Source organism: Schistocerca cancellata, chromosome 1 (assembly GCF_023864275.1).
Source record: "Schistocerca cancellata isolate TAMUIC-IGC-003103 chromosome 1, iqSchCanc2.1, whole genome shotgun sequence".
Classification (NCBI taxonomy): Eukaryota; Metazoa; Arthropoda; class Insecta; order Orthoptera; family Acrididae; genus Schistocerca; species Schistocerca cancellata.
In genome coordinates this window covers 828,571,051-828,643,139 of record NC_064626.1, presented here as the reverse complement: position 1 = coordinate 828,643,139, position 72,089 = coordinate 828,571,051, and the positions used below count along the sequence as shown (strand labels likewise).

Below are 72,089 nucleotides of genomic sequence, written 5' to 3'. Positions count from 1 at the left end.
GATGGAGTTCTATACCTGCTGTATTTGATCGGTCAATACAGGGACGGTTAATGCTGTTTGTGAATGACGATGGAATCGTCGTCCGAGGATGATGATGATGTTTCGTTTGTGGAGTGCTCAACCGCGCTGCCATCAGCGCCCATACAAAGTTACAAACCTTACACAGTCAAATTTTTTTAACCAATCCAATCTAGCCACTGTCATGAATGATGATGATGGTGATGAAATTATGAGGACAACACAAACACCCAATCCCGGGCAGAGAAAATCCCCAACCCAGTCGGGAATCGAACCCGGGACCCCGTGATCCAGAGGCAGCAACGCTCGCCACAAGACCACGAGCTGCGGACTCGTCGTCCAAATGATGTTCCGTATGTTGCCGATTGAAGACAGATCCAGGGACCGACTAGGCCAAGGCAACATTTCGACACTCTGCAAAGCACAACAGCAGTACGCAGGCGAGCATTACTCTGTTGGAAAACACCCCCTGGACTGCTATTCATTAATGGCAGCACGACAGGTCGAATTACCAGACTGATGTACAAATTGGCACTGAGGGTGCGTGGGATAAGCACAAGAGTGCTCCTGCTGTCATACGAAATGGCACCCCAGACCATAACTCAAGGTGTAGGTCCAGTGTGTCCAGCATGCAGACAGGTTAGTTGCAGACCCTCAGCTGGACTACTTCTAACCACCACACAGCATCACTGGCACCGAGGCAGAGCCAACTTTCATCATAAAACACAAAAGACCTCCACCTTGCTCTGCAATTAGCTCTCGATTGTCATCACTGAAGTCGGAAATTGCGGTTGTTTGGGGTCAGTGGAATGCACGCTATATGGTGTCTGGGTCGGAGCCGTCATTGAAGTAAGCAATTTGTAACAGTTCGTTTTGTCGTTGAGGTGCCAACTACTGATCATATTGCAGCTGCAGATGCAGTACGATGCACCAGAGCCATACACGTAACACGATGGTCTTCCCTCTCGGGTGTGCCAAGTGCCCGACCAGAGCTCGGTCTTCTTGCGACCGTACATCCCTGTGATCACCACTGCCAGCAATCATGTACAGTGGCTAAATTCCTCCCAAATATTTCTGCAATACAGATGAAGGAACATCCAGTTTCTCTTAGCTCTATTACGCGACCTCTATGAAAATCAGCGAGTTTTCGGTAATGGAGTCTTTGTCGCCTTAAAGACATTCTTGACTAACAACAAATCATCACGTCCAGTCTCAAAGGTAACTAACACTCACGACTGTTACAGCGTGTATTTAAAGCAAACCTGATTTGCATTCTCATAGTGCCGCTACTAGCACCACTATTGTGCGACTTGCGCGAAATTTGAACAGACATCTTTCAGATGTAAAAACTTGCCTACAAAAATTTCGTTATGTCGCACAACTCCTTCTTCATGTTGCGATTTTTCCCATCAGTGCATATACAAATTAACTGAGTGGTACCATCAAAATAATCAGAAAAAATTAAATGCCCCCTTAATCTTCCCTCCCCTTCTAGTTCTGCCTCCCATTCGCCCTCCTACATATAACACCCTCCCGACGCTCTCTTCCATTTCCACCTTCCCATTACCTCTCACCGTGTTCCACCACCTGTCTCACACACCACTCCTCCTCCCACTTCTCTGTATTCTCATCATCCTTCGCCTCTCTCTGCCCATCTCTTCCTCCCCTTCTCTCAGTCCATCTCCTCCTCCTCCTCCTCCTCTTCTTCCTGCCCAAACCTCCGTCTTTCCTTTCTCTGGCAATTTCCACCTTTCTCCTTTTTCTTTCCATCGCTTACTTTCTCTATCTATCTCCCCCTCACTCTATCTCAGTCTGTCTCCATTTCCCTTCTCTCTCTGTCTATCTCCTCCTCTGGCTCCTCCCTGTCTCTGTCATTTCCTCCTCACACCTCCCGCTGTGCATGTCCTCCTCAACCTCTCTTGTCCATCTCCTGCTCCACCTTTCACTGTCTGTCCATCATCTACTTCCCACTCTACCCCTGTCCATCTCCTCTTCTTTCTCCTCCGCCCCCTTTGTCTGGCCCTCTCCTCCTCTGCCCCCCTCTCTCTCGGTTCACCTCCTGTGTCACCTCTACAGCAATGGAGGTACTTCTTTCCAGAAAATTAGTGGCGTGTGTACCAAACTTGGTAGAAATCGATCCAGTGGCTTAAGAAATGTGGAGCATATGTACATACATCCATATACTGCAGAAGAAACAGTTTGTGTTATACTACCGCCTACTATTCCTGCTCACATATCACCAGTCAACTGTTTTTGATATCGTTACCGTAAAACAAGTTGCGGATTTTGTTCAGGTATGTGCTGTGTGTCTTAGAAGGTTATTTCTCTAGTAAATCCAGATGCATATGTAATTTATACGGTGGAGCTAAAAATCGACTCTGTGGCCAAGTTGGGCAAATACACTCCTGAAAATTGAAATAAGAACACCGTGAATTCATTGTTCCAGGAAGGGGACACTTTATTGACACATTCCTGGGGTCAGATACATCACATGATCACACTGACAGAACCACAGGCACATAGACACAGGCAACAGAGCATGCACAATGTCGGCACTAGTACAGTGTATATCCACCTTTCGCAGCAATGCAGGCTGCTATTCTCCCATGGAGACGATCGTAGAGATGCTGGATGTAGTCCTGTGGAACGGCTTGCCATGCCATTTCCACCTGGCGCCTCAGTTGGACCAGCGTTCGTGCTGGACGTGCAGACCGCGTGAGACGACGCTTCATCCAGTCCCAAACATGCTCAATGGGGGACAGATCCGGAGATCTTGCTGGCCAGGGTAGTTGACTTACACCTTCTAGAGCACGTTGGGTGGCACGGGATACATGCGGACGTGCATTGTCCTGTTGGAACAGCAAGTTCCCTTGCCGGTCTACGAATGGTAGAACGATGGGTTCGATGACGGTTTGGATGTACCGTGCACTATTCAGTGTCCCCTCGACAATCACCAGTGGTGTACGGCCAGTGTAGGAGATCGCTCCCCACACCATGATGCCGGCTGTTGGCCCTGTGTGCCTCGGTCGTATGCAGTCCTGATTGTGGCGCTCACCTGCACGGCGCCAAACACGCATACGACCATCATTGGCACCAAGGCAGAAGCGACTCTCATCGCTGAAGACGACACGTCTCCATTCGTCCCTCCATTCACGCCTGTCGCGACACCACTGGAGGCGGGCTGCACGATGTTGGGGCGTGAGCGGAAGACGGCCTAACGGTGTGCGGGACCGTAGCCCAGCTTCATGGAGACGGTTGCGAATGGTCCTCGCCGATACCCCATGAGCAACAGTGTCCCTTATTTGCTGGGAAGTGGCGGTGCGGTCCCCTACGGCACTGCGTAGGATCCTACGGTCTTGGCGTGCATCCGTGCGTCGCTGCGGTCCGGTCCCAGGTCGACGGGCACGTGCACCTTCCGCCGACCACTGGCGACAACATCGATGTACTGTGGAGACCTCACGCCCCACGTGTTGAGCAATTTGGCGGTACGTCCACCCGGCCTCCCGCATGCCCACTATACGCCCTCGCTCAAAGTCCGTCAACTGCACATACGGTTCACGTCCACGCTGTCGCGGCATGCTACCAGTGTTAAAGACTGCGATGGAGCTCCGTATGCCACGGCAAACTGGCTGACACTGACGGCGGCGGTGCACAAATGCTGCGCAGCTAGCGCCATTCGACGGCCAACACCGCGGTTCCTGGTGTGTCCGCTGTGCCGTGCGTGTGATCATTGCTTGTACAGCCCTCTCGCAGTGTCCGGAGCAAGTATGGTGGGTCTGACACACCGGTGTCAATGTGTTCTTTTTTCCATTTCCAGGAGTGTATTAAGTACAGATACGTGCTTTTGGAGGGAATTCGTCTCATGTAGCTGTCGATCATCTTGTGAGAAAGATTTTCTTTTCTTTTTGGCCTACAGTAAACATTGCCTCAGCGGCGCAAGTAGAAGAGAGAGAGAGAGAGAGAGAGAGAGAGAGAGAGAGAGAGAGAGACAGTGAGACAGAGATCGCTGCAACCCTAACTTATTCGCATTCACAGGCTAATTTTTTATATTCATACTCATTCGTCTGTTATAACTGGACGATAATTTGGAAACTAAAGAAAGTGGAAGATGGACTCGATCTTCAGTAGTATTTTTCTGCTATGTCCAGCATATCATATCTTCTGATGAAATGTATTCCATCTTGTACACGCTTCATAATAACTGTGGCAAATATTCTTCTACCTAGATCTTATATAACCCCCAAACACTCTACAGTTATTTTTGTTGTTTGAAATACTTCACATCTTCATTTTCAATTCTGCTATTGTCGTTATTCCCTTCACCCTCATTCAACATTGATACTGATATGTAACAGCAGCTTGAAGAGTAGCTACGCCGGTGATACTATGGGATGTGATAGCTATTATTTAGGTAATGAACTTCAGAGTCAGGGAAGAACAGGCAGTATCGCAGTACATGAAATGAAAGACATATACAAAGACCAGCTTCAGATCATGAGGCCAAAAATTATGTAAGGTAACTCTTAAAAGTGATACATTATTTACGTTGGCAGAAAGAAGGTGGCACTTGTTGGTAGAGATATACGAGTAAGGTGCCCTGTGATGTGGAAATTATAACAACTGATAAGTAACTGATTTCTGTAAACGCGAAATGGACAGAGTGACGTTTAAGGAATCTTTGCAAGCATTAAGATAGCAATAAAAAAAAAAAAATAAAAAAAAACATGAATCACCGAGCACAGTGTAACAACTAAGTTTGTTATTTTAAACATAGCTGCACAACAGCAACGGTTTCACGTAATAAAATTATAAACAGCCGACCAGTTGCCGTTGATAAAGGAATTCTTTACCTAGGTTTGTGAGTGTTATTTAATAACTTATATTGAAGGACGGTCCATGCCAATAGTATCATCACATAAATATTTTCTTTTTAATGACAAGAGGAGAACTAATATGCTTATGGTATGAAAGTCTCATAATGTAAACATATACGAGAGAAAGATGACGTTTTGTCAACAGGTATGTCGCTTATTCAGGAAATTTTCTGTGTGTTATGTTGGTACATTAGTCGAGTGCCCACTATATCTGTGAAATGGTTGTGTCTACATTGCATTTTAAAGTAGTCACGTTGTACGTGTGATTCGTTTCAGTGAATATGAAGCAGCACCATGTCATCTTACCAGTCTTTGCTTTGATTTCTGCTGATGGGTGATTTCACGAAATAGCTAGACTTTAACCTAATAACGTTTCGTTCCTGCAGTCACTTATTGGTCATGTTTGGAATAGGCAGGATGGAGAAAGCATCACAAAACTGAGAGATGAAGTAGGTGATGTTGATGAGATAGTTATATTGGTGGGAACGGATGCTTCTGATCAGTTTTTGGTTTCCAGTAATTGTTGATGCTGTAGTTGTTTGACGCAGCTCTCCATGCCACTCTGTCCTGTGCAAACCTCCTCATCTCCGAATAGCTAATGCAATCTTCTGAACCTGCTTACTGTATTCACCTCTTGTTCTCCCTCTACGATTTTTACACCACATTCTTCCCTCCAATACTAAATTGGTGACCCCTTGATGTCTCATAATGTGTCCTGTAAACCAGTCCCTTCTTTTGGTCAACTTGTTTAACAAATTTCTTGTGTCCTCAGTTCTATTCACTAGCTCCTCATTAGTTACGTGATCTACGCATCTAATCTTCAACAGTCTTCTGTAGCACCACATGTCAAAAACACCTATTCTCTTTTTGTCTAAACTGTTTAGCGTCCATGTTTCACTACCATGCATTACACTCCATACAAATACCTTCAGAAAAGACTTCCTAACACTTAAATCTATATTCGACATTAACAAATTTCTCTCCTTCAGAAATGCTCTTTTTGCCATTGTCAGTCTACATTTTATATGCTCTCTGCTTCGGTCATCATCCGTTATTTTGCTGCACAAATGACAAATCTCATTTACTGTTTTAAGCGTCTCGTCTCCAACTGTAATTCCCATAGTATCATCTGATTTAATTCGACTGCATTCCATTATCAAATGTGTGTGAAATCTTATGGGACTTAACTGCTAAGGTCATCAGTCCCTAAGCTTACACACTACGTAATCTAAATTATCCTAAGGACAAACACACACACCTATGCCCGAGGGAGGACTCGAACCTCCGCCGGGACCAGCCGCACAGTCCATGACTGCAGCGCCTTAGACCGCACGGCCAATCCCGCGCGGCATATTCCATTATCCTTCTTTTTCTTTTGTTGATGTTCATCTTATATCCTCTTTTCAAGCTTGCTGTCTCTGACAGAATTGCAATGACATCGTCAAACCTCAAATTTTTTTATGTATTTTTCTTGATCTTTATTTCCTACTCCAAATTTTTCTTTGGTTTCCTTTACTGCTTGTTCAGTATACAGATTGAATAACATCGGGCATAGGCTACAACCTGCCTCATTCCCTCTTCCACCACTGCTTCCTTTTCATGCCCCTCGTTTCTTACAACTGTCGTCCGTTTTCTGTACAAGCTGTAAATAGCCTATCGCTCCTTGATTTTGTCCCTTCTACCTTCAGAATTTCAAAGAGAGTATTCCAGTCAACACTGTCAAAAGCTTTCTCTAAGAGTACAGATGCTCAAAAATGTAGATTTGCTTTTCCCTATCCTATCTTCCAAGATATGTCATAGCATCAGTACTGCATCGCGTGTTCCTACATTTCTCCGGAATTCAAACCGTTCTTCCCTGAGTCGGTCAACCTGTTTTTCCCTTCTTCTGTAAGGAATTCGTGTTAGTATTTTGCAACTATGACTTATTAAAATATTTCCATTATTATCACATCTGTCAGAAATCACTTTCTTTGGTACTGGAATTATTAAATTCTTCTTGAGGTCTGAGGGTATTTTATCTGTTTCTTATACCTTACACACAAGATGGAAGAGTTTTTTCGTGCCTGGTTCTCCGAAGGCTGTCTGCAATTCTGGCGGAATATCATCTACTCCCAGGGTCTTGTTTCGATTTAGATCTTTCAGAGCTCTGCCAAATTCTCCTCGCAGTATCAAGTCTCCCATCTCATCTTCATCTACATCCTCTTCCCTTTCTACAATGTTGCCTTCAAGTTTATCTCCCTCGTATAGACTCTCTGTATACTATTTCCGCCTTTTAGATTTCCGTTCTTTGCTTAGGACTCGTTTTCCATCTGAGTTCTTGATATTCATACAGCTGCTTCTCTTTTCACTAAAGGGCTCTTTAATTTTCCTGTAGGCGAGGGACGGCGAAGATTTCGGCTCAAGTGCCAAAGCTCTCAGCCTCTCTCCACATTTTCCGCACCGACACTTCAGGACGTCTGAGCCCGACGAGGGGGAAGAGAGGAAATCTTCGAACGCGCCCCACGTGAATGGCAGTACAGTCACACTCCATTCGACTTGCTTTTATATTTCACATTTCTCAACGCCATAGATCAAAAACAAAACAAATTTTCAGCGTTATTTAATTATTTTTGGCGTCCTGAAGACATAGACTAATATAATTTTATCTGGTAGGAATTGTCGGCATACGGACAGAAGGAGACAGTTTCACAGAATTTCGCACTCAAGTCGCCAAGTGATCGTGACTTATTTAGTTTCATAATCGAAAAACGGTCTCTCACACAAATATTTCTATCGAAATATTGTAGCACTTTTGCAGCCTCGTTTGGAGACTTGGAAACTCTGCTTGAGGAAAGCAATGTGGACGTCCTGGACAGGTTTAATGAAAAAAAAAGGTTTTTCAGTAGAACTGAAAATGCAGTTCAATCAAATACATCCACACATGCACAGGGGCACTTACAACTGAAACGGCAAACGGTCTTGAAAACTACTCGAAAACAGATGTAAGACTGACAGTGCTCTCAAAATCTTCATAAAACTATCCTTGGAATTCTTTGAAGGCCACAATGAGTTCTTCACATCTTTCGTTTTCTGTAACGCTAGTGAGTTTAAGGAAGTCAGCCGTGCCCTCTCAAAGGAACCATCCTGCCATTTGCCTCAAGCGATTTAAGGAAATCACAGAAACCCACAGGATGACCAGACGCGGGTTTGAACCTTGTTCCTCCAGAATATGAGTCGAGTGTGCTAACCACTGCGCCATCTCGCTCGGTCTGCAATCCATTAAGGATATTCTAATTTTCTTTCTTGTACTCCTTTTTCTTTCATAAATTCAAGAACAGCGAGTTTTAAATCGGAAAATGTTTCAAGGGATTCCCCTTAACTTAACCAACCTACTTTGCAATAATATATGTAGTCTCCATACTCTTCGTTCAGTTCCATTGCAAACCATTGCAACTGACAATGGAATAATGCATGTGAATTTTACTATTCGCACCACCAACTACTTCACTTGCTCCATGCCTGCAAATTTAGCACAAAATGTATCTTGATGTACAGAACAATGGATACTATCTGTCGATCATTGCAATTTTTTGCCTTTTCATTATCAACTTGATCTTTAAATGCTTTCTGCATGGCATTTTAATGTCGTTCCATAGCAAATATATAGTATACTTCTCTTGAGCGAATTGTGAATTTTCATTCCTCTCGTATTTCATTCCTTTTATTTTAAAGGATTATGACGATAGACCGCGAGGCTGTCTCTTTCTGTGCAAACAGTCACTGGACCTGTGATTGACCTTCATGCCATGAGCAAAGAGCGAAGGGTAAAAAAGCGTTTACACCACGATTCTGCCGGGCTGGGAGAGCTGCACCGACCAAAAACGTTGCAGCGCAATACCAAATGAAATGTCTCGTTGTCCCGTATACTTCCGAGAATGACCGAGTAAGGCCGAGGGACAGGCCGGAGCTTCGCCCGTCTACAGCCCGCACACGCTGCACCCGTGATGTCTGGCACTCCATGGCCGGCTCTGCTGTGGGCGGTATCTATCTGCCCCCAAGTGAAATATACTTCTAAATCATTACATTTGCCCTGCCTAGCCATTGTGCACTGCCTATCAATCTCATTTTTTAAACGATTGTATTCCCTGCTTCATTTGCTGCGTTTCTATATTTCCTCCTTTCATCAATTCAGTTCAATACCTCTTGTGTTATCCAAGGATTTCTACTAGCATTGTCGTTTTACCTATTTGATCTTCCGTTGCCTTCACTATTTCATCTCTTCAAGGTACCCATTCGCCTTCTACTATATTCCTTTTCCTTGTTCTTGTCAATAGTTACCTGATGCTCCCTCTGAAACTGCTAGCAACCTTCGGTTCTTTCAACTTGTCTCTACCTTTTTCCAATTTCTTCAGTTTTATACTACAGTTCATAATCAATAAATTGTGGTCAGATTCCACATCTACCCTTGGGAATGTCTTACAAGTTAAAATCTGGTTCCTAAATCTCTGTCTTGCCATTATATAATCAATCTGAAACCTTCCGGTGCCTCCATGTCTCTTAAACGTATACAGCCTTCTTTTATGATTCTTAAACGAAATATTAGCGATGATTAAATTATGATCTGTGCAAAATTATGCCAGGCTATTTCCTTTTTCATTCCTTTCTCTGAGGTCATATTCATCTACTATTTTTCCTTCTCTTCCTTTTCCTACTATCGAATTCCAGTCCCCCATCACAAATTTTCATCTCCTTTAACTACCTGAATAATTTTTTTTTACCTCATCATACATTTCTTCTGTCTCTTCATCATCTGCGGAGCTCGTTGGCATATAAGCTATTGTGGTGGTTGTTTGCTGTGTGTGTGTCTTGGTTACGATAATGTGTCCACTATGCTGTTCGTAGAAGCTTACCCACATTCGTGCTTTCTTATTCATTATTAAACCTACTCCTGGATTACCTCTTTTTGATTTGATATTTATAATCCCGTAGTCACCTTCCCAGAGGTCCTGTTCATACTTCCACCGAACTTATGTAATTACCACTATATCTAAATTCAGCCTATCCATTTCTCCTTTTAAATTTTCTAACATACCTCTCCGATTAAGGTGTCTAACATTCACTCCACGATCCGTAGAAGGCCATTTTTGTCTCTCCTGATGATATCCTCCTGAGTAGTTCCTACCCGATGATCCGAATGAGGGTTTTTCTACCCCAGGAATATTTTACACAAGACGACATCATCATCATTTAACCACACAGTAGAGCTGCATGCCCTCGGGAAAAATTACGGCTATAGTTTTCCCTTGCTTTCAGCCGTTAGCAGTACCAGTAGTTGCTGTTACAAGGCCAGATCAGTCAGTCATCCTGACTGTAGCTCTGCAACTATTGAAAATGCTGCTACCCTTTTCAGGAACCATAAGTTTGTCTGGCCTCTCAACAGATATCCCTCCCTTGCGGTTGCACGTATGTTGCAGCTATCCGTATCGCTAAGCTACCCAAGCCACCCCACCAACGGCAACGTCCATGATCGATGGGAGTAGTTATTCGAATGTAAAGTTTAAATTGTTGTAAAACAGTACGGTACATTTTACTTTTCCTTATAAATTATTTTTAAGTAGAACTTCGGTGATGGCCTGCTCTGTCCGGCTGTTCACATTTCGATTTTCTATGGTTTCCGTAAGTCGGTTAAGGCAAACGTAGGGATGGTTCGTTCGAAAGGGACACGGCTGATATCCTGTTCTTTATTTCTACAATCCACTTCTCCTCTCCCTATCTGATGACATTGTCGTTGTCGTCAAGGCAACATTTCGCGCTTATTTTCCTTACTTACAATCCTCTAGTAAAAGCATAAATTCTGCATGCTCTTCGTCTCTAGAAAAGCCTAGACTAACTGCTTAAATGGTAATGGATTTCTTCATTTGCACAATTTTACAACGTAAGTTGTGTAAGGTATGGTGTTTTTAAGTTATCTGATTGAACCAAATCATTGCAGTGAGTACTTATACAGTGTAATATCAACCGCATACACTTGAATAGGGATTGCTTGGATCGACGTCTGTCTGAAGATGGCGACAAGGATCGAAAGAGCAATAGCGTCGCTTGCTATTTCAGTGATCCAGTTGACGTTTCAGCTGGAATTAAAAAACACTGAATGACTGCAGGAGAAGCATTTCACTTTTGGGTACATATAAATAAGATATGCAAGACAATCTCTTTGCGCTTAATGAGATTAGAGAGAACACTAAATTTTTAGAGTTTGAGTTATTTCAGGATGGTGTGTTGCAGAAACAGAGTTAAATCTCCATTAAAGACGGACCGACGTTTTTCCTGGTAGCACTGTCTTGTATTGGGAAGCAAAAGTTTATCAATTCAAAATTGTGTCTAGGAAGAAACGAAGATGGCGAAATATGGTTGGAAGGATGTTTCTTTAAGGATGACTGTATGGGCCTGCTGTCTGCTGAGAGTGCGTTTACTTGTGGCCTTAATGATGATGCAGGAAATAATATTGACAAACGCAGATACGCCTGTTCTATGTGGATTCCCGCGGAATGAAACGACGAAGGTGTTTTTATGTTGCACCATATAGTAAAGTCTCTTCCACTTCCATTCACGCATAGAACCTGGGAAGAATGACTGGTACACCTATGTGCGAGCTGTTATTTGTCTGACTTTATCGGCGCGATCTTCATGAAACAGATGTCCCGAAAGACGTTTTTAGAGATTGTATAAGCAACTTCTAGTGAGGTATGAGGTATCTTTCTTCGATTGTCTACCAGATAAAGTTTTTCAGCATTTCTCTTACACTCTGTCCCTATTTAGACAAAGCAGTTTTTTTCACCGCACTCCGATATCTACGTCAGCCTCTTCATACGGCCAATGTGTCTCGAGGTCTGGCGGAATGGAACAGCAATGAAACTTTCTGGCAAGTTGAAATTTGTACTAGCCGACACTCGAATATTGGATCTCTGCTTTTCTCGAGCATTTGTGTGTGACCACATGTGAGGGACCTTGTGGGACCACATATGAGGATTTAAGCAAAAATCAGAGAGGAAAATATCTTCGTAAGAGTCGCAAACATGCGAAAACTCCGTAAGCAGAAAAAGAGTATAAGCCGTATTACTTACATAGAAGTGCCCTTCAGTGGACCACTTGACTTCACATCAACACGCATTTACAAAAGTCGAAAAACAGTCCTAATTCATATCAAGGCCAACAATATTACTTAATGAGTGGAAAAGCAGTGGGATAAACTACTTGTAGACTACGACGAATGAAAAGAAAATGAATGTCGATTCACAGGTGTTCAAACCAAGTTGTGAAACCGAACAAAGAATCTACAATTTCTCACATGAAACACAGATAAAAAGTATCTCGCGTTAATAGATCTGTAAACAACGTAACTGAAAAATACGCAAAGCCCGCACAAGCAAGCAACCGTCCCACTACAGTCCGGGACGATGTCACTTCCACGTACCCATTTCAGTATCATAAGAACAAGCCCAACAAGTAGGAAAGCGTGTTCACGGGCAAAAATCGGAAGTATTCCTTCATGCCATGTGGGCCCTAGCTAAACCATTTCCGCGCCAATAAATACTATTGGCTGACTGATCTCGGAGTTTACGTAACGTGCTGAAGACATGCCTTTACAGTTCTCAACTAAAGGTGAAGCTACTCTACCGTGCGGAAGACAGAATATATGCTCTTTGAGACATACAAATGCATATCGGTTTCTGTATGAATATATAATATGAAAGATGTCTTTCAACGTAAATGTGATGTTACCAGTTCCCCTCCTAGCTGTCCGTATAAGCAAGACGGAAAAGGTGCGGAAATACGCAAGTTTTCTTTCTGGCCATGTGCATCCATTTGCTCGCAAGCTCCAACCTGCAGGCGATCATTACTTTCTTTAAGACAATACGAGTATAGCAACCCTTCGACCCTAAATTGTTTCAGGGTGGTGCAAGCAACAATCCACGAACGTGACGGCGCAAATTCGGCATCACAGAGCAGCTGACCCCGGACTTACTAAGGGTACTTGGGACGTCACGGAACAAGAACATACACCTCGGAGGCACCGCCGGGGAAATCTATGTGAGTTGTGGGCAGAGACTGAGCGATCATGTGACAGGATGTCTCCCCCAACATATTCATTGTCTCCATGGGACGCAGCGTCACCGCATCCAACGTTTTCATGCGGCATGCTATTTGCTACAAGGTAAGTGTCTTTAAGTGAGCTGCTCATGAGGCTGTAGCGTACAGGATTCGCTTCCGACAGATACTTCGTACTGGTAACTTATGTCTTTCCTCACAACATTTTTCTGAACGTTCTCTCTCATTTCTGTACACGCAACAAGCGAAGTGATCTGAGACAGCAACTGTTTGTTCTCTCTTGAGGTGAACAGATCGTCTCTAAGATCTGATTGCAGCACATTAATCATTTCGTGTTTTCTGATTTACTGATCTTTGGGAAAAGAATAGTCCCAAAGACTAATAATAGTCACTATTGATGTCTATCGTCGTCTACCTGCTGGGCTCTCAATAATCATGGTTCCAGTTTTACCTGCATATCTATATTCCATCCACTACAATATCATCAGCTGTGGAGTTCGGAGTACAGGCAAATTTCGTTTTTTCGAGGTTTCACAATGTAGCTCTTCCTATGTACTAATTGATGAACCTAGATGTCTTCCATCCTTCGCCAGTGAGACAAATGCTTACTGTTTAAACATTAGATTTCCATTCGTAATGAATGGGATTCACTACCCTACCCAACTTTTCTGATTTAGGTTTCCTGCAGTTTCGTAAATCACTGTAAGTGAATGGCACTATGAATCGTCTCACAGGACACGGCTGCCTCCTGCCGTATCCTACTCTAAATTAGCTGGTATTTCGTTTCTAATGATCTCTAGATCGACTAGTCCTCTAAACCTAAGCTTCCTTTGGTCTTTCTTCGCTCCATACCCCCCTCTCTCCTCTCTACGCCCCTGCCCTCACCACCACCTTTCCGGCCGATGTGGCCGAGAGGTTCTAGGCGCTTCAGTCCGGAACCACGCGGCTGCTACAGTCGCAGGTTTGAATCCTGCCTCGGGCATGGATGTGTGTGGTGTCCCTAGGTTAGTTAGGTTTAAGTAGTTCTACGTCTAGGGGACTGATGACCTCAGATGTTAAGTCCGATAGTGCTTAGAGGCATTTGAACCATTTGAACCACCATCTTCCTTCCATTTTCCATACCGGCAACAGTTCACACAGTTGTTGCAAACATAAAAGCAAATGAGAGGTTTAATCACAATAAAACAATGCCATCAACTTTTGTCTTAGTCTGGTATATTCAGAACTAATAGCACTGTCGTCCTTTGAGCGAAATTTGCTTAATATCTTAAAAATTTCTCCGCTAAAATGCACCGTGGAGATACTGGTCGTGGCATGAATGAAATCTAAACAAGTGTGCGAGAGACGTTGTAGTGATTCTCGGTGTATCAGGCACATGATATGAATGTGGCCAAAATACGTTTGAAAATTATTAAAAGTATATGGTACTTTGTGAAGACAGAGGCGTATATGCAAATAGTTGCTCTACTAGAGACCAGCCGTTACCCATTCGCAGCTTTGTTCGGGGAGCACGTGCTCGGTATGTCACCAGATTTGTCGACATTTCCGTAGACCTCTCAAGAGCAGCAGGATCCACAGGGCAGGGATCCGATTTGTCTCATTTTGTATCGAACACAAGGAATGTATGAATACAATTGATAAGAGCAGGAAGCTGTGCGTCTATTACGCGCAGTAAAACAATAGCCGTTCGGCGATCACGTGAGTGCGTAACGGAGGGGAATACTTTGTGAGTTCTTGTGTCTTATCCAGCACCAATGTAAAAGGTATTTTTTTATATTGCTGGAACAGAGAAACACTGATTTGTGATGTTAGTATTTTTAAACGTAAGTCTTTTTTCAAGTGTGTATTTTCTTCACTGTACAATTTTCCGAAATATTATTCGGGCCAAAAATTTTATTCTTTCGCATCTTGTAGTACCATGTCGCAGCTTGGTGATAAACTGATGGTCATAGTTTATTCTGTACTTGCTAGTTAAGTAACCGAATTGAGTTGAAAGAAATAGTTTGTAGGAAACAATGTGGTCTCTATGTACTATATATAAAGTGTTCTCGGGTCGTAGAAAATGTGGCTGATACAATGAAATTGTTTTCAGCAGTCGAAGAAGATTTATACACTGATAAGCGAAAGCATTATGATTACTGCACATCGCGACGTTGCATGCCACCTGGTGGCGTTGCGGGTACGTGACGCGTAACAAAACTATGTAAGCGGAGCAGACACGGGCGGGGTGATCACCCTAGCGAAGATACGGGCTTCAAGTGGGGAGATCCACTGAGACAAGCGACTTTGACAAACGGCAGATTATTATTATGCAGAGCCTGTGAACGGGTATCTCGAAAACGGCGAAGCTGCTCGAATGTTAACGTGATACTATCGTGTACATCTAGGGAAAGAGTTAGAAGGACAATGAACTCCTCTTCAAGCTCCAAACCTTCGCCCTCCCCATTAACTACGTCCGTCTGATCGACTCCTTTCTCTCCCACCGTCCTTCCTACGTCACCATCCATAACACAGATTCCTACACCTTTTTCCCCTCCGCCGGTGTGCCCCAAGGCTCCGTCCTCTCCCCCCCTTCTGTACCTTTTGTACACGGCGGACATGCCGCCGCCGTCACCTCCCGTCCACCTTCTCCAGTTTGCCGATGACACCGCCTTCCTTGTCCTTGCCCCCACCCTGCAGCGCTCCCAACACCTTCTCCAATCCCTTCTTGACCGGTTCACCGCTTGGTGCAACCAGTGGTTGCTCAAGGTCAATCCCTCCAAAACCATGGCGATCATTGTAGGCAAAACCACCCCTTCCTTCCGCCTCCTTGATTTCTATCTCACCATCTATGGCCGTCCTATCGCCCTCACTCCCACCCTTAAGTACCTTGGCGTCACCCTCGACCGTCGCCTCTCCTGGACTCCCCATCTCTGGACACTCCAAGACAAGGCACGCTCCCGACTCCGTCTCCTCAAGCTCCATTCTGGCCGTACGTGGGGTCTGGACCCCTCCACCATCCTCCACACCTATAAATCCCTCATCCACCCTATCCTTCGTTACGCCCATCCGGCCTGGATCTCCGCCCCCCCCCCTCCCACCTTTTATAAATCCCTCCAAATCCTTGAACGCCATGCTCTCCGCCTCGCCTATCGCATCCGTCTCCCCTCCCCGACGCAGATCCTGTACGATCTCATCCCCTTCCCCCATCTCCTCCTTTTCCTTGAAAGGATACGGATCCTGTACACCTCCCACAAACTCGATCCTCCTCACCCGCTTGTCTCACCCATCCTCATCCTCTCCCCCCCCCCCCCCGCTGCCACGCCTGTATTCCCATGTCCCACCCGGTCTCCATCTCTTCACCCTCCTTACCCTCTCCCAAGGTGGCTTCCGCCAGCTCCCTCTCCCTGATGATGCCCTCCTCCCCTCCATCTACCCCTTCTACCAACTTTGATCCTCCCTCCCTCTTCCAGTTTTTGCTCCTTTGGGCACCCTCCCACCCTTCTCTCCCTCTTCCCTCCCTCCTCCATTTCTCCCCACTCCTCCCCCTGGCTTCCCCTCCCCTGTCCCTCTCCTCTTCCCCTCATCTCCTCAGCCATTGGCATCTTTGTTCTCCCCTCTCCCCCACCTCCCCCTTCTTCCCCTCTTGGCAGGTCCCCGGACTCGCACACGCTAAGTGGACATTCGCGCGCCGGAGATCATCGCCATCAGTGTCTCATGTGTGCCGTCGTGTTTAGTGTTCAGTGTTCACCGTCACGCTCCATCGTTCACCTGTGCCATCGCCATCTTCAGTGTTAGTGCGTCGTGACAACAGTTTGTAATGTGGATTATCGTCGAGTGTGAACGGCTCCGTGTTTATCTTTATGTGTCTACTGTTTTATTACCCACCGCTATGTAACTTATGTGTATTCTTTCTGTTGTTTTCTCATTGTCTATTCTATGGCTGAAGGGCAGCGTAGAATGCTGCTGACAACCTGCCTGTTGTGCAGGTTTTAAAATAACAATAAAGAAGAAAAAAAAGGACAATGAAAGTGCCACTAGGTTGGACGTCCACGTTTCGTCACAGAACGTGAGGTTCGGAGAAAAATTTGGAAATTTGTGGTAAGTTCCTATGGGACCAAACTACTGAGGTCATTCGTCCATAGGCTTACACACTACTTAATCTAACTTAAACTAAGTTACGCTAAGGATAACACACACACCCATGCCCGAGGGAGGACTCGAATCTCTGACGGGGGAAGGCGGGGTTCGGAGGCTTGTATGCTCTGTCAAGTAGGATAGATGGCGACATGTGGTATCTTTGCCGACAGAGCACAGTACTGGTGCACGCACAATCGTACATTGTTGAACATGGAGCTCCGCAGCAATCAACCCCTACGTGTTCACATGTTGACCCAACATCGACAGTTACGATTGCAGTGGGAACGGGACCATCGGGATTCGACCGTCGATCAATGGAAACTGTCGGCTCTTCGGGTGAATCACATTTCTGCTATACTAGGTCGATGGTCGTCTCCACAAACGCCGTCATGGAGCTGAACGGCGTCTCGAAACTTGCAGCTCGCCACGGACGCAGGCTGGCAGTCTGGTGAGAGCAGTATTATACTACTGGAAACTTTCTCCTGCGCCTGCATGGAAACCGTGGCAGTAATCGAAGACACTCTGATCACCTGCATCCGTTATGATTGATGTCTTCCAGACGGAGATGTCATCTTTCGGCATTATAATTGTCCGTATCTCGGCGCCGGAACCGTGCTACAGTGGTTTGTGGAACTCACGTTGATGTCTAGCGACCAGGTTCGCTTGATATAAATCCTATGGAAGAGCCCATCTGATTCGCTACTGGGCGCCATCGCCCGTACGCATATCAGCGGCCTATTATTTACATGACCTGTGCGTAGGCATCTAATACCACATACTTCCACAAACCTAGCAACAAACTGTCGGATCCCTGATACGCGGAATCAGTGATGTGTTTTGTTCCAAAGGTGAACAGACAAATTATTAAGAGGGGCAGGACGTGAAACGGGCCGACTTCGAGAAGAAGAGGCACCACAGGACATTTTAATTTGCACTGTCTATACTTTTACAAACAAATTCGTAAAACTTTGTCAGCATGGCCAGGAAGGATTCAGGATTCACACTCATAGCAGTGGAAGTTCAAAAACACGAAAAAATAATATTTTTTAAATGTGAAATTTCATGATTTTTTTTTTCACTTACTGTTGGCTGCATTTGTTGCTAAAGGTACACTTTTCTTCATAAGTAAGAGAGATTCTTCGATGAATTTTGCATAGCTTACAAACCATACTTACAGGTGTATGAAACTCTAGAATTTATTTAATGTATGGAAAAATGAATGGGCTGTTACGTTGTAAACTCGTATTTTATAGTACCACAGTTTTTAACAGATTTGGGAAATTCTAGAGTTTCATACACCTGTAAGCATGGTTTGTATGGTGTGGAAAATTCATCGAAGAAAAGTGAAGTGAAATTCATGAAGAAAAGTGTACCTACAGCAACAAATGCAGCCAATACCAAGTGAAAAAATGATGAAATTTCACATGTAAAAAAATTTATTTTGTTATGTTTTTGAACTTCCTCTTCTATGAGTGTGAATGCTGAATCCTTCCTGGTCATGCTGACAAAGTTTTATGAATTTATTTGCAAAAGTATAGACAGTGCAAATTAAAATTTCCTGTGGTGCCTCTCCTGCTCCAAGTCGGCCCGTTTCACGCCCTACTCCCCCTTAAGCAGGTAGTTACAATGTTTGGCCTTATCAGTGTATATCTCTTGAACCAGTATTAACTGGAATTTGTTTAGTAGAGATACGTCCGTGGCTCTGCTCCAAAATCCACTCTAGTGCGCTGTGTAGAATTTATTGCTACCTCTAGTGCTCTGTTTACCTACATGGTCACAAATAGGGCTTCTATTAATTTTATGTATGAATCTAATAATGATCGATTACCGCAGATATAATTGAGGTTTTTGATATACAAGATGACCCCCCCACCCTTTAAAACAAAAGAACCGAGCGGGAGAGGCAGTGGTAAAACACTAGACTTGTGTTCTGGAGGACAGTGGTTCAAATATCCGTTCAGAAGCCAGATGTAGGTTTATCGTGATTACTGTAAATTGGTTAAGGTGAGTGCCAGACTGGCTCCTCTGACAGGTCACAAAGAATTTCCTTCCTCATCCTGAGCTTCTGCTGTGACTCTAATGACCTCGCCGTCGACGTGCGTTAAGCGCTACTCTTCCTTCTCCCGGTGCAAAAAAAAAAAAAAAAAAAAAAAAAAAAAAAAAAAAAAAAAAAAAAAAAAAAAAAACTGAACTCTTCTTGTTTAGCCGGACGGAGTGGCCGAGCGGTTCTAGGCGCTATAGTCTGGAACCGCGCGACCGCTACAGTCGCAAGTTCTAATCCTGCCTCGGGCATGGATGTGTGTGATGTCCTTAGGTTAGTTAGGTTTTAGTAGTTCTAAGTTCTAGGGCACTGATCACTGATGACCTCAGAAGTAAAGTCCCATAGTGCTCAGAGCCATTAGAACCATTTTTTTCTTCTTGTTTTGTGAGGTCGATAACGTGTCCCTGATAATGCACATTATCGAGCAGAAGGTTTTCATTAGGCTGGTTTCTAACAGCAGCGTGGTGCCATTCCAGGCCAAGGTGCGCTGTTCCCGTTGCCCTTAGCTTAGCGCGTGTCTTGTGCTACAGCAGCGCCGGTCCCTCGCCGACCGTCTGGTAAGAGCGCCGCGGCGTATCGGTTCCCGCCATCTTTGAGACGGCGGCGCCCCGCATCCCCCGCGCCGTTTTCCGCCATCTTCCTTCCTGCTGCAATCCGCCCCCGCGCTGCCCTCCCTGCGCCCCGCGGGCCACCCCACCCACCGGCTGACGCCGTCCCCGACGCCGACGCCGACGCCGATGCCGCCTCCCCCTCCTCATCTCGTTTGGGCCCCCCTTCCCTCCCCGCGTGCCCTCTCACCGCCTCCCCGCCGTTCCCCGCCACACCGACGTCGCAGATAGAGGCGCTGCGAGCCGCGCGGAGGAAGGAACGACAACTTAATCTAGGAAATCCTGAATACTTCATATTGGCATAATTCGCCTATAAAAGTAGCAGAAGCCTTTCCCGTCTTCCTTTTATGCGAGGCCGCTCCAGATACAGAAAAGAACGACGGAGGTGGAGAGCGAGGCGGCTGGAGAAGTGAGCCGACGGCAGCGTCGCAGCCGAGGAAACGTAAATATTGGCGGCGCAGCGCGCGTGAAGGGCCGGGCCGTTAAAAATGATGGCAGAGCAGAAAGGAGGAGAGCTGACGAGAAGTGGGGACGGGGGACCTTCGCCTTGCCCCTGGCGGGCCGCTGGCTCGCTTCCAGGCGCGGCAACTTGCTATCTGCAAGGTAGATGGCCGCCCCGCAACTTGCAATTACCGCCAGCTGCGAGCGCCGCCCGCTTCTCAGTTCGGCCAGGGCGCCGCCTTATCGGCTGCGGATGCTCCACTCTGGTTCGCCCCTAAACTGTGATTAACTAATCGACTCCCAACTAATTTAAGTGTAGTTGATTTGCAGCGGAATGGTTGCACGTTTGCGGGAGGAGCAGGCGAGCGTGGTGCCCCTAATCTGTGCCAGCCTCAGCTTCACCTCACGCCCTCATGCGTCCGCCTTAATGCTCCGTCCTCAGCGAGGCGTTCAGCAGGCACGGGACACTGTCGTGCTAACACTTCGAAGAACGCCTGTCATCGAATGTCGTGAAATGAGAGCATTGCAGCCCACTGAACTTACAACTTCTCTGTAACACCCAAGACACCGGTATATCCTCAAGATGTTCCACATGATAGAGAAGCGTCAGGCAAAGATACCTAGTAAACGTATTATACACTGACGGATGAAGAATCGTAACATCAAAAAATAATGAATGTAGAGTATTAATTTCTCTAGGTAACATATTTAAGTAATTAACAATGCAATATTACAGGTTAATGCTATCGCGAGATAAGCCGTTACAGATGTGAAGTACTGATACATTAATAACCGTTGTAACCGTCAGAATGTTGAATAAAAGCATGCAAACGTGCAAGCATTGTGTTTTACAGGTGTTGGATGTCAGTTTGTAGGATGGAGCTTCTAACAACCCTACCACAACAAAGGTAAAATTTAATTATGATTGTAGTGTTGCTCACGCTACTAAATATTGCATTTTCGGGCAACAACAAAGTTATATTATGTGGCAGGTGTCATTAGAGCACAGTTAATAAACTAATTTCATGAAATAATGGATAAACTAGGCACTCATCTTTTCGTGTTTCCCACGCTGGTGTCGTTGTGAACTCATAGCTCAATCGTCCAAAAATCTAAGTAGTGATGATTCCAAGCTCGGATGCAAAGAGGCCTAGGTGTTATTCTGCGATATTCAAAAGTTTTATAGATGTGTTTCATAAACCATTCTTGAACATTAAACTTTTGCAAGTTAAGACAATGGTGATGAAAAAAAATCAACACTCCGAATTTAAGTTACACTTCTTTTTTATTACTTTTGTTGCACCATCACTTCACAATATAAAACACACTTGAAAATATCTTCCTCACAGTTAAAGTTCACATTTCATAAACTGACTACAATTTGCGTCTTTTCAACATGACGACCAAGACTTGATTCTCTAATAACCGCTTGTTGTTGTTGTTGTGGTCTTCAGTCCTGAGACTGGTTTGATGCAGCTCTCCATGCCCCCCTCTCCTGTGCAAGCCTCCAGTACCTACTGCAACCTACATACTTCTGAATCTGCTTAGTGTATTCATCTCTTGGTCTCCCTCTACCATTTTTACCCTCTACGCTGCCCTCCAGTACTAAATTGGTGATCCCTTGATGCCTCAGAACATGTCCGACCAACCGATCCCTTCTTCTAGTCAAGTTGTGCCACAAGCTCCTCTTTTCCCCAATCCTATTCAATACCTCCTCATTAGCTATGTGATCTACCCATCTAATCTTCAGCATTCTTCTGTAGCACCACATTTCGAAAGCGTCTATTCTCTTCTTGTCTAAACTATTTATCGTCCATGTTTCTCTTCCATACTTGGCTACACTCCATACAAATACTTTCAGAAACGACTTCCTGACACTTAAATCTATACTCGATGTTAACAAATTTCTCTTCTTCAGAAACGCTTTCCTTCCCATTACCAGTCTACATTTTATATCCTCTCTGCTTCGACCATCTTCAGTTATTTTGCTCCCCAAATAGCAAAACTCCTTTACTACTTTAAGTGTCTCATTTCCCAATCTAATACCCTCAGCATCACTCGACTTAATTCGACTACATTCCATTATCCTCGTTTTGCTTTTGTTGATGTTCATCTTATATCCTCCTTTCAAGACACTATCCATTACGTTCAACTGCTCTTACAAGTCCTTTGCTGTCTCTGACAGAATTACAATGTCATCGGCGAACCTCGAAGTTTTTATTTCTTCTCCATGGATTTTAATACCTACTCCGAATTTTTCTTTTGTTTCCTTCACTGCTTGCTCAATATACAGATTGAATAACATCGGGGAGAGACTACAAACCTGTCTCACTCCCTTCCCAACCACTGCTTCCCTCTGATGTCCCTCGACTCTTATAACTGCCATCTGGTTTCTGTACAAATTGCAAATAGCTTTTCGCTCCCTGTATTTTACCCTTGCCACCTTCAGAGTTTGAAAGAGAGTATTCCAGTCAACATTGTCAAAAGCTTTCTCTAAGTCTACAAATGATAGAAACGTAGGTTTGCCTTTCCTTAATCTAGCTTCTAAGATAAGTCGTAGGGTCAGTATTGCCTCACGTGTTCCAATATTTCTACGGAATCCAAACTGATCTTCCCCGAGGTCGGCTTCTATCAGTTTTTCCATTCGTCTGTAAGGAATTCGTGTTAGTATTTTGCAGCTGTGACTTATTAAACTGATAGTTCGGTAATTTTCACATCTGTCAACAGCTGCATTCTTTGGGATTGGAATTATTATATTCTTCTTGAAGTCTGAGGGTATTTCGCCTCTCTCATACATTTTGCTCACCAGATGGTAGACTTCTGTCAAGACTGGCTCTCCCAAGGCTGTCAGTAGTTCTAATGGAATGTTATCTACTCCGGGGGCCTTGTTTCGACTCAGGTCTTTCAGTGCCCTGTCAAACTCTTCACGCAGTATCATATCTCCCATTTCATCTTCATCTACATCCTCTTCCATTTCCATAATATTGTCCTCAAGTACATCTCCCTTGTATAGACCCTCTATATACTCCTTCCAGCTCTCTGCTTTCCCTCCTTTGCTTAGAACTGGGTTTTCATCAAAGCTCTTGATATTCATGCAAGTGGTTCTCCTTTCTCCAAAGGTCTCTTTAATTTTCCTATAGGCAGTATCTACCTTACCCCTAGTGAGACAAGCCTCTACATCCTTACATTTGTCCTCTAGCCATCCCTGCTTAGCCATTTTGGACTTTCTGTCGATCTCATTTTTGAGACGTTTGTATTCCTTTTTGCCTGCTTCATTTACTGCATTTTTATATTTTCTCCTTTCATCAATTAAATTTAATATTTCTTCTGTTACCCAAGGATTTCTACTAGCCCTCGTCTTTTTACCTACTTGATCCTCTGCTGCCTTCACTTCTTCATCCCTCAAAGCTACCCATTCTTCTTCTACTGTATTTCTTTCCCCCATTCCTGCCATTTGTTCCCTTACGCTCTCCCTGAAACTCTGTATCTCTGGTTTAGTCAGTTTATCCAAGTCCCATCTCCTTAGATTCCCACCTTTTTGCAGTTTCTTCCGTTTGAATCTACAGTTCATAACCAATAGATTGTGCTCAGAGTCCATATCTGCCCCTGGAAATGTCTTACAATTTAAAACCTGGTTACTAAATCTCTGTCTTACCGTTATATAATGTATCTGATACCGTTTAGTATCTCCAGGGTTCTTCCATGTATACAACCTTCTTTTATGATTCTCGAACCAAGTGTTAGCTATAATTAAGTTGTGCTCTGTGCAAAATTCTACCAGGTGGCTTCCTCTTTCATTTCTTAGCCCCAATCAATATTCACCTACTACGTTTTCTAATCTCTCTCTTTTCCTACTACCGAATTCCAGTCACCCATGACTATTAAATTTTCGTCTCCCTTCACTATCTGAATACTTTCTTTTATTTCGTCATACATTTCTTCAATTTCTTCATCATCTGCAGAGCTAGTTGGCATATAAACATGTACTACTGTAGTAGGCGTGGGCTTCGTGTCTATCTTGGCCACAATAATGCGTTCACTATGCTGTTTGTAGTAGCTTACCCGCATTCCTATTTTTTTATTCATTATTATACCTACTCCTGCATTACCCCTATTTTGCCTTGTATTTATAACCCTGTATTCGCCTGACCAAAAGTCTTGTTCCTCCTGCCACCGAACTTCACTAATTCCCACTATATCTAACTTTAACCTATCCATTTCCCTTTTTAAATTTTCTAACCTACCTGCCCGATTAAGGGATCTGACATTCCACGCTCCGATCCGTAGAACACCAGTTTTCTTTCTCCTGATAACGACGTCCTCCTGAGTAGTCCCCGCCCGGAGATCCGAATGGGGGACTATTTTACCTCCGGAATATTTTACCCAAGAGGACGCCATCATCATTAACAATACAGTAAAGCTGCATGCCCTCGGGAAAATTACGGCTGTAGTTTCCCCTTGCTTTCAACCGTTCGCAGTACCAGCACAGCGAGGCTGTTTTGGTTAGTGTTACAAGGCCAGATCACTCATTCATCCAGACTGTTGCCCCTGCAACTACTGAAAAGGCTGCTGCCCCTATTCAGGAACCACGCGTTTGTCTGGCCTCTCAACAGATACCCCTCCGTTGTGGTTGCACCTACGGTACGGCTATCTGTATCGCTGAGCCACGCAAGCCTCCCCACCAACAGCAAGGTCCACGCGCCCAAAAATCAGAGTTACAAGTACGTCAAAGATCATAGTGACAAAAAAAGAATACACATAAGAATAATATCATTGCAACATAAATATATCAATGTATCAAAGTACCTCTTCATTAATGAAATCAAATCTGAATGTTGTCACAGAAATATTTTACAGAAACACAGTAGAATATTGCTGGTATCGAGAGGTTGAGGTGAGTTGCCGTAATGGTTACGTAATTCAAGTACCATTACAAGCTCCATGCCTGTTGCACTTGGTCGGTCAACACAGGGAGGGTTAACACTGTTTGTGGGTGACGCTGGGGTGGTCGTCCGTTGATGCCCCAAATCTGCTGATCAAGCAGGCCGGCAACATTTTGACGCTCCGTAGAGCATGTTGGGCTACAAGAGCTGTACGTGGCCGAGCGTTATCCTATTGGAAAACACCGCCTGGAATGCTGTTCGTGGACGGCAGCACACTATGTCGAATGACCAGATTGACTTACATATTTGCAATAAGGGCGCGTGGGATGGCCACGAGAGTGCTCCTGCTGTCATACGAAATCGCACCCCAGACCATAACTCCAGTGTAGGTCCAGAATGTCTAACTACCAGACAGGTTGGTTTCAAGCCCTCAACTGAAATCCTTCTAACCAACACACGGCCATTACTGGCACCGACGCAGAACCGGCTTTCATCAGGAAACGCAACAGACCTCCACCCTCTTCTCCAACGACCTCTAGCATGACACCACCGAAGTGGAAATGGTTGTGGTTTGCGGTCAGCGGAATGTACACTATACGGTGTCTGGCACGGATCTTTCCTTGACGTAACCAATTTGTAACAGTTCGTTTTCTCGTTGTGGTGCCAGCTTCTGCTCAAATTGCAGCTGTAGATGCACCACGATGCTACAGAGCCATGCACCGAACATGCTGTTAATCCCTCATGGCAATGCCACGTGGCTGTCCGGAGCGTGGTCTTCTTGCAACTGTGTTTTCTCGTGACCACTGCTACGAAGCAATCACGTAAAGTGGCTACCTTCCTGCTAAGTCTTTCTGCAGTATTGCAGAAGGAATATCCATCTTCTCGTACCCCTATTACATGACCTCGTTCAAACTCGGTGTCGTGTTGATACTGGTGTCTTTATCGCCATAAATACTTTCTTAACTAACATCACCTCATCACGTCCAGTCTCAAAGGTAACTAGCGCTCACGACCGTTACAGCGTGTATTTTTAAATTTAAAGCAAATCTGATTTGCATCCTTGGATAGACATCATCTTTTAGATGTACATACAAGCCTACCAACTTTCATTTATGTTCCATCACTCCTTGGTGCTGCGATTTTGTTCCCATCACTGTATTTACTTCTTGCGCTTGGATCAAGAGCCGCAATAAATTTATTGAAACAGCTCACTTTTCTGTGTGATGCCGTTTTTAATTCGAAATTAACACTTTTCTCATAAAATTGGCGATTAGCTAATTCTGACTCCTTAGGCATTATCATGCGACGTTGCAGACTTTACGATACAGCACATCATACTTCAAACAAGAATGTGGAAAGAACAATATGTAGCAACGTTTCTAATAACAATGCAGCACAAACGTATTACGTATGGGTACAACGACTGCAGGTTTGACGTTATATAGGTCCCAGCCGTAATTTTTCCCGAGGGCACGCAGCTTTACTGCATGGTTAAATGATGATGACGTCCTCTTGGATAAAATATTCCGGAGGTAAAATAGTCCCCCATATGCATCTCTGGCGGGGACTACTCAGGAGGAAGTTGTTATCATGAGAAAGAAAGCAGGCGTTCTACAGATCGGAGCGTGGAATGCCAGATCCCTTTATCGGGCAGGTAGGTTAGAAACTTTAAAAAGGGAAATGGATAGGTTAAAGTTAGATATAGTGACAATTAGTGACTTTCGGTGGCAGGAGGAACAAGACTTCTGGTCAGGTGAATACAGGGTTATAAATACAAAATCAAATAGAGGTAATGCAAGAGTAGGTTTAATAATGAATGAACAAATTGGAGCACTGGTCAGCTACTAGGAACGAAATAGTGAACGCATTATTGTAGCCAAGACGAAGCCCACACCTGCCACAGTAGTACAATTTTATATGCCAACTAGCTCCGCAGATGATGAAGAGATTGAAGAAATGTATGTTGAGATAAAAGAAATTATTCAGAAAGTGAAGGAAGAAGAAAATTTAATAGTCATGGGGGACTGGAATTCGATAGTAGGAAAAGGAAGACAAGGAAACGTAGTAGGTGTATATGGAATGGGGGTAAGAAATGAAAGAGAAAGCCTCCTGGTAGAATTTTGCACAGACCATAACTTCATCATAGCTAACACTTGGTTTGAGTCAAGAAAGAAGGCTGTATACATGGAAGAAGCCTGGAGATACTGGAAGGTTTCAGACGGATTATATAATGGTAAGATAGAGATTTAGGAACCAAGTTTTCAATTGCAAGACATTTCCAGGGGCAGATGTGGACTCTAACCACAATCTATTGGCTATGAACTGTATAGTAAAACTGAAGAAACTGCAAAGAGGTGGGAATTTAAGAAGATGGTATCTGGATAAACTGAAAGAACCAGAGGTTGTAGAGGGTTTCAGAGAGAACATTAGGAAACGATTGACAGGAACAAGGGAAAGAAATACGGTAGGAGAAGTATGGGTAGCTTTGAGAGATGAAATAGTGAAGGCAGCAGAGGATCAAGTAGGTAAAAAGCCGAGGGCTACTAGAAATCCTCGGGTAACGGAAGAGATACTGAATCTAATTGATGAAAGGAGAAAATATAAAAATGCAGTAAATGAAGCAGGCAAAAGGGAATACAAACGTCTCAAAAACGAGATCGACAGGGACTGCAAAATGGCTAAGCAAGGATGGCTAGAGGACAAATGTAAGGATGTAGAGGCATATATCACTAGGTGTAAGATAGATACTGCCTACAGAAAAATTACAGAAACCTTTGGAGAAAAGTGAACAACTTTTATGACTATCAGGAGCTCAGATGGAAAACTAGTTCTAAGCAAAGAAGGGAAAGCAGAAAGGTGGAAGCAGTATAGATGGTATCTACAATGGCGATGTACTTGAGGGCAACTTTATGGAAATGGACGAGGACGTAAGTGAAGATGAAATGGGAGATGTGATACTGCGTGAAGAAATTGTCAGAGCACTGAAAGACCTAAGTAGAAACAAGGCCCCGGGAGTAGACAACATTCCATTATAACTACTGATAGCCTTGGGAGAGCCAGCTATGACAAAACTCTACCATCTGGTGAGCAAGATGTATGAGACAGGCGAAATACCCTCAGACTTCAAGAAGCGTATAATAATTCCAGTCGCAAAGAAAGCAGTTGTTGACAGGTGTGAAAATTACCGAACTATCAGTTTAATGGCTGCAAAATACTTATACGAATTCTTTACAGATAAATGGAAAAACTGGTAGAAGCCGACCTCGGGGAAGATCAGTGCGGATTCCATAGAAATGTTGGAACACGTAAGGCAATACGACCCTACGACTTACCTTAGAAGATAGGTTAAGGAAAGGAAACCTACGTTTCTAGTATTTGTAGACTTAGCGAAAGCTTTTGACAATGTTGGCTGGAATACTCTCTTTCAAATTCTAAATGTGGCAGGGGTTAAATACAGGGAGCGAAAGGCTATTTACAATTTGTACAAGAACCAGATGGCATTTATAAGAATCGAGGGGCATGAAAGGGAAGCAGCGGTTGGGAAGGGAGTGAGACAGGGTTGTAGACTATCTCCGATGTTAATCAATATGCATATTGAGCAAGAAGTAAAGGAAACAAAAGAAAAATTTGGAGTAGGACTTAAAATCCATGGAGAAGAAATAAAAACGTTGAGGTTTGCCGATGACATTGTAATTCTGCCAGAGACAGCAAAGGACCTGGAAGAGTAGTTGAACGGAATGGGCATCGCCTTGATAGGTGGATATAAGATGAACATCAACAAAAGCAAAACGACGATAATAGTATGTTCTAATTAAATCAGGTGATGCTAAGTGAATTAGATTAGAAAATGAGACACTTGAAGTAGTAGATGAGTTTTGTTATTTGGGGAACAAAATAACTGATGATGGTCGAAGTAGAGAGGATATAAAATGTAGACTAGCAATGGCAAGAAAAGTGTTTCAGAAATTTGTTAACATCGAGTATAGATTTAAGTTCAGGAAGTCTTCTCTAGAAGTATTTGTATGGAGTGAAACATGAAAGATAAATAGTTTAGACAAGAAGAGAATGGAAGCTTTCGAAATGTGGTGCTACAGAAGAATGCTGAATATTAGATGGGTAGATCAAGTTATTAATGTGGAGCTTCTGAATGGAATCGGGGAGAAGAGGATTTTGTGGCACAACTTGACTAGAAGAAGGGATCGGTTAGCAGGACACATCCTGCGGCATCAAAGGATCGCCAATTTAGTGATGGAGGGAAGTGTGGAGGGTAAAAATCGTAGAGGGAAACCAAGAGATGAATACACTAAGCAGATTCGGAAGGATGTAGGTTGCAGTACTTACTCGGAGATGAAGAAGCTTGCACAGGATACAGTAGCATTGAGAGCTGCATCAAACAAGTCTCTGGACTGAAGACCACAACAACAATAGATCTCTACGGGGCATTCCAGAAGGAATGGCCAATATTAAGCGATATGACAGGAATAGTCATTCGAAGCATAAAGTTTAGTAAATATGGGCTGTAAAAATGCGTACCTGAAGGGTTATGAGTATTTATTCGTCTACGATGCTGAGAAACAAATCTCTTTTACTGCAAACCTTCTACTTTACGAATTTTGGAAGGTGCTAGTATGGACAAAAACAAGAAAAAAGTGTCGAGTAAACATGGGCTATAAAATGTATATCTTAAGAACTACGAGCACTTGCACAGTAGCAGATATATGTTTTACAGTATCGAAATTGAGAAAGTAATAATAACGCTTGAGTAATACACCCTGGAACCCATATTTACGGCTGATTTTATTCTTGTTTTGGTCCTTAATGTCATCTCTCCTTGAATATTGACCGTTCCTCCTGGAACATACGGTATGCAACGAACCAGCATATGCGTTCCATTTTCTTTGTTTTACTTACACACGGTGTAACGGAATTAATAGTGAAACGGATACGGGTACAAGTATACGGTAATAGAAGTAAAGACCTTCCATTTATCGTGGGTCCGAAAGTCGCCGTTTCCCAGATAACTGTGAAAGTGTGGTTACGAGATACCACAGACTTCAGATGAAATATTGGCCTATTAACACAAATATATTTGAAGGAAAGTCTTGGTGAAGGTCTTATCTAAGAGCTCAATTTTCACCCATTCAGTACCGCTTAAGATCTTTGCAATTTGCTGCGTAATCGCGTCAGTTAATCGAAGTACTCCATGTTTCCTCTTCGCATATGGATGTAATACCGCACTCTCCTCTGCAGTGAGTTACGAATTCTTTCAAACACTTCGAAATTATCTCGTAAATTTTGACAAGACGGTATAATTTGCTGTTCCATTTCTTCAACTCTATTAACGAGAGTGTTTCATGCTTCACTTTTGATATGACTCTTGACTGATAAATCCAAACCATTAAAGTCAGGCGATCTTGGAAATTGCTCGACATATCCTTCTGGGGTGATGGTGCGTTGGATGTCTTACATTAGCAGCAATATGTGACGGTGCCCCACTATGAGTCTACTGTATTCCCCAACGATGTGTGACGTCATCTAAAAGCTTATTTGTAGGACATTTATAGGACAATATTTCATATTAAAGTCAGTAGCGGCTTGTAACCACCCATTCGCAGTTATCTCGCAAACCGCTCATTTACGAACTCATGATCACTGCAAAGCCTTTGTTTATATTATTAAGTATAAGTTTACACTATTTAATGTGATACATCCTGTACAAAATATGATCTCTTTTCATAGAGATATAATGTATTTCAGAATTCTACCTAGTTGACCTCTGACTGGAGTTTTCTGCAGTTTTATGATAGTCAAAAGGGTTCGCGTGTAGCGTTATGCCTCAAATTGTTACATCCTCATTATTTATTCTCACTCTTCAGTTTTCAAAAAACTTCCCCAAGCTTATTTTAGTCACAAACCTGCTTATTTGTCTACTTGCTTGAATCTCTAGAGCGTACAAAGTCCTTGCCAACCTCCTCCATACTTCATAAGTTTCAACACGCTGTCCTCGTTATAGACATCACTGTACATTTTCTGCCTACTTATTCTGTGCGTGAAAGCTTTAATATTAGTCAAGTACATTCACAACTATATTTTTAAACAGAATACTACGTTACCACTTTCATTAGAATTCTGAATAAAAAACAATATTCAGTCACTTTGGGGAAATCGTTTTGAAACCTCTGATACATTAATCATACAATGATGTATATCGAAATGACATTTCTGCGTTCATCTTCTTCTTCTTTTGCTTGTGATTTGTCCTACGGTTTCGCAGGGTCGGCTCGGTTATGGTCGGATTTTGCAAGGATAATTTAAGGGGTGGCCAGATGCCCTTCCTGTCACCACGCCGTTATGCGAATGATGAGGATGATGATGAAATGATGAGGACAACACAAACACCCAGTCCCCGGGCAGAGAAAATCCTCAACCCAGCCGAGAATCGAGCCCGGACCCTGTGATCCAGAGACAGCAATGCTGGCCACTAGACCCGAGCTGCGGACTATTTCTGCATTCACGATGAACGAAATCACCTGTGAGAGCCTTCCAGTACAACAAGGATAGCTTCAATATTGATTATGAAGTAGAATTGAGTACAAAAGCAAATTTACAAATTTACATTCGATCAAAATTGACTGGTTCACTCCGTGCGCAATTTCCACTGCAATTTTTGTTTCCTGAATTCCTTTCTCTTGTGCCAACTTGGTCATCCTACACTAGCACATGCATTCTGTGTCCTCAGTTATCTGTTCGATATATTTTAATCTCTATTATCCCCTACAGTTTTTTTCCATCTACATCTCCCTCTAGTATCAAAGAAGTTATTCCCTGGTGTCTACACACATGTCCTATCATCTTGTCCCTTCTTCTTGTCAGTGTATTCCATTGTCCCTTTCACCGTCAATTGTGCGATGAATATCATCATTTCTTACCTTATCAGTCCACCTAATTTTCAACATTCTTCTGTTGCACCACGTCTCAAACACGTCGATTCTTTTATTTTCCAGTTTTCCCACAGTTCATGATTCACTACCATACAGTACTAGCAAGTAGACTGCAAGAGAACGAACACTCTATATGATGTCGCTCATTTTCCCACATTTCTGACAAAGACCAGTTCCTCTGTAAAAAAAATGGCGGAAAATTCAATAAACGGTGGGAAATTCCAAAACTGACGAGAAATTAAAAATAGCCCAGTTATGGTAGTGAATTTTGCCCCAACTCCAATGACGTCACTTTGGAAGTAGAGCTGTTGTCCTGAGTATAAACTGGTGGGAAATTAAAAAATCCGAGATGGTGCATTTTCATGCTGGTGGAAGTATGGTACGTATAGAATTCAAAATGATTGACCTGTAATACTGGTGCAGCCCTACTATGGCGTCAAAATCCATATTGTCGATTCACTGCGGGGACCAGAGCGTACTGGTACAGTTCTATCACGTCAGAATTCGAGATGATGGACCTGGTATACTGGTGCAGCACTACTACGGCGTCAAAATCCAAGATGGCGAGCCAACATGGCGACCACGGCATACTGGTGCAGCTCTATAACGTCCGAATCCGAGATGGACTACCTACGCTTTGAGGACAGAATGCACAATTATCAGTTCTTGCCTCTGGCACAATGTATGTTTGCTTCTTCTACAGGTCAGAGCCTGTGTTCTGGAACAAAGGGCAAGATAACACCTTCCCCATCCCTTCCCCCTGCACCAGTTCTAGTTTCCCCTACACGTCCAGCCTGTTTGTCATACGAAGGATATCAGTCTAATCCCGAAGATGGTTTTCACACTACAGATAGAAACCAGACTGCTGATCTGCTTTTAGCCTCATGAAAGACGGCTAAACATTTTCCTTCCAAACTGTTATTTACGCAGACAAGTAGCGATCTGTGGTTGTGATTATCAGATCATTTGTTCTAATTACAGAATTCAAGATGGTCACCAAGGTCTCCCATGATGTTACCTACCACCTGCCTCAAGTTGTCCAGCTGTCCAAAGTTCCCTCCACCCCACTGATATAAGAGTTAAAACACTTAAGTCTGGAGCTGACATCCTTTAAGTTTCATTTCACCCACCAAGCTACTACAGCCTCACAGTCTGGCACACTATCAGCCAGCCACATTCACGCTGAGCTGTGTAGTCACAGATCAGATCATGAGCACTGAGTCCCATTCACCTGGAGTCACGCCACTGCCATCTGGTGACAGCTCCAGGCACTGAGAAACCACGCACATGGTACTGATTCGATAATCTAACGCAAAGTGGAGTATAGAAGTCCCGATCCCTAGTGCTAGTTTGCTACTGTCGTGTAACTGCGCCACCTCTAACATTACAGCCCACTTGGTCCAAATTAAAGTGACTGGAAACATTAAAAATGCAAGAAGAATGCTTCTGTTTTAACTCAAATACTACGATTCTAAAATTCAACACAACAAATTTTTGTATGGTATGCAACTATGCCAATAACCATCCCCACAGATGCAACCAGACATGTGAAGATTATGTATAGCAGATGTGTGCCATGGACATTAAGAGTAATATACCTTTACACTTATTTTCGAGCCAAATTGTAACCATAAATAAAGGTAAATATAGATGATGCAAAAGAAACTATGTTGTGTGAGAATATTGGCCCACAACGTTGTTGTGTCTGGTATTTGAACATGAAACACGGTCATCACTTGTAGGTGCAAGTCGCATAAGCCTTCTATAGGAAGAGAAGCATAACTATCATGGTCCAGTTCTGCTAATAGCGTGGTTCGTCCACAAATATTCTGAAGACAATAACAGAGCTGGTATATGTGCTATTACCGCTCCACTCTGTCAGCCAGTTTGTGGGAGGCTTGTGTGACAGCAATCACAGAGTGATACTTCAATTTGCTATCAATATAGTGCGTGCTAGAGCGCAAATGCACACACATACACACACACACACACACACACACACACACACACACACACACACACACACACATACACACATACACACACAGTATAGTGGATACATACAACAAATCACTGAATCTTCACGCCAATTTTGTGCTTCTGAAACGAATATAGTACTGACAACATCCAACTTTGCATTGAAACTAATGAATATGGTGCCGAAATCAAAGAAATTTGTACCTAAAGAAGTGTAAAGCCACTCTACAGGGACAGTCTTATGCATTTGAGAGGAATGTTGCACTGAGAACACTGAGTTTTACGTTGAAAACAGCGAATATAGTACAAAAATCAATGAAGTTAGTAACCACCAGTAAGGACAGCATGCTACTTGCTAAGAACTCTTAAATTCATTAACAAATCTGATTTAATATTCTGTATTTTGCTCAAGTGGTGACACCTTGGTACTGGATTATTTAAAACTGATCTGAAGTCATGAATGCTAAGTTGATGTTCCAACAGACACTTCGCAACATAATCGATGAGCAGTTTAAGATATGTCCATCATAGATAGAGCCTCTCCATAATTACCCATATGGCAGAGTACAAATCGTACAAGTTCATGACACTTTATAGTTATTTTGTGGGGAACACCCAATGTTTAGGCATACCTAATAGTTCTCTCATTCCTCCATTTGCGAGTGGAATAGGAAAGGGAACAACTGTAAGCACTGATATAAGAAAGACTCCATGGTACTTTGTATGAAAGCTTGCAGAATACACACAGTCGCTTGTATAAGGTCTGAAGCTTAGCAGAATCAGTGCGTAAGTCTTTAACACCGCACACAGACACCACAAACTGCACCACACCTTATACCATACCACACACAATATGCACACAACACATCACTCACCAAACACCACAGCCCACCACAAACAACACACCCCAGGCCACACCATGCCCCTCATAACACCCCACAGATGACATACATCACATACTACACAGAACACGTGCTAGAAGCTGGAAATCACACAGCTAACACACTTCATTCAACACACACAACACCTACCACACACATTGCACAACACATACCACACACATCCTGCACCACACAACACATACACCACACACACCCCTCACACACCATATACAGCACCTAACACTCATGAACACACACACACACACACAGACACACACACACACACATACACATACACTCAGATACCTCAGATAGCTCAATCCACTTACAACACACATCATTTACCACACACTACAACACCTACCACACACAACATATACCAAATGCCACATATGCCACATGCCACGCTCCACACACCTGACAGCACAGAACAAGCAACATGTGACTCACAACATGTAGACCATACACCATAAATTAAACAAATCACACATTTACCTACCACATACAATCATTGAATAGGGAAATGTTCTATAAGAGCTCATACAGACATGTGGGTCGATGTGGCTAAGTTTGTAGACTACTAGTGGTATAACTAGTAGTAGTAGTAGTAGTAGTAGTAGTAGCTTCATTAGAGTCAAACAGTAGGCCCCAATGACGAATTTAGTATGGTGGTAGCAGCAGATTCATGCTATAGATTTCAATAGCTTTCCAACCACAGATTCTCAGCCACCTGTAGCAAAGGGCATACACACTCTTTTGATGGAATACAGTATTATTATCTGTTAACTAACATTAATTTTCGTTGTGGATATGACTGGGTGTTATGAAAATTTGATATTGGTCTAGACAAACAATCATTCCTATAAACAGAGGTCGATTTCTTGTCCAGATTAGCACTACAGTTAAAAAGTGATGCCTCACATAAATTGTAAGTGTTTTACATTATACATAAGAGATCTAATATTTCTAGTTGATTTGTAGTTGGGGGGGGGGGGGGGTAGGGGATCTGGAGATGTGTGCGATGTGTGAAACATGCTTGTAATTGACTGATGTGGTGATGGGGCTTCTGTTAGCAAGAATACATATTCCCATACGCTTTCTAAATCAGTTTCTGATGAATTCCTCTATGAGTCATATGATTCATCCAACAAGGGCACTTGTGCGGGAGATCTTTTGGCTGATAATAATTGCAGGTGTCAGGAGATACAGTGTGAAATGGCTATGTGTGTGGTCTTGGGGAAATTATACAAGTGTACTGGGTTGTAGGACAGTGAGAAATGTTTGACTGTAGTGAAATAGTTCGAACACCTGTTAGAGTTATTCAAGATTATCAGGGTTTGATTTTATGAAGGCTACACTGAGATATTTTGGACAAAATTTGGACTCTGAATGTTGCAGGGCTATGGTGGGAAATTGAACAATTTACCCACTGAAAAGTGGAGGAAACGTAACACTTCATCCTACACATATATATGTCCAAGCAAAATTGTTACAAAATGTCCTCCAAGACGGTAAACAACATGACTGACCTTAATGCTTCTGCATAGTGAACAATCCTAGGTACAAATCCTGAGGGAACTGGCACACTTTGCATGGTTCTAAGTTTAGAATTGAAGATGGCAATCCAAGACAGCAAACCAAAATGGCAGTACAAGATGGCAATTCGTGACATCATCAATGACATCATACTTCAAGATGGTGGACCTTGGGATATGTGTGCAACCTGCAATGACTTTCATGGTTTTCTTTTATGTCTCCCACAGTTCAACAGCCCCCTGACATATCCAATGCAGTACCTGATACATCTGCACAGCAGCAGCAACAGCAGAAATCAAGTCAGTACAAAGACAAGGGCCCTCATGCAGATTCCAATCCACTGGAGTGGATAGTAAGTCAGCACAGATGGCTGTTTCCAGACTTTGGGTTTCCATTATCTCTGTCACCAACATCCAGCACATAGAAAAGCTGTCTGATGCTGTGCTTGATATACTGGAGCTGCCACAATATCCAACACCCACACCACTCACCGAGCCTCAACTAGGTCGTTACAGAATGCTGTTGTGCAACACAACATATGAATTGATCACCATGAGATCGAAACTCGTTATTTTTGGTTTAACAGCTGACATAAACTTCAAATTTACAGTAGGAATAGCAAATGTCTGGAGGAGTATTAAGGTCAATTTCATTGATATGGAGTGGCATCAACTGCGCAGTAAGCCGGCATAAATCAGGGATTGCATGACAATCAAGTACAATCCATTCCCTTGAGATACCAACATCTTGAATAGCACAATGCATTCAATGTCAATGTTTTGGGGGTGATACAATGACGTTAACATCTCAAGACCAAGCACAGTGAGTATATTTAAAGCATCCATGTAACACAAACCTGTGGGGCCTGTATGATGCAGTGTGGATTGCCATGGAAGTCCAGTCGATCGCTGCGATAGTGAAACAGCTCTTCGATGATACTGGTAGGTATCTGTAGGAATGTGACGTTCATGTTGAGGCGAGGTAAATGTGTGTGTGTGTGTGTGTGTGTGTGTGTGTGTGTGTGTGTGTGTGCGTGCGTGCGCGCGTCTGTGCTGCACTTAATTCTGCCAATATTACTCCTATACACGGAAATTACATACAAGTGGCGGGCAAATAAGCTGTTTAGGCTATCTGGAAGGGTTCAGGTGATTTTTAATCATCAGAACTGGATTATTTGAATACAGGGCGGTCCATTGATAGTGACCGGGCCAAATATCTCACGAAATAAGCATCAAACGAAAAAACTACAAATAATGAAACTCGTCTAGCTTGAATGGGGAAACCAGATGGCGCTATGGTTGGCCCGCTAGATGGCGCTGCCATAGGTCAAACGGATGTCAACTGCGTTGTTTTTTAAATAGGAACCCGCATTTTTATTACATATTCGTGTAGTACGTAAAGAAATATGAATGTTTTAGGTGGACCACGTTTTTCGCTTTGTGATATATGGCGCTGTAATAGTCGCAAACGTATAAGTACGTGGTATCACGTAACTTTCCGCCAGTGCGAACGGTATGTCTTCGTGACACATTACCCGTGTTAAAATGGACCATTTACCAATTGCGGAAAAGGTCGATATCATGCTGGTGTTTGGCTATTGTGATCAAATTGCCCAACGGGCGTGTGCTATGTATCCTGGACGACATCATCCAAGTGTCCGGATCGTTCGCCGGATAGTTACGTTCTTTAAGGAAACAGGAAGTGTTCAGCCACATGTGAAACGTCAACCACGACCTGCAACAAATGATGATGCCCAAGTAGGAGTTTTAGCTGCAGTCGCGGCTAATCCGCACATCAGTAGCAGACAAATTGCGCGAGAATCGGGAATCTCGAAAACGTCGGTGTTGAGAATGCTACATCAACATCGATTGCACCCGTACCGTATTTCTATGCACCAGGGATTACATGGCGACGACTTTGAACGTCGTGTACAGTTCTGCCACTGGGCACAAGAGAAATTACGGGACGATGACAGATTTTTTGCACCCGTTCTATTTAGCGGCGAAGCGTCATTCACCAACAGCGGTAACGTAAACTGGTATAATATGCACTATTGGGCAATGGAAAATCCACGATGGCTGTGACAAGTGGTACATCAGCGAGCTTGGCGGGTTAATGTATGGTGCGGCATTATGGGAGGAAGGATAATTGGCCCCCATTTTATCGATGGCAATCTAAATGGTGCAATGTATGCTGATTTCCTACGTAATGTTCTGCCGATGTTGCTACAAGATGTTTCACTGCATGACAGAATGGCGATGTACTTCCAACATGATGGATGTCCGGCACATAGCTCGCGTGCGGTTGAAGCGGTATTGAATAGCATATTTCATGACAGGTGGATTGGTCGTCGAAGCCCCATACCATGGCCCGCACGTTCACCGGATCTGACGTCCCCGGATTTCTTTCCGTGGGGAAAGTTGAAGGATATTTGCTGTCGTGATCCACCGACAACGCCTGACAACATGCGTCAGCCCATTGTCAATGCATGTGCGAGCATTACGGAAGGCGGATTACTCGCTGTTGAGAGGAATGTCGTTACATGTATTGCCAAATGCATTGAGGTTGACGGACATCGTTTTGAGCATTTATTACATTAATGTGGTATTTACAGGTAATCACGCTGTAACAGCATGCGTTCTCAGAAATGATAAGTTCACAAAGGTACATGTATCACATTGGAACAACCGAAATAAAATGTTCAAACGTACCTACGTTCTGTATTTTAATTTAAAACACCTACCTGTTACCAACTGTTCGTCTAAAATTGTTAGCCGTATGTTGGTGACTATTACAGCGACATCTACCACAAAGCGAAAAACGTGGTCCAACTAAAACATTCATATTTCTTTACGTACTACACGAATATGTAATAAAAATGGGGGTTCCTATTTAAAAAAACGCAGTCGATATGCGTTTGACCTATGGCAGCGCCATCTAGCGGGCCAACCATAGCGTCATCTGGTTTCCCCCTTCAAGCTAGACAAGTTTCGTTCTTTGTAATTTTTTCGTTTGGCGCTTATTTCGTGAGATCTTTGGCCCGGTCACGATCAATGGACCACCCTGTATAGTGTTTTTTAACGTAACACTGTTGACAGTCTGTTACGATTTTACTCATGAAATTCTAATTCCTCGCTATTTTTACACTGCGTGAACGTCAGTCTTCGGCGCAACTGAAAGTAGCGTCATCAGTGGCAAAATCTCGGCTGATTGTTTAGCGAATCAGAAGCCAGCTCATTTGCAGCGCCTAGACGAATTTGAAACGCTATCGCGCTTCGACACCTCCAATGCAGAGAAAATTCATTGGTGCACAATAAGTTAGGTAACTCTGGTCGTGTGTAGAACTAGCGGCAGGTATGAATCGTTAAAAATATGGTTAATCAGCGGGAATAGGCGAAGAAGATTGCTGACTTCTATCTCTCGGATTATTAATGCTTATATTTCTCCTCTACAGAACAACTTCCGAAAACTGTATGTGTCCGCTGCTCGTGGTCGTGCGGTAGCGTTCTCGCTTCCCCCGCCCGGGTTCGATTCCCGGCGGGGTCAGGGATTTGCTCTGTCTCGTGATGACTGGGTGTTGTGTGATGTCCTTAGGTTAGTTAGGTTTAAGTAGTTCTAAGTTCTAGGGGACTGTTCTTGCAGTATTTGTCAGGGACATTCTGTTTTCTCCTGTGAAAATTTCAGAATCTTCTCTGATTCTACGTGCTACTTGGCAAACCTCTTTCATCCCTACAGGATGAAAGATGTTCGCCTGCAAACATTTGGCTAAACATATGAAAATGCTCGTAAGTCTGTTTTAGTTTGTTTACTCAATGGTGCTGAAGCTTCTATGTGATGATTTCCTTTCTCCTGGTTAATAGAGTTACCAATGTGCTGCACTGAACGTAACAAATTTTGCCTCTGTGGCACCGTTCTTTCCTCTGACTTCGATATAGAACGTCTCACTTAGTTTACAAATGGCGCGACACTTGCTCTGTAAGAAATATGGCAAACATTTACGTAATTGTCTTTTACATTCATCTTATGCCACTATTTTAATACGTATCGCATTCAACAGCCTTGCACAGTTCAGTAATAGGGTAGAAAAACTTCTAAGGCAGATATGATTTCAGTTTATATTTGAAATTAATTTTACTATCTACTTCATTCTTCAGAACATATGTCAGAGATCTTTATAGCGGAATACCAAACTCTTCGAGTGACGTTGCCACAAAAGCAACATAGCAGCTATCTGGAACGTCACATCAGACTTACTGGGAGGGCAAGGTGAGAATGGAGCTACTACCTAGAAATCTGTTGCAGCAGACATGCGACTCACTTGTAGTACCTCTAATGTAGTATAAAATTTTCCAATTCCCCTTATGGGAGGCTGGCTAGAACGTGCTATATTCTTGTCAATTTTATTGATTCAGCGACATTATGAAGTCGTTCAGTTATTTCCAGTAGTCCGGCCCCTGTAGCTGAGTGGTCAGCGTGACGGAATGTCAATCCTAGGGTCCCGGGTTCGATTCCCGGCTGGGTCGGAGATTTTCTCCGCTCAGGGACTGGGTGTTGTGTTGTCCTAATCATCATCATTTCATCTCCATCGACGCATAGGTCGCCGAAGCGGCGTCAAATCGAAAGACCTGCACCAGGCGAACGGTCTACCCGACGGGGGACCTTAGCCACACGACATTTCATTTCATTTCCAGTAAAACTGTATACAGGGTGAGTTAGGAGAAAAGATACATGCTTTGATGGGTGGTTGCATTAGTCATTCTGAACAAATAACGTCACATGAACATATGTCGTGTTCTTAAACAGATTCCGAGGAAACTAATGAAAACAATGGGGAACAGGGCAAATGCAGCTGACATCAAATGAAACATTGTGATCTACTGTTTCGGTTAACTCTGTACATTTCCTCGCAGAAGATGTTCAAAAAGTCCACCGTCAACTGCAATGCATTTTTGCAACTCTTGTAGACAGCTGCTGCGTTGCTGATCTGAGCTCGTTCGTACGGTCCTTTACTTGAGCACGCGCAAGTAAAATACGAGCGAGAAGTTCCTACTTTGTGTCCACTCTACGCTAGTAAACTTCGCTCTTTGCCAACTCCACAAACAGTAATCCAGTGGAGTAAGAACTGGTTACCTCGGTGGCCAAGAAGTGATTCCAGGGGCTACCGATCCAAAGCCGAGGGCAGGTTTCAGTGAGGTATTGTGTGAAGCGCGCACTGAAATTGTCAGTAAGGACAACACTAGGTGGCCTAATGCCGGTTTGATCGTATTCGCATGCGAGTGCTGGTGAATCACATACGACTGGCTCTCGTGATTTTCAAACAGCTGTTTGTCGGATACGGTTAAGAATAGGGTTCATGTTTATTTGGAATTTATTGTTCAGAATCACCAACACTATCATTCCTCAAAGCATGTATCTTTCCTCCTGATTCACGCTGTGTAGTGACTCGTACATCATACAGTAATTTCGACGAAAATGTCCCACAGAACCGTAGAAACTATAGAATACCGAATACGTTAGCCATGAGCTACGAAATGGTCTAGTGAATCTAGCTAGAGCCTTGATTTGCTTCCCGCATTATAACTCTGTTCCGACTACATTACTGAAAAATAAAGGAACATAACGCTGTTACAAGCGACTTTGATTGGAGTACTTGCAAATACTTTTAACAACGGACTGTCCGATAACGTTCGCTGTCGAGCGGAAAAAGGGAAAAATTACTCTTTCTTTTTTTTTTGCAAGGGCCGCTCGGAGATAGCGTCAGCGCAAAAAAAAATAGCAAGCAAGGGGTAGGCGGGCAGGCGAGGCCGGGGAGGGGGCAGCTGCTCAGCCCCACCCCCTCCAACCTCCACCCCTTCCGGCCACCCCCTGGTATCGCTGGCGACGTGGAGGAGCCCTCCTGCAGGCTCCACTGCCCTCACACAATTACACTGAATTTCCTCCCAGTTAATAGTTGCCTGAAGAATAGCATTAAATCGTTACGAAGTTGTGGAAGAGCTCCTGGTTCTGTTTTCTCTCCGTTTAGCACGGGGGGGACGGCGCACGAGGGAACTCTTGCAATGAGAAACTTAAGCGGCTGCGATCGTATCTGTGGACTTCGACGAACTGCCGGGACTCCAATAACGATTCCAGTCACGTTGAACTGCTGTCTGCCAGGGGTAGAGATGCGACTTTATTTAGTGTAAAAAAGTTATCGTCAATAGTCCAAAGAAAATGAGGTATAGATACGCCGCAACCGTTAAAGTTAGTGTAGTATAAAGCAGAACTTTATTACTTTCTTCAGTTACATATTCATTTGCCTTATTAAAATTGTTGATTCCCCTGACAAGAGAATAGCAATTTTTGTGCGCTTAATCGAATATTGTCTTGTGTAATTCTAAACAAATATAACCAGTCTGCTGGCCAGAGTGGCCGAGCAGTTCTAGGTGCTACAGTCTGGAACTGCGAGAGCGCTACGGTCGCAGGTTCGAATCCTGCTTCGGGCTTGGATGTTTGTGATGTCCTTAGGTTAGTTAAGTTTAAGTACTTCTAAGTGCTAGGGGACTGAAGACCTCAGAAGTTAAGTCCCATAGTGGTCAGGGCCATTTGAACCATAACCAGTCTTAAGATTATCTACTCACAGACTTTTCAAAGTATGATCCATACTTCATTTCAGTGCGGTGTCTAGAGCGCACATCCTTTCTGTTCAATGCGACTGGAGCGTGTAGCACAAAAGGAGCTATGTTTGAAGAGAGACAGCGCTGGCGAAAGCTGTAAGTCTTTTTCTGGCTATAGATGAATGTTAACAGGATTCATGGAAACCGAGCTGGGCAATGCAGTTGCTATGTCACAGGGTCCGTGTACGGGAGGAAGACGTTTCATAATCCTCGTTCGGCCGTACAGATTTGCTGCTCCATCTTCAGTGACATCTTTTTAAAAAGGAATCTAAATCTTCATGTCTTAGGATGCGAGTAGAAGGATAAAATGGCCTGGGAAATGTTAAAAGTCGGCAATGGATGGAAAAAAAGAACATACATCATAGACTGTCAGATGAACATCTGAATATATGTTCTCTAGAACATGAGTTGTATATTCTCCCATTGCATCATTTATCTGAACACCGAGCGAGGTGGCGCAGTGGTTAGCACACTGGGTTCGCATTTGGTAGGAATACGGTTCAAATCCGTTTCTAACTTTTCAGGTGTAGGTTTTCTGTTAATTCCCTAAACCGCTCCAAGAAAATGCCGAGATGGTTCTTTTGAAACGGCGCGTCCGTTTTCCTTCGCTCCCCTTCTCTAATACGAGCTTGTGCTCCGTCTCTAATGACCTGGATGTCGACAGAACGTTAAATCCTAAGCTTTCTTCCTTCCATCTTCGCGAAAGCATAACGTGAAAGGAGTCCGTTCCATCGTCTTGTCGTTTATTGTTTTGTGATCGCGCGTTTACTTGCATGAATTAAGACAGTAATGTTGCTCTCTCTCTCTCTCTCTTTCTCACTGTCCGCCTGCTTAGCTGGGTGGTAACGTCGTTGCCTCCTGTGCAGCGGGCCCGGGTTGGAGATTTTCTCCGCTCGTGGACTGGGTGTCGTGTTGTCCTCATTATTGGCTCTGAGCACTATGGGACTCAACTGCTGTGGCCATAAGTCCCCCAGAACTTAGAACTACTTAAACCTAACTAACCTAAGGACAGGACACAACACCCAGCCATCACGAGGCAGAGAAAATCCCTGACCCCGCCGGGAATCGAACCCGGGAACCCGGGCGTGGGAAGCGAGAACGCTACCGCACGACCACGAGATGCGGGCTGTCCTCATTATTATTTCATCCTCATCATCGACGGCACGAAGCCCTATGTGGCGCCGACTGAAATAAGACTTGCACTTGGCGTCCGAACCCGAATGGGACCTCCCGACCAACAATGCCATACGATCATTTCAATTTTTTTTCTTTCTCTCTCACATACATCCTCTGTATCCCATATCAGTCAACGTTGTTGGGTAGTATGGTATCTCTTGTGGCCGTGCAAAAAGTTTGACCAACCGAAAGAGCAGTCAGCAGCTAGCTCATCTTTGAGCTGTTGCCAAGTCCATAGAGAGGCATGGGAATTAGTCTACGGCAGCTATCAGGGGTCTGTTGCAGAGAGCAATCAGTGTTAACGAGCTTAGAAAGTATCAGCTTCAACAGTCATATTGCATGTTCAGTCACATATAGTTTAGCTGTTCGGTTTCAGGAATCTATTCAGTGCTTTTTTCAGATTCTTGATAACTTATATGGACTAGCTTGTGGCAGTTTACTTATACTTGAAAAAAGTTTTCCTTTGTGATATGGTTTCAAAATTCAAGCGAAGTGCTTGAGAATATTTTACGACAAATTACAGTTACAACTGGTTTTCTCTTTTTGAAAAATATGTCAAGGCGTCATTATGTTTTTTTCTGAATGTAATCCATTTGTTTCGTGACATTGAGGAACAACGAGGTCCCTTATGTACTGTTTCCATTTACGCGTATGTTTCGTTGTAAACATTCCCTTAATATTACAGTTCGCTAACCAGTTCCATGGAGTTTCATACTGTTTGCGATCATGAAAAAATTCCATGCATTTAAGGATGTTCGGGACGTTCGGATGAATCCAGGTTCTGTTTACAGCATCATGATGGTAGCATCCGTGTTTGACGACATCACGGAGAACGCACATTGGAAGCATGTATTCGTCATCGCCATTCTGGTTTATCGCCCGGCGTGATGGTATGGGGTGTCATTGGTTACACGTCACGGTCACCTCTTGTTCGCATTGACGGCGCTTTGAACAGTGGACGTTACATTTCAGATGTGTTACGAACCCCGGCTCTACCCTTCATTCGATCCCTGCGAAACCCTACCTTTCAGCAGGATAATGCGCGACCACATGTTCCAGGTCCTGTACGGGCCTTTCTGGATACAGAAAATGTTCGACTGCTACCGTGGGCAACACATTCTCCAGATCTCTCACCAACTGAAAATGTCTGGTCAATGGTGGCCGAGCAACTGGCTCGTCACAATACGCCAGTCACTACTCTTGATGAACTGTGGTATAGTGTTGAAGCTGCATGGGCAGCTGTACCTGTACACGCCATCCAAGCTCTGTTTGACTCAAAGCCCAAGCGTATCAAGGCCGTTATTACGACCAGAGGTGGTTGTTCTGGGTACTGATTTCTCACGATCTATGCACCCAAATTGCGTGAAAATGTAATCACATGTCAGTTCTAGTATAATACACTTGTTCAATGAATACCCGTTTATCATCTGCATTTCTTCTTGGTGTAGCAATTTTAATAGCCAGTAGTGTAGCAAAAGAGAAGACGTAGGAGGGCAACGTGATTACATCTGTGCAGCAAAAGCATAAGTTGGAGACTTCATTAGGAGCTGGTGTAATAGGGTACATTAAAGTATATAAGGTGGGTGTTGTGTTGTCTTAATCATCATCATTTCATCCCCATCGACGCGCAAGTCGCCGAAGTGGCGTCAAATCGAAAGACTTGCACCCAGCGATCGGTATACCCGGCGGGAGGCCCTAGTCACACGACATTTACATTTTTACTGAGGCATAACCGGAGGGAACGTTGAGACGAATGGAGGGTGGAATGAGCGCTCTTCTGTGGTTGCTCACTCTAAAATGCCTTAGTTGCAACAAACGCCCTTGAGGGTGCTGACCGTGTTAGTATGGCCCCTCTACATGTGGTAGGTCATCATTGGTTTCGGCAGACAGTACGAGATCTCTGTGTCAGGCTGTGACATCAGATCTACTGTTGTTGTCATGACATCATGCTGAACAGTGCCTTATGTCGCCATCCTGCTCCATTGATCAGGCTTCGCGTTCACTTTTGGTGGTCTCGTGACGTAGAGGACGTGCTGCTTTGTGTTCTTCAACGGCACTCTAGGAGTTTACTAGTATGACGCCTTCCGAGGTCTTCATGCCCCACAGCAGTCTGCTACCTCACGAGCGTTCAGATGACTAGCATAATTTCTTGGGTGAAATAGCCAACTTTTAAAAAGAATGTAATGTATTACGCAACTTTTTAACTGATTAACGAACTTCTGTATATCTGTATATTGAGCAAGCAGTAAAGGAAACAAAAGAAAAATTCGGAGTAGGTATTAAAATCCATGGAGAAGAAATAAAAACCTTGAGGTTTGCCGATGACATTGTAATTCTGTCAGAGACAGCAAAGGACCTGGAAGAGCAGTTGAACGGAATGGACAGTGTCTTGAAAGGAGGATATAAGATGAACATCAACAAAAACAAAACGAGGATAATGGAATGTAGTCGAATTAAGTCGGGTGATGCTGTGGGAATTAGATTAGGAAATGAGACACTTAAAGTAGTAAAGAAGTTTTGCTATTTGGGGAGCAAAATAACTGATGATGGTCGAAGTAGAGAGGATATAAAATGTAGACTGGCAATGGCAAGGAAAGCGTTTCTGAAGAAGAGAAATTTGTTAACATCGAGTATAGATTTAAGTGTCAGGAAGTCATTTCTGAAAGTATTTGTATGGAGTGTAGCCATGTATGGAAGTGAAACATGGACGGTAAATAGTTTGGACAAGAAGAGAATAGAAGCTTTCGAAATGTGGTGCTACAGAAGAATGCTGAAGATTAGATGGGTAGACCACATAACTAATGAGGAAGTATTGAATAGGATTGGGGAGAAGAGAAGTTTGTGGCACAACTTGACCAGAAGAAGGGATCGGTTGGTAGGACATGTTCTGAGGCATCAAGGGATCACCAATTTAATATTGGAGGGCAGCGTGGAGGGTAAAAATCGTAGGGGGAGACCAAGAGATGAATACACTAAGCAGATTCAGAAGGATGTAGGTTGCAGTAGGTACTGGGAGATGATGAAGCTTGCACAGGATAGAGTAGCATGGAGAGCTGCATCAAACCAGTCGCAGGACTGAAGACCACAACAACAACAACAACGAACTTTATCGTTCTTGTATGTCGTTACCTTACAGTGTCCTATAAACTTCTTTTTGGAGCCCTCGATTGTATATTATTCTGTTTGACAAACATCAGTAGAATGGTCAGGTTTACCAGGATTCAATTTTGGTCCTAGATTAGCATCGTTTTCATTAGTTGCAATGTTTGACCCTTATTATTGAAAAATTTCCAAAAAACAGAGTGTCCCTTGCTTTTACTTTTGTGAGTTTGTAGGTTAGAGAGAGTCAAAGGCCAAAATGACTCGAAGCACTATGGGACTTAACATCTCAGGTCATCAGTCCCCTAGACTTGGAACTGCTTAAACCTAACTAACCTAAGGACATGGCACACATCCATGCCCCAAGGAGGATTCGAACCTGCGACCGTAGCAGCAGCGCCGTTCCGGACTGAAGCGCCTGAATAGTAAAGTAGATGTGTACATAAGATGAAATAAGTAGCATACTGTCCCATAATCAGGAGAAATATCCCAGAATTAGATCAACAGCCATCTTGCAGATACTGAATTTCATTTTCTGTGAGAAACAGCACAACCTTGTAGCAAGACACAACAGAGAGACGGCAGTGAAATAAATTAAATTTCTTTTCTGACTTGTGATTAGGTTTACATTGGTTTATCAAGTAGCGATATAGCAGGTAATTTGGTTAACTGGTGTTTGTAGGCGCTTACGGCAAACTCTACACTACAAAAGTCACCTAGCGAAACTGCAACGAGTAACTACCAGATTCCGTTTTACCCCCTTCAGACTAATAACCATTTGACATATTGTTTCCATGTTGATTTTAAATAATCGAACTCAATTTAACGCCTTCCGTATCGTCACTTTCACCACACTCCAATTTCCCCGACCAGTTGCCCATTCCTGCCTCAACCATCACTTAAGTTTGTATATCTTTTATCTTAAAGTGTATTCTTGTGACTGTGTCGGTCTAGCGGCTACAGCACTAAACTTTGGTCCACGAGGTCCTGGTTTCAGTCCTGGATAGGGGCGGGGAATTTTCCGTTGTTCTAGCACCTTCATGACGGCCCCATGTCCATTCATCTTGCTATCAAATGGGTATCAGGGACTTTTCCAGTCGCTAAGAGGACACCAGAGCGATGCGTCTGCCATCCTCCCCCTCCTAGGCCGCAGCTCATGGTCTAGTGGCTAGCGTTGCTGCCTCTGGATCACGGTGTCCCGAGTTCGATTCCATGCCGGACTGGGAACCTTCTCTGCCAGGGGACTGGGTGTTTGTGTTGTCCTCATCATTTCATCCTCATCATCATCATTCGTGACAGTGGTTAGAATGGACTGTGTAAAAAATGGACTGTGTAACAATTGGAACTTCGTACGGGCGGTGATGACCGCGCAGTTGAGCGTCCCACAAACCGAGCATCATCATCATCCTCCCCCTCCTAGTGCGCGGCGAAGTACGGTTGTACTCTACCTACAATCAGGCCAATGTCCCGGTCACGTGCTTGCGTCACAGCTCCGGTGACACACCTGTTCGGTATCATCGTCTTTAAAACATACCCCGTTGTCTATGGGTTTTACATAACGTTCTAATAAAGCCATTTTTCAAGACAACAATGTGCCATCGTCTCGCTCAACCGAAATTATTCGAGTTTTTTGGGCATGTAAACTGAAAAATAAAAAAACTGAGGTAGATCTGTAGAATAAACGAAGTACTCACACCATAGATCCTCCAACTGCCGTGGTATAGCTGCCCGTGTCTTTCAGTTCTATTCCAGCTACAAGAGCCGACGGGTAATGGGCTTCTATACGAGATCATTTTCTGTGTTATGTTCTATATTGGTCTCTTGTACGATACGTCGTAGTAATGTGAAACTAGTCAATACACAGTCTATACAATTTCACTATGTTTCTATGTTAGCCATTTCATGACAGAACCAAATGTGCATTTCTTATGTATTATATAGGTTACAATTTTGCCAGTAAAAACTGAATTGGATGTGTTCAGCTTACTTATAGTCATGTCTAGTGATCTAGCGGTAAAGTGCGGACTGGAAACCTAGACGTCGCGGTATGGAATTCCAGTCGGACCATGGAAATTTTCAGTCTGCCTTTAATCAGGTCTTCAGCTTTGAACGACGTGAGGAGTCGCGAGGAGCGACACGGGGTTCAGATTCCACTTTAAACTACAGTTCCCTTTCCCCGGTCGGAGAAATGGGATAAGTCGCGTCCAACTGAAGGACTTGTATCTAGCCACAGAACCACGCGAAATGATTAATTCACTTGCAGATTCAGCTTTCCTTCCTTAAAAATTCCATATACCATAAATGCATGAAAATAAACAGAAGACGGAGAAAACGAGTCTATGGATCTACCGAAAACTTTGTTTACGAAACTCTATCGAACATGCCAATAGTCGTGAAACCTTGACTTTTGGGGATAAAGCTCTACCATTTGAGCTATTCAGCCACGAATCTCGGCCCACCGTCACAGAATGACTTCTGCCAGTACCTCTCTCCTACACTATATGATCAAAAATATCCGAACACCCCTGTGCTTACGGAATCGGCCATTAGATGCCAAGACAGTTGGACCCGCCAGTAAAAAAGGAGGCCGGAAGTATTGTGTTGTCAGTAGAGAAGCAGGTGTCGGTCAGGAGGGCTCAGTGAGAAAGAACAAGGACTAGTCACTTGATATCACCTGTGTGACAAATGCATCAGGGGTATTTCAGCGCTTCTACAGCTGCCACAGTCGACTGTTGCAACCGCACGACCGCTACGGTCGCAGGTTCGAATCCTGCCTCGGGCATGGATGTGTGTGATGTCCTTAGGTTAGTTGGGTTTACGTAGTTCTAAGTTCTAGGGACTGATGACCTCAGAAGTTAAGTCCCATAGTGCTCAGGGCCATTTGAACCATTTGATTTTCGACTGTTGCTGAGTATGAAGTGAATACGCGAAGAAATAATCACAGCTATACCAAGACCAATCATACCTCACGTACGGTCGGCGACGTTGAGTAATGCGGAGGGTGGTTGTAAAAAATCGCATGAAATCAGCGACAGGAATCAGTCGTGAGTTCCGAAGCACCACCAGCACTCCAGTTAACACAGTGACTGAGCGGCTATGGTTGGAAAGAGCAGGGTACGCAGGTAGAGCAGCTCGTTGTAAGCCACTCGTTTCTATAGTCAGTGCTAAGCAGCGCTAGACTCCTCCCGAACAGGCCATGGAGGCCTAAAGGTACCGACCGGCCGCCGTGTCATCCTCAGCCCACAGGCGTCACTGGGTGCGGATATGGAGGGGTATGTCGTCAGCACACCGCTCTCCCAGCCGTATGTCAGTGTCCGAGACCGGAGCTGATACTTCTCAATCAAGTAGCTCCTCAGTTTACCTCACAAGGGCTGAGTGCACCCCGCTTGCCAACAGCGCTCGGCACACCGGATGGTCACCCATCCAAGTGCTAGTCCAGCCCGACATCGCTTAACTTCGGTGATCTGACGGGAACCGGTGTTACCACTGCGGCAAGGCCGTTGGCAAGCGACGCTAGAGGTGATGAGTAAATGACTGGAAACGAGTGATGTATCATGCTATGGTAATCCCATGGATGGTTTTGGGTTTGGCGAACGCCTGCAGAACGTTACCTGCTATCACACGTATTGTCAACAGTGATGTTCGGAGGAGATGGTGGCACAGTGTGGGAGTGTCTTTCGTGGTTTTAGTATGTTTCCTCACTCGCGTTAAGACAGTGCTGAATACAGAAGGATATCAACATATTTTTCAGCACTGTGTACTGCGTAACAGAAGAGGGACGTTTCGGAGATGCGACTGTTTGCAGCTCTATAACAATACACCGTGTCGTAAAGCAGAGTCTGTGAGGCAATGGTTTGTGGACAACAACATTCCTGAAATGGACTGCCCTCTCCATAATCCACACCTGAGCTCAGTACAACACCTTTGGGATGATTTAGAACGCTGACTTCGTTTCAGGCGCTTATGTACAACATTAGTACCTTCTCTGTTTTTGGCTCTTAGGGAAGAATGGACTGCCGTTCCTCCATACACATTCAGACGCATTATTAAAAGTGCCCTCAGAAGAGTTCAAGCCGTGCTGAAGACGAAGGGCATGCATAGCCCTTAGTAACGTCTGATAGTAGGTGCCAGGATACTTTTCATCAGTCTGTGTACTTTCTAAACTTCGCACAACTTGTTGGGCTAACGCTCATGGTAGAAAGCATGTTGCGGAGAAATGGTTTAACCACACCCTTGGTTGTTTGTTCAGTGAAAATGGGCGGTGTCAAATTGGAGTACATCATCTATTTGGAACACACTCTCTTCGTCGTAAACTAGCTGGGGTACTCGGCTTCGCTCAGGGAGTTGATATGACATTGTGTGCTTTTGGAATAAAAGGATAACCTTTAAAGTATAAGAGGTAAATAATTTTATTGGAAACATATTCTGACTACTTACAGTGCTCGTTAAAGTATAAGAGGTAAAGAATTTTACTGAAAAATTATTCTAACTATTTACAATTCTTGTTTATACACAACATTTTTCATTTTGCTATACGGCGTATACATGCACAAATTTTTCATCTTTCCTACGCGAGAGCAATCTGCGTATAGTTGACAGCGAAAGAAGCGGGAGTCTTTGAGGTGGATGCCGCAATATTTTGAAGGTTGTCCTTGCGCTTTGTTGATTGTAAAAATGTAGGCTAATTTGATTAAAAATTGCAGTCATTTAAACTGGAATGACAGTTCGCAGACTTTTATTATAAGATCGTATCTCAGTTCCTGATTCTTCAATACGTTCATTTCGTAGTTCTTTGCTTTCCCCGCTTCTCACGGTGCTGAAGCCGTTCGTTGGAAACTTAAACGTGCTTCGCCTCATTTGTCTGTTTCTTTTCTTCGCTGTTCTCTTTGTTTACGCCGTTTTTCTTCAGAACTGGCAAGATCTCCTCCTCTTTCACTTTTGAGAATTGTCTAAAATATATATCAAATCAACTTTTTATTTAAAAATACACTAAGTACACTCTACACATATTTCACACGTTATTTTCGATTTATGTTCAGTCACTATATCACTTTAACTACTCCTACTTCACTGTTTCTTTTTCTTCACTAACTGCACTACCTTTTTGGTTCCTCCCTTCGTCACTGATAAGAAACTGATGTTCAAGCTGACAACGAGTCTTGCTTTATATACTCCTACCAATGGGTACCTACCAGTTACGAATTCCAGAACATACCAAAAAGGCTGCGAATGGTCAACAATGTTCCAGAACATTCCACAACATTTTAGAGTGTTCTGGAATGTCCCACAATGATCTAGTGTGTTCCGGGATGTTCCCAAACATTTTGTAATCTTCCCGAATGTTCCAGTCTATTCACGAACATTCCAGAACATCCCGGATCATCGTGGAACATTCCGCAACATTATGGATTCTTCTGGAATGCTCTAGAATACTCTGGAATGTTGTGGAATGTTCCCAAATACTCTAGAATGTTCTGGAATGTTCCAGAAATTTCTAGAGGGCGAAACTTTCCACCCCCTGTATCTTCAAAATCACGTCCTTCAGGAAAAAACAGGAATCTACTTGATGGATGGGGGATAGAGGGCTACGACACCATATAACATCCTTGATCGTACTGGGACTCGTTTCTGAGTGTTAGAGGCACGCACTTTGTACACATACTTTTATGGTATATATATTGATGACTTGTTCGTATTTCTTATATATAACAGTAATCGCGCCGGCCGAGGTGGCCGAGCGGTTCTAGGCGCTACAATCTGGAACCGCGCGACCGCTACGGTTTCAGGCTCGAATCCTGCCTCGGGCATGGACGTGTGTGCTGTCCTTAGGTTAGTTAGGTTTAAGTAGTTCTTAGTTCTAGGGGACTGATGACCTTAGAAGTTAAGTCCCGTAGTGCTCAGAGCCATTTGAACTATTTGAACAGTTAACGCGTATCCACTCGTTAATTTATTAAGGTCATCACCAGAACTAAAAATCCAGTGTCTTGTTATAGAAGTATTACGTAAGCTGATCGTCGAACACTTATGTGGTCACTTAAAATCAACTTTTGTCACCTCACTGTAACGAAGAAATTGTCAGTAGAAGTGGCTGAATTAGCCGGCCGCCAGTCAGAGGTCGTGTGGTGCACTGCTGCGAGCGCAGACCAGGGTTACGTGGAGTAGGACATCGGCCAGCTGTGTCCAGCCGCCGCCTATTTGCATTCCGCCCCCGCGCCGCCCCCGCCGGAGTCAGCCGCCGCGCCAAGGTGCGCCACCAGCAGCCGGCCGGCACGCTCTTTTGTTGCACAAGGAGTTCGATAAATTTCCAGAATGAAAAGGAATTAGATAAGCAGTCGTTACTACGTCATGAATATTAAATAACGTTTTCGATTAATCATCGCAAATGATAGCAGCGCGGCTGTAGGGAGCGGAGGGTTGAGTTGCGGAGCACACTCCGCCCATCCGGTCGGCGCCAGGGTTGGGGAGGGGAGAGACGCGACCAGGCGGGCCGCGCCGTGAATAACGACCCGCGAGGAAAACAACTTGCAGCCGAATTAATATCTGAATAAGAATGGGCGCGGGAAGCGGGCGCCACACACACCGCGCCACTGCAGCCGCCCCGCGCCCCGAGCTAATAACTCTCGCTACGCCGCCATCTCGGCTCGCCGCTCTTCCCTCTCGCGAAACTTCAGCGGCAGCCGCAGCAGCTAATGCCGCTACTGGCTCGGTAGCCACCTGCCTGCGTCTTCACAGCGTTCGCGGTCCACCGGTGGTTTACTCCCTGTTTCTCTCGCATCTCTCTTTCAACTTTCATCTACACTGCTAGCCATTAAAATTGCATCGTCAGTAATGATATCAAACACCTAAATATTATATAATTACTGGGGAAGTCAGCAATGCCTCGCCGGCCGAGGTGGCCGAGCGGCTCTAGGCGCTACAGTCTGGAACCGCTCGACCGCTACGATCGCAGGTTCGAATCCTGCCTAAGGCATGGATGTGTGTGGTGTCCTTTGGTTAGATAGGTTTAAGTAGTTCTAAGTTCTAGGTTACTGATGACCTCAGAAGTTAAGTCCAATAGTGCTCAGAGCCATTTGAACCATCAGCAATGCTTCGCAATTGCTAAATACGTACAGGCCCGGACGGTGTGGCCGAGCGGTTCTCGGCGCTACAGTTTAGAACCGTGCGACCGCTACGGTCGCAGGTTCGAACCCTGCCTCGGTCATGGATGTGTGTGATGTCCTTAGGTTAGTTAGGTTTAAGTAGTTCTAAGTTCTAGGGGACTGATGACCTCAGAAGCTAAGTCCTATAGTGCTCAGAGCCATTTGATTTGAATACGTACAGGAATTGGATACACGTCCTGATCTCCTTCTCCCTCCCCCCACTCTCTGTTTCTCTCCTCCTTCCCCCTCTCTTTGTCTATCTCCTCCTCGCCCCCCCCCCCCTATCACTGTCCATCACCTCCCTGCATATCTCTTATCCCACACCTTCTCTATCCCTCTCCTGCTCCCATGTCTCTCTACCAATATCCTTCTTCCCCTTCTTTATAGCCGGCCGCGGTGGTCTAGCGGTTCTGGCGCTGCAGTCCGGAACCGCGTGACTGCTACGGTCGCAGGTTCGAATCCTGCCTCGGGCATGGGTGTGTGTGATGTCCTTAGGTTAGTTAAGTTTAAGTAGTTCTAAGTTCTAGGGGACTTATGACCTAAGATGTTGAGTCCCATAGTGCTCAGAGCCATTTGAACCATTTCTGAACCTTCTTTATATCCATGGCGTTCCAGACGGCGTGGCACTGTCCATGTGGTCTACGGCGCGGGCAACCGTTATACTCTTAGAAGAGCTATGAAATGGAACGGGTAACTCTAAAAAATTTCTGTTTCCTGATGACACCAGCTTGGTAGTAAAGGATGTTGTGTGCAACATTGACTCGGTTTCAAATAGTGCAGCACTTGACCTCAGTTCATGGCTTGTAGGAAATAAACTAACGTTAAATCACAGTAAGACTAAGTTTTTACAGTTTCTAACACACAATTCAACAAAACCAGACGTTGTAATTTCACAGAACTGGCATATGATTAGTGAAACTGAACAGTTCAAATTTCTAAGTGTTCAGATAGATAGTAAGTTGTCGTGGAAAGCCCACGTTCAGGATATTGTTCAAAGACTTAATACTACCATTTTTACTATTCGAACGGGAACAAAAATGAGTGATACTTCGACACGAACATTAGTCTACTTTGCCTATTATCATTCGCTTATGTCGTATAGTACTATATTTCGGGGTAACTCTTCCCATTCTACAACGATATTTTTGGCTCAGAAACGGGCGGTTCGGGCAATTAGTGGTGTGAGTTCACGAACTTCTTGTCGACCTCTGTTCACGAGTCTGGGTATTTTGACATTGGCCTCTCAATTTCTATATTCCTTATTGTCGTTTCTTGTTACCAATATTAGTTTATTCCCAAGAATAAGCAGCTTTCACTCGATTAATACTCGGCAGAAATCAAACCTGCATTTGGATCGGACTTCCTTAACTCTTGTGCAAAAAGGTGTGCTGTATACTGCTGCATTCATTTTCAATAAGCTGCCACTCGAATTTAAAAAATCTTAGCAGTAATCCACGCGTTTTCAAATCGAAACTGAAGAGTTTCCTCATGGATCAGTCCTTCTATTCTGTCTAGGAGTTCCTTGAAAAATTAAGCTTATTCTTATTGTATTGCTGGTAGCGTTTACTTAAACTTATGGACTGACTTCTTTTCAGGTTCATGAACATTTATTTTTATCTGGTATTATTTTTATGTTGTAATTTCATGTACTGACACATTCCATGATCTTGGAGATTTGCTCCTCAATTTGGTCCTACGGAACTTGACGTGTAAATAAATAAATAAATAAATAACATGAGCTCAGTAGTAGATAAGACAGATGGTAGACTTCGGTGTATTGGTAAAACAGTGAGTACGTGCAATCAGTCTACAAATGAGATTGTTTACCAGGCGCTCTTGCGGCCCATCCTATAATATTTCCCAAGTGCGTGGAATACGTAGCAAACAGAACTATCAATGGGTACTGAACGTAAACAGAGAAGCACAGCACTAATGGTCGAAGGTTTATTTGACTCCTTGGAGAGTGTCACAGAGATGCTGAAGAAACTAAATTGGCATGCACGTGAAGATGGACGCAAACAATCTCGGGAAAGAGACTTGGAAAGTTCCAAGAACCGGCTTTAAATGACGACTCTAGCAATATGCTATCGCTTACGTAAGGATCTCGAAAACAAGATTAGATCAATTGCAGCGCGCACAAAAGCGTTTAAATTGCCACTCTGGCAGCGCTCCCTTCGTGAATGCAACGGTAAAATGCCACAGTAACTGGTAGGCTGGGAAGCACTCTGTGACTCGCACTACACAGTGATTCGTCGAGTATAGATGTAGCTGTACCTGTTCTGCAGCCAGGTTCTCAGGCAGTATTACAGTGAAGCGCCAAAAAACTGATAGAGGCATGCGTATTCAAATATAGAGATATGTAAAAAGGAAGAATTTGCCGCTATGGTAGGCAACGCCTATATACGAAGGTTGTCCAGAAAGTAAGTTCAGATCGGTCGCTAAATGGAAACGACAGTGAAAATCAGAAACATATTATTTGCAAGAGTTAGTTACACTTTCCAGATAATTCTCTACACAGTCGCCGTTCTTACTTATACATTCGTCGTAGCGCTGTACCAACTTTCCAATACCCTAGTCATAGAAGGCAGCCGCCAGTGCTTTCCACCAATTCTCTACGCTGGCCTACAGCTCGTTGTCTGTGCCAAAATCTTGTCTTCATAGTCAGCGGTTCATGTGAACAGAGATGAAACTCAAAAAAATGGCTCTGAGCACTATAGGACTTAATTTTTGAGGTCATCAGTCCCCTAGAACTTAGAACTACTTAAACCTAACTAACCTAAGGACATCACACACATCCACGCCCGTGGGAGGATTCGAATCTGCGGCCGTAGCGGTCGCGCGGTTCCAAACTGTAACGCCTAGAAGCGCTCGGCCACTCCAGCCGGCGATGAAACTCAGAGGGAGACAATTACGGGCTGTATTGTGGGTAATCAAACATTTCCACTTGATGCAAGAGCATCTGCATTGCCCCTGCAGAATGCGACTGAGAATTGTCTTGAAGAAGGAAACGTGCTACAGTTATGTAATGTTGGCTGTATATCTCAGGCAAAATTTCTCACCAGGCCCTCGTACTTGGCGGGAGAAGCTATTGTTCTGGGTATCTTTATGTGCTCCCTGTGTGCTCAGTAATAAAAAGAACAACGTAACGCGATTGACGGGCGTACTAGAAACACTGCCCAACACACCTGTGCAAAACTTCATCGGATTTTCACTGTGGTTATATTTAGTGACCGATCGGAACTTACTTTCTGGACAACCCTCCTAAGACAACAGGTGTCTGGCGCTGTTTTTAGATCGGTTGCTGCTGCTACAATGCCAGGTTATCAAGATTTAAGTGTCAGCGCACGAGCGGTGCGACACAGAATCTCCGAGGTATCTATGAAATGGGGATTTTCTCGTACGATCATTTCACGAGTGCACTGTCAATATCAGGGATCCGAGAATACATCAAATCTCCGACATCGCTACGGCCGGAAAAAAGGTTTTGCAAGAACGAAACGAACGACGACTGAAGAGAATCGTTGAACGTGACATAAGCGCAACCATTCTACAAATTGCTGCAGATTTCAATGCTGGACCATTAAAAAGTGTCAGCGTGTGAACCATTCAACGAAACATCATCGATGTGGGCTCTCGGAGCCGAAGGCCCACTCGTGTACCCTTGATGACTGAGCGACACAAAGCTTTACGCCTCCTCTCGCCTGGACCCGTCAACACCGACATTGGACTTTTGATGACTGGAAGCATGTTGCCTGGTCGGACGAGTCTCGTTTCAAATTGTATTGAGCGGATGGACGTGTACAGGCATGGAGACAACTTCATGACTCCATGAACCTGCATGTCAGCAGGGGACTGTTCAAGTTGGTGGAGACTCTATAATGGTGGGGAGGGGGGGGCGTGTGCAGTTGGAGTGATATGAGACCCCTGATACGTCTAGATACAACTCTGACAGGTGACACGTACGTAAGCATCCTGTCTGATCACCTGCATCCACTCATGTCCATTATGGTTTCTGATGGATTTGGGCAATTTCAACAAAACAGTGCGACACACCACACGTCCAAAGTTGCCACAGAGTGGCGCCAGGAACACTCTTCTGAGATTAAACACTTCCGCTGGACACCAATCTCCACAGACATGAATATTAATGAGCATATCAGGGATGCCTTGATATCTCCACCCCGTCGTACTCTTATATATTTATGGACAGCCCTTCAGGATTCATGGTGTCAATTCCCTCGGCACTATTTCCGACATTAGTCGAGTTCATGCCACTTCGTATTGCGGCACTTCTGATACACGATATTAAGCAGGGGTGCCAGTTTCTTTGGCTCTTCAGTGTGAAAGGTGACATCTCCGTGCTTACCAGTTAAATTTGTCATTTACTCATGCATTTTAGTGAAGAAAATCGTAGTTTGCCATTTGTAGTTGCCAAAGGCTTCCACCACCTCACCTCGGTGAACTGTCTGGGACGTGGATATGCGGTTTTTTAATCCGTAGGGTTCCACGGTTCCAAGCTCGAACACTGGAGCAAACAACACTGTGGCAACGAAAGTCATGGGATACCTCCTAATACCTTGTCGGACCTCCTTTTTCCTGGCTTAGTGCTGCAGCTCGACGTGGCATGGACTCAAGAAGTCGTTGGAAATCCCCTGCAGAAATATTGAGCCATGCTGCCTCTCTGACCGTCCATAATTGCGAAAATGTTCCCAGTGCAGGTTGCTGAGCACGAACTGACCTCTCGATTATGTCCCATAAATGTTTCATGTCGGAAGATATGGGTGGCCAAATCATACGCTCGAATTGTCCAGAATGTTCTTCAAACCAATCGGGAACAGTTTTGGCCTGGTAAAATGGCGCATTGTTTTTTAGAAAAATTCAATCGTTGTTTGGCTGCAGATGATCTCCAGGTAGCCGGAAATAACCATTTCCATTCTATTATCGGTGCAGCTGGACCACAGGACCCAGTCCGTCCCATGTAAACACTGTCCACACCATTATGGAGCCACCACCATCTCGCACAGTGCCTTGTTGACAACTTGAGTCGATGGCTTCGTGGAGTCTGCGCCACACTCGAACCCTACCATAAGCTTTTACCAACTGAAATCGGGACTCATCTGACCAGGCCACGGTTTTCCAGTCGTCTAGGCTCCCACCAATATAGCCACGAGTCCAGTAGAGGCGCTGTAGGTGATGTCGTGTTGTTAGCGAAGGCACTCGCGTCGGTCGTCTGCTGCCATAGCCCATCAGCGCCAGATTTCCCCGCACTGTACTAACTGATATGTCCGTCATACGTCCTACATTTATTTCTGCGGTTATTTGATGAAGTGTTGCTTGTCTGTTAGCAGTTACAACTCTACGCAAACGCTGCTGCTCTGTGTTGGTAAGTGAAGGCCATCGTCCACTGTGTTGTCCTTGGTGAGAAGTAATGTCTGAAACTGGGTTTTCACGACACACTCTTGACACTTTGGATCTCGGAAAATTGAATTCGCTAACGATTTCCGAAATGCAATGTCCCATGCGTCTAGCTTCAGCAACCATTCCGCGTTCAAAGTCTACTAATTCCCATCGTGTGGCCATAATTACGTCGCACACCTTTTCACATGAATCACCTGGGCACAAATGACGGCTGCGTCAACGCATACCCTTTTATACCTTGTGCACGCGATACTAACGCCATCTGTATTTGTGCATATCACTACCCCGTGACTTTTGTCACCTCGGCGTTTATGGTCTTCGCTCGGGGTTGCAGCCGCTAGTTGAAACACCGAGGATTGTTGCACGCTGTAAGTAGTGATAACCATGACGACGTCGCATACGAGTAGAAAAGAAAAAGCACTAAATGTAAGAGGACAGCTGCTATGAAAAGAAACCAACTCAGGTGCCATAGCTGCTAAAGGAGCCGTTTAGAATACATCGACTGCGGAATAAATCGCTTCAGTCGATGAGATTGCGATTGATCTGCAAGTAGATCTGGAAAAGAGCATAAAAGACGTCGACATCACTCACTGTTCAAGTTAAAAACAAAATTTGCTCATATGCACTCACATAGCAAAATTCGAGGGCAGAACGAAAATTACGAGTAGAAAACAAGCTGCTGGGCCGCAAGTTATCAGTAGATAAGAAGAGCAAGGAAAATTTGGTTTTAACGCCCGATTGACATCGAGGTCAACTGAGACGGAGTACACGTGCGGTATGTTGCAAGGACGGGGAAGGAAATCGGCCTGCCTCCTCAAAGGAACCATCCCGGTATTTGCTTGGAGCGATTTAGGGAAATGACGGGAAACTTACATATGGATAACCGGACACCGATTTGAACCGTCACCCTACAGAGAGCGAGTCTAGTATGCTAACCACTGCGCTACTTCGCTCGGTAGTTGGCAGTAGAGGGTGCACCAGGAGAGATGGAGAGACTAGAGGCAGAATTTGAGTAACTAAAGCAGAAAATAGACAACTTAGAACGGAAGGAAGACCCTTGCTTCCCTATCTTTCGTATCGGTGGTTGTGGGTGGCGCTACTAGCAAGGAAAAATGCAAAGTAGAAGCTAGCATAGAAAATACACGAGAAAAGCAATCAAATGTTCTATTTTTCAAAGTAACCAACAATGAAGATACGCATACTGATACGAAAACATCGATGAAAGTAGTGTATCCACAACACGAGATAATTCAGGTAATGGCCATCAGAGCCACATCCAACATGGTAATAGTATATACTGCGTCACTCGGAGATAGCAAAAAGATAATAGAGAAACTGCATTGATAAAGAAGGAACCGAAAGAGCGGTGACCGTTGTGGGAGTTTTGTCAAGTGCCGACATTATATTCTGAAGAGGACTTTCTCGCCGAATAATCAGAAACCAAGATAATGGCTCAAATAGCTCTGAGCACTATGCGACTTAACTTCTGAGGTCATCAGTCGCCTAGAACTTAGAACTAATTAAATCTAACTAGCCTAAGAACATCACACACATCCTTGCCCGAGGCAGGATTCGAACCTGCGACCGTAGCGGTCGCTCGGCTCCAGACTGTAGCGCCCAGAACCGCACGGCCACTCTGGCCGGCAGAAGCCAAGATAAGTGATGACCTAGATAAAGAGGAGTTGACGAGGAAGATCAAATTAAGATTCAGCACGGAGCTAAAGGGCAAACAAAGTAACTGAAGACAGAACAGCCGTGCGGGATTAGCCGAGCGGTCTTGGGCGCTGCAGTCATGGACTGTGCGGCTGGTGCCGGCGGAGGTTCGAGTCCTCCCTCGGGCATGGGTGTGTGTGTTTGTTCTTAGGATAATTTAGGTTAAGTAGTGTGTAAGCTTAGGGACTGATGACCTGAGCAGTTAAGTCCCTTAAGATTTCACACACATTTGAACATTTTTGAAGACAGAATAGTCCTCGAGTTTGCTACCTTCTCCTCCGGAGGGGGCGAGTATATATTGGCTGTCAGGCACTTCTACTCAAAGATTTCGTGGTCGTCCAACGGTGCTTTAATTGCTGTGACCTAGATCACTCTGCAAAGAGGTGTTGAGAACAGGAAATAACTTGTGCCGAGTGTGTCAAAACAGCCGACAGAAAAATGTGAATGTAAGGAATCCAAAGGCGAAGGGTGTGTACCAGGTAAACGGTGAAAAAGGAACTGCGACTAGACAAGGGGACCGGAGTGTATGACGCAGCCCTATTGATGGCTGCACTACCTGTCAGAAGTACCCGAACACATATTAGTGGACATTAATATGGAGTGTGTCCACTCTTCACCGTTATGATGGCTTGAACCTTGGTGGCAACACTCTCAGTAAGGTATCCGGATGTCTGTGCAGGAATGTCAAACCTTTCATCTTCAAGGGCTGAAACCAGAGAAGGTAGTGATGTTCAAAGCTGCTAGGTTCTGGAGTGAAGCAGACACTGTATCTCATCCGAGAACTGTTCCATTGGATACTTGCCGGGACTCTGGGTATGCCTGTGGTTTTCAGCAGTGTTATTGTCCACAGACCATTGGCTTACAGATGCTGCTTTGCTTTATGACAAGGAGCACTGACATTTTGATACAAACAATAATCGTCTTCCAACTGTTTCTCTTCTGCACGTAGTACAGAATGCTGAAAAATGGGTTCATATCCTTTCGAATACCCTAACCATGAAAAACGCCCCAGACTGCACACTACCGCCTCCTTATTTCACTGTCGGCACTACGCGTGATAGCAGGTAACGTTCTCCAGACGTTCGCCAAACCAAAACCCTTCCATTGGACTGCCACTGGGTACAGCGTGATTCATCACTCCATATCACTCATTTTCAATCATCCACTGCACTCATTACAGCACCTCAAGTGTGGCTTAGGACTGTTTACATAAATGCGTGACGTACGAGAAGCTACTCGACCTTTGTACTCTGCCGGCCGGAGTGGCCGAGCGGTTCTAGGCGCTACAGTCTGGAACCGCGCGACCGCTACGGTCGCAGGTTCTAATCCTCCCTCGGGCATGGATGTGTGTGACGTCCTTAGGTTAGTTAGGTTTAAGTAGTTCTAAGTTCTATGGGACTGATCACCTCAGAAGTTAAGTCCCATAGTGCTCAGAGTCATTTGAATCTTTGTACTCCATTATTTTTATTTTTAACTTCTAACACAAATTCACTGTGCTGGCTGGGCGGCTTGTCGCACTTTGGAGCTCACGAGTGATTCCTTCCTCTGACATGATGTGATTTTTATAACCAGATTCCGCAATGCTCGAAGGTCGCTGTCCATCAATAAAGAGGACTGCCTGGTCTTGGTTTACCTGCGGTCGTTCTTCTGCGTTTTCACTTCGCAGTCACGTCACCAACAGTGGACTCGGGCACTTTTAAAAGATGTGAAACGTCCGTGATGATGTATTTGTTACTCAGCTGACATCCAATGTATCCAGTTCAAAGTCACTGAGGTCACCTGACCGACCCATTCTGCTATTATTGCTTCTCTACTGACGTCACAATACTCCTCGCCTCCTTGTATAAGAGCAGATACACCTTTCGTGAAATCTAGTGGTAAATTCCGCATTACGTAGTGGTGTCAAGACATTTTTGTTCAGACAGTGTATATGACAGACAGATCGCACTATTGAATGTGACCGTCTACATGTTCACTGAAATGGGGCATACGCATGTCAGTGGACACGTGTACGTTAGAGGAGAATATAACGCCACTGACCACGACATAAACTCCTATTAAAACACAGTGAAAAAGAGTCGTCAATCGCCATCGATCACAACACGGGTCTAACGTCGCGCAGTATATGGCAACGAGAATGTCGACTCACAAAGATGCTCTCCTTCCCATATTCTGTCAAATGGAGTTAGTGATAGGTGTATTACTACGACAGACTACATATTTTCGGGACTGGTGCTGCCATCTGGAAAGTAGGAGTAGTAGATCTTTGCACCGCTAGATGACGAGAGCTGCATATCTGACGAGTCAGTGTGCGGAGTGGCATTCAGCTGGGAGGACATGTTGCGTGTCCACAGTGATTTCCGTAATACTCTGTGTTTGGTGTGTGGCGATTTTACGATGGATCCGCGAACAGAACAGCTCGTGCGTATCAAATTCTGTGCGAATCTCGGGAAGAGTGCTACGGTTATCATCAGCAACGAGAGCTGGATTTACGGCTATGATCGAAAGACAAAGCGACAATCGTCCCAGTGGAAGAGCCTGGGCTCTCCAAGACCCAAAACAGCGAGTCAGGTGAAGAGCAAAGTGAAGAGCATGATCATCGTTTTCTTTGATACCAAGGGAATTGTGCACAAAGAATTCGTCCCACCCAACCAAACAGTGAATTCCGCGTACTACTGTGACGTTTTGCGACGGCTCCGTGAAAACGTACGGCGACGACGGCCCGTACTTTGGCGTCAAGGGATCTGGCTGCTGCATCACGACAATGCGCCCGGTCACACGTCCTTGCTCACCAGGACCTTTTTGGCAAAAAAAAAAAAAAAACATGGAGGTTGTACCCCACCCACCGTACTCGCCAGATTTGGCACCTTGCGAGTTCGCGCTATGCCGGCCGGAGTGGCCATGCGGTTGTAGGCGCTACAGTCTGGTTCGACACTCTAGAGAGGATTCAAGAAACATCGCTGGCGGTGATAAACACCCTCAAAGAACGGGACTTCCAGAAAACGTTTGACCAGTGGCAGAAGCCCTGTGCGTGCGGGTGGGAACTCAAAAAAAAAAAAAAAAAAAAAAAAAAACGTGTGTGAAATCTTATGGGACTTAACTGTTAAGGTCATCAGTCCCTAAGCTTACACACTACTTAACCTAAATTATCCTAAGGACAAATACACACACCCATGCCCGAGAGAGGACTCGAGCCTCCGCCGGGACCAGCCGCACAGTCCATGACTGCAGCGCCTAGACTGCTCGGCTAATCCCGAGCGGCGGATGGGAACTACTTCGAGGGTGATGGTGACCATTAGTCCAAAGGTAAGATTTTCAACAGATGGCAGCACCAGTACCGAATATTTTGGATAGCACCTATACGACATCGTAGTGGGCCACAACGTCGCAGTGTAACTGATGCATGAATTATACCAATGTCCATTTATTCAAATAGCATTAGCTTCAAGCATTGAGGAGTTAGAGTATGAGGCTACAAATCCGGAATGCGTGTTTGAAAAGGAATTGTGCGTGCGTAACTATGCGAAACGACCAACCTACAGCCTAAAACCAATCAAATATTATGTTACAGTACAGGATCCGGAAGCATGCCAACAAATTAACGCCGGCATATCGCTCGAATCGTTCATACCGAGAATAAGACCAGTCACATATATGAACTTGCAAAGCCAACTACACAACACATAGTACAAGAGGGAACAGGCAGACTCCAAAAATAACGACAGAGACGCTGGAAAAAAAGAATATGACAGGACGAAAAATAGCCGCGGAGTTACAGAGATTCTCATAGCACATACGCAGAACATTTATTCCCACAGCAGAACAACCGAAAACCGTCTTTGTTTCGTGCTATGTGTCTGTAAACGAGTTACGAGTCGCTCGCATGGTTCAGAATCTAGAGACTCCATGCTCTCGTCTGCTGCAGAAGTCGTATCTTTGGCTCGATAGTACGAATCATATCTGTAAGCCGTACTTTGAGCGCAGAGCCTTGTAAGCGAAGCATGCTGTTTGGCGCGCAGTTCTGAGTTCAGATTTGGCCGTGTGGCGACACTCTTCCCGTAGTCACATTGTAGAGCTGTCAATATCGTTCTGTCTGCTGTAGATTTGTTATGTGCAGACATTTTGTCCTTTTTAATACTGATATGGGCCGTTTTAAGATGCGTTGTTCAAGATTTACGGTGAGAACGCCGCTTGCTGGCGTTGCACTGGCGTAATTCCATTATTACATGAGTTTCAATTTTGCAAATGTGTGTACATGTGAGTGAGGCGAGACCTGTGTTCGGTCCACGTCTTTGCCTATATAGCGAGGGTGAGTATCTAGTTTTGCTTGGGTCATTTGCACGTATCAGTCGCTTTCCGTTTTACTTTCTCACTCACCAAATGGTATTTTATGAGGAACTGAAACGATATTGGGTTAATTTTCTGCTTTTTTGAATGTTTGGTATTGTATGTCCATGTGGTCGCCTGGAAGATATTTATATCTACGGTTCGTGGTTTCCATGCGTATTTGTATTGAACAATAAATCAAGTTAATTTCAAACCTCTCATGAATTATCGTCCTTCTGAATAGATCTTTCAATCCTGTGACTTTTTTGTTCAGTTTCTTATGTGTTCTTTTAGCCGTTGTTGACGTTAGTAACCGGTGCGAACGCAGCTTGTTGCAAATGATCTGCTTTCAGTAGAATTAATGATAGCACAAACTTCCTTCACCGTATAAAATAACTTTCCTTCTTTGCATGCAAATTTTTCAGCCAAGCGAGGTAGGTTTGAGTTGCGGGGAATTGAAAAACACGTATTGCAGTGCTGAACACATCGAGGCGTTGTATTCTTGTGATTCATGCTTCTTGTTCAGTATTAAAGCCATATAATGTGGAGTCACAAGTGCACCGCACGCGTCGTTTTTGCAATAAGAGATGCATTCACACCTACAGGTTGTTTCTGAACCATAGAAGATTTTGGATGTGAGTTGGTTTCCTTTTCAATATTAAAGGCCCGCCTTTACATGCTCTCTTGTACTATGACAGCACGTTTACCGTAAGGGGTGATCAAAACGTTTCCGTTTGAGGGCATTGCTACAGCGTGTATACAACGTACCGCGACTGCGATATGGGTATAAAAGTATCGACATGTAGGCATTCGTGTCTTTCCGATGTGAGTATCGCAAACGCAGAAACGAGAACTAAGGCGACATTATTACCAATTACAGGACCAACATGCAGTTATTCTTTTCTTGATTACCGAAGGACGAACACCGGTAGACAGCTGTCGCAGCGTTAAGAATATGTATGGGGCAGATTGTCTGTCGAAAACCATGGTTGCGGAATGTTGCGCCAAGGGTTGCTGCTGCTTCACGATAACGCACGTCACCGTATCGCGAATGTCGTAACGCAGAAGCTACGCCAACTCAAGCGAACGGCCTTCGAACGAAAACTTTTTGATCGCCCTTAATCTCATATTTCATTAACAGTAATTAGATAGCTTCGTTGTTCATTCATGAGTTAAACTTTATAGAAAGAGGAATACTTTCGGGACATTAATACCGGAGTCACAGCTGCTATGAACTATTAGTTGAAACTATAGCAGATAGTACGACTTCAGCACCAAGAACGGAAAGAACAGTCAACAAAATATGTTGTAAGCGACCACCTGACAAAGATAACAGCCAGAAACAGATACACAATATCGAGATGCAGCACACAACAAACGGCGCAGCACACAAAACTAAACGTCCAGCAAACACAATCAAAGAAGAAACTGACCAAAACCCATCTAACAAGGAAACAGACCAAGGAAATACTCCGAAAATCTAATGAAAATGGTTCTGTGCCTGAGTTCCTAGAATAGAAGCTGTGCTTTAACAAATTCGAATCGTGAGATGTCTTTTAGATCGCCCAGCATTTCATAACACGCCAAATGCATCCGAAAGGAAGCACAGTATCCTCCTCCAGTGAACAATCACACCGAACGATCTTAAATCTCCCGACTGGTCCTCGCGGAACACCTGAACTCTCGGGGAGAGCGTGTTTGCTGATATCAGAAGGGCGCTGCCCGGGCCAAGTATAGATAGACCTTTGTAGGGCATGTGGCCGCGTAGCCTCCGATTCGACCCGGAGGGGCGTGAAATGCTATGCTTCCCCCAAGCACTCATGAAGCATTTCCTACTAAATGCTATGGAGAGTACTGTCATGAGGCGGAGATGGGAAAGATCTTGGATGAGAAAGATACGGATGGCGTGTGCTTGCAGGAGCCATACACAAGGCAAGGACAAGAGATTGTTCTTGCAAACAACACGATAGTGATCACTGGGCCACCGATCCAAAAGCTGCGAACAGGTTAATCAACAGCCAGTGGGATATGTCAAAGATGTCACAACTACGCTCTGACCACAGTGTTATTCAATTTATAGGGATATAAGATAAGATCCATCCGTACAGAGAATGAATATAGAGAGAATTTTATGACATACCGCTGCCGACATCAACACATGTTCAGCGCTATCGCATTCACATACACGGACACCCTACGTCAGTGACAAAATATACACAACAAGCTATATAATTATAACTGACAGTGAGGGGCAACCACACACGTATGGAAACACGGTGGAAACAAATTCGTTCAGTACAGCAAACTTGGTAGCGTTGTACGACTTTTTCCACACTGAAGGCACTACTGACTATGAAATACAAAGATTGACCGAAATTTTGTAAGAGACACAAGACAAAGCAATCGCAAGTGTAACAAGTAAGAGTAAAAGAAAAATGCCCTGCTCGAACAAACTTTGCAGCCTCAGAAAGAATTCGCGACCCAAACGCTGATGTTACCAGAGAACAGTAACTGCTACAAAGAGACAAATACGACCAAAACTGTTGAGGGAGGCGTAGCGACAGTACAAGGACAAGCCACTGCAAACGTAGGTATGACACTGGGACGAGTATGTTCAAACACAACGCAGCGACGACATATGGAGAGCCCTGGAGAAATACACTCCTGGAAATGGAAAAAAGAACACATTGACACCGGTGTGTCAGACCCACCATACTTGCTCCGGACACTGCGAGAGGGCTGTACAAGCAATGATCACACGCACGGCACAGCGGACACACCAGGAACCGCGGTGTTGGCCGTCGAATGGCGCTAGCTGCACAGCATTTGTGCACCGCCGCCGTCAGTGTCAGCCAGTTTGCCGTGGCATACGGAGCTCCATCGCAGTCTTTAACACTGGTAGCATGCCGCGACAGCGTGGACGTGAACCGTATGTGCAGTTGACGGACTTTGAGCGAGGGCGTATAGTGGGCATGCGGGAGGCCGGGTGGACGTACCGCCGAATTGCTCAACACGTGGGGCGTGAGGTCTCCACAGTACATCGATGTTGTCGCCAGTGGTCGGCGGAAGGTGCACGTGCCCGTCGACCTGGGACCGGACCGCAGCGACGCACGGATGCACGTCAAGACCGTAGGATCCTACGCAGTACCGTAGGGGACCGCACCGCCACTTCCCAGCAAATTAGGGACACTGTTGCTCCTGGGGTATCGGCGAGGACCATTCGCAACCGTCTCCATGAAGCTGGGCTACGATCCCGCACACCGTTAGGCCGTCTTCCGCTCACGCCCCAACATCGTGCAGCCCACCTCCAGTGGTGTCGCGACAGGCGTGAATGGAGGGACGAATGGAGACGTGTCGTCTTCAGCGATGAGAGTCGCTTCTGCCTTGGTGCCAATGATGGTCGTATGCGTGTTTGGCGCCGTGCAGGTGACCGCCACAATCAGGACTGCATACGACCGAGGCACACAGGGCCAACACCCGGCATCATGGTGTGGGGAGCGATCTCCTACACTGGCCGTACACCACTGGTGATCGTCGAGGGGACACTGAATAGTGCACGGTACATCCAAACCGTCATCGAACCCATCGTTCTACCATTCCTAGACCGGCAAGGGAACTTGCTGTTCCAACAGGACAATGCACGTCCGCATGTATCCCGTGCCACCCAACGTGCTCTAGAAGGTGTAAGTCAACTACCCTGGCCAGCAAGATCTCCGGATTTGTCCCCCATTGAGCATGTTTGGGACTGGATGAAGCGTCGTCTCACGTGGTCTGCACGTCCAGCACGAACGCTGTTCCAACTGAGGCGCCAGGTGGAAATGGCATGGCAAGCCGTTCCACAGGACTACATCCAGCATCTCTACGATCGTCTCCGTGGGAGAATAGCAGCCTGCATTGCTGCGAAAGGTGGATATACACTGTACTAGTGCCGACATTGTGCATGCTCTGTTGCCTGTGTCTATGTGCCTGTGGTTCTGTCAGTGTGATCATGTGATGTATCTGACCCCAGGAATGTGTCAATAAAGTTTCCCCTTCCTGGGACAATGAATTCACGGTGTTCTTATTTCAATTTCCAGGAGTGTAGATGACGGATAGAGTGAAAACACGTCTTGAGCTAGCCACAGTAGGCCGGAGAAGCGTAGCGGAATTTCTGCTTTACAAGCTCCTCTCCGATGACAACCACAATTCAGATAATCCATCGCGACTTTTTTAACAGAAGTATGGAGATGTACAGACAGACGAGACTGTAGGATACGCTGATGATCTGATGGCTAGGGTGACATCCATCTAAGGGAAAGACCTCGAAAAGAAAGCCTGCGGCTCTCCACACAGGATGGGCAGGCGATAATTGAAATAAAATCAAACAAGAGGCTCTGGACAAAACAGTCTATAAATTGTGAAAAGGAAAACAGCCAAGAGACCCGATTATGGAACTGTAGAGTGAAAGTATTCACAGGCAACACGTACAAGACACTTATGATATAGATATAAACGATCTACTGACGTTTAACCAACACATAATCCTGGCAATTGAATAGAGAAGAAAAACTTATATACAAAATCGCACGCATAAACAAAATCACTTACATATTTCCACTACTTTCAATACGAAGGTGTCACTGGGCGTTCTTGAATTAATGGTACAAAGGTTGCACAAAAATGTGGAAACATCGAAAGACAACATATTATCGTGCCTAATATGGTGTAAGAAATTCGTTGGCATTCAAAACAGCGTCCACTCGTTTCGCAATGGATAAATACAGGCCCCGTATGGTTTTCAAGGGAATCTGATACCATACTTCCTGCAAAACCGGGGCAAGTTCAGGAAACGATGATGGAGATGGATAGCGATTATACTCCCTTCTTTCCAAGGTAGACCATAAAAACTCAATAACACTGAGATCTGCTGACTGTGGTGGCCACGGGAAGATTGAACGATAATCCCGGACGATGCAAGCTGTGTGAACAAAGGTCCCGCCTTCTTGGAACGCACAATCTCCATTGGGGAAAAGACGTTGTACTATGGGCTGGACCAGCTCAGCCACAATACTCACATAATCCCTGGCAGTAATGCGACCTTGCAGAATAACCATGGAACCCATGGGATACCACGATATGGCTGCCCAAGTCATCAGCGAACCAACATTATGTTTCACTCTTGTGACTCGACCAGTCGCAAAAGTGCGCAACAAGACTCAGAAGATCAAATGACTTTCTTCCATTGCTCCAAAGTCCAGCTTTTATTGCTTCGCCATCACGTTTTCCTGATAAGAGCATTTGCATTACCAACGCGTGGTTTTGGAATTACGGCTCACCTTGCAATTCGCTGTTTATGGAGCTCTCTTCATTTGGTACTGACGGGGATTGCGAGTAAGACATTGAGTTCTGCAGTAACTTTTGCAGCTTTCGTCGCCTTCTTTTTCGTCAAGTCATCTTCAATGACCGTCTTCACGATTGATAAACACTTTCACCCGTGTTGTGACAGCGCATGACGCTTTTTCACTTTCCCTGTACGCGGTATAAATCTTCGATACGGTACCTCTTGAAACACCGTACAGTTTGGCTCCCTTCGTTACGGAAGCACCCACCATATGAGCACCAACAATTTTCCTACGTTCGAATTTAATAATGGACTCACAACTACACAGAACATGGTTGTATCCACGACTGAAATTTGCGACGTATTGAGGAATTGCACAAGTGCCGTTCGTATTCACCTTTTACAGCACAACCTGAAAACTTGGCTAGCGTCAGCATTTATGTTCAAGAATGCGTATATCGTGGTGTATCCATATTTTTACCCAACACCTGTCATACTTCACGGCGAGCGTATGGGCAGACTGACTCTGACACAACTGTTAAGCGAGGTCAAAAGAGTGTTCTGTTGAGATTACCAAGAGTTTTGAGCACCACGTCACTGAAAGCACTGTGCATGCAGCTTGGAATATACCAGATTTAGCTAACAATCCGTCAGGGAGCTGCAACACACTAGCTCAACATGGATATTACGTGGAGGCGCGAATGGGAAACCAGTGTTAAACGCCATAGAGTTTATTCAATTTCTTTAAATCTCTGTAGGATTGTTTAAATAATGCACTGAAAATTGTGAGAAACTCTGAAGGCAGTTTATCAATAACAATAACCTACAAGCCGAAAAA

At 44.5% G+C, this 72,089-nt stretch overlaps 1 pseudogene; it reads right to left on the bottom strand.

Moving 5' to 3' along the window:
• Positions 1–50,722: 50,722 nt before the first annotated feature.
• On the bottom strand, positions 50,723–50,840 carry LOC126102187 (5S ribosomal RNA; annotated as a pseudogene).
• Between the last annotated feature and the right edge of the window lie 21,249 nt (positions 50,841–72,089).